The sequence below is a fragment of the Lampris incognitus genome, chromosome 19 (genome assembly GCF_029633865.1).
Source record: "Lampris incognitus isolate fLamInc1 chromosome 19, fLamInc1.hap2, whole genome shotgun sequence".
In the NCBI taxonomy this organism is placed as follows: Eukaryota; Metazoa; Chordata; class Actinopteri; order Lampriformes; family Lampridae; genus Lampris; species Lampris incognitus.
The window spans coordinates 17,297,835-17,369,923 of NC_079229.1; the positions used below are offsets into that span (position 1 = coordinate 17,297,835).

The following is a 72,089-nucleotide window of genomic DNA, read 5'->3' on the forward strand; positions in this document are numbered from 1 at the left end:
GCAGCCAAGCTCCCCCTGGTTCCCCGTAGTTCGCACCCTGGGATTGCCTATTAGCTTTGGTTGAATGATGTCATTTTGATAAGGGTGGGAACTGTTTACTGCTGAGTTGACGGCACACAAGTGACAATAGCTGTTACACCTAGTTTGTAATTCTTACTGCCAGAGGGACGGACAGATCAAGGAAATTCAAGGAGCTCACATTTGAAATACAGATTCACAGCTTTTAGTAAAGGCTGTATTTTTTTTAAGACAGTCTCACCTAAATATACTCCAACTTTGTCGTTGGTGGTAAATCCTTTTTAGGAAGCAAAGTGGGTGCACAATACAGCATACAATTAAGCCATGCTGTGCTGCTGTGGTCTTACATTTCATAACGTTAAAGACTGAAAGGTGAATGTATAGTGACTGTTAGTGTAAAAAGTGTTTGCCGGTTGCTAATATGTGCACTATGCATATGTTAGGATTTAGGAGGGAGGATCAGATGGCCAAGAAATTATGGATATCATCAGGATATCAACACGGGTGTAGCCAGGCACGGCTGGATTAGTCCCCCCAGGGGCCCCTGGGCACTGAAGTTCATACCCCCCCCCCACACACACACACACACGCACACCCCATGTCATGCCCCAGTCATTAAACCCCACCTTAATTATTTTGAGCTTCCAGTCAAGCTGGCATGTCAAATCCACCAGACCATAATCACACACCTATTGGTCAAAGACTGAATAATCAGTCCATCTGAGCAGATATGCCTATTGAGTCCAACAGACCAAATACTGCCATTTCACTCCCAAATCACAAGACAAGGAAACAATGGCTTAACATATAATTAACTTGACAAACTGACTCCAATACAAAATAGTAGCATCACACCACAGTGATGCAATACACACATTATGCAAACAGCATATCAAATAAACTCATCCACAAAATATACAGCGACACACAATCATAACAGATAATACTGCTCAACGCACAGACAACATAACATGTTCTTGACTTTTTCTTTTGCAAACTCTGTGATCAAGTCTTCAAAATCCAGCTCCCTCACAAGCTCAGACTCGATGGTCACCAAAGACAGCGCTGAAAGCCTTTTCTGATCCATGGTTGTTCTGGGTTCTTTTTTTTTTATCCCTTTCAGTTGTGAAAATGTCCTCTCCCTCACAGTTGGGTACAGGCAGTGTGAGAAAAAGCGTGAGCGCAACAAAAACGTTGGAGAAGGTTGTCTGGAGTCCGTTCCTCAGCACAACTTGCAATAGGCTTGCAGGAGTCTTATCTTGCTCGGTGCTGACAAAAGACCTAAACTGGCTCAGCTCATCAGCTAAGGCCTTGTCCAAGTCAGTTGGATATGAAGAGGAGAGAGCATCAGCCTGTTTGTGGAGATCAGTGTCATTACAGTCCATGTTAAAAAGGATACCAAATAGGATACCAAGGCGTCCCTGTATGCATCCAGCCGTTTGTTCAGTCCTGAGAGCAAACTGTCAACAATCACAATGAATGTCTCAACTTGAAACTCTTTACTCCCAGTGAGAACGACTTCGTTGTCGACTGCTGCATCATCGAAGGCTCTTCTTTCACTCACGCGGCGAGTCTTGTACTACTGGTTGGTCTGTGTGTGTCACACCCGTGACAGCCTGGGCAGATGTCTGGAAGTCGGCAAATTGCCCTCGTAGCGGTGCAACGCAAGTGCGCAGCGATTCCAAAAGGCGCACAGCGGCCATTAGGTCCAAGTCCCTCTTCTGCAAGCTGTTGCTTGTAAGCTTGAATCAGTACAGCGCACACTGGCGTGTCGTCCACTAGGGGCGCTAGGGCGCCGCCCTACCTACAGTTCCAATTGGAAAATAAGTATTACAATTAATTACTTTTTAAATTGTGGTGCCGTGTGTCTATTGTAACGATCACGGATGAATAGGCTCGGTAGCCCTTGGCTAACGGGTCGGACCCTTTAGTCGAGCGGTTAACGTCGTCGCTCGTGGAGCGGGAGCCCCAGGTTTGCGTCCTGGCTGTGGCGATTCCCGAAGGAATGGGGGCAATGTGACGATCACGGATGAATAGGCTCGCTTAGCCCTTGGCTAACGGGTCGGACCCTTTAGTCGACTGGTTAACGTTGTCGCCTGCGGTGCAGGAGATACGGGCTCGCGTCCGGCTGTGACGGCCCAGCCGGGCTACCCCCCGAATTCGCTACAGTATAAAATCCAATTGTTATTTACATAAAGCATGTATTATAATAGAAAAGTGTGATAACTAATGGAAAAACATTGACGGGAGACGCGAGTTTAAACGCAGCCACGACATCGCACGCTTGGATGGGTTGACAGCGCGCGCCGAAAAGAGCTGATTCTTGGGCGGAGAAATACCCGCCCGTTTTGGTAGATGGCGCTGTGTAAAACTATGCATAGTAGTTGTTAGTGGTAGAGCCGGAAGTCGGGGAGTTGGCTAGCTGAAGTGGCTAATGTAACAATTGCTGGTGTGCTAGAGGAACAACCTGCGCCTAACAGTGTTGATTCTTTATTTGAAAAACCATTTGAACGGGGAAGTTTGTCTGACAAGCTTATTGTGAAGCATGTTGGGTCCAGATCAGCCTTTAGAACCTCAACATTCGACAGCCCTCTGGTGATCGTGGCAAAGCATACATCAGGAATTTTGCTAGCAGCTGGTATGCACGGAAACCATGGCTCTGTGGAGGTGACAAGCGGCATGCTGTGTTTTTTGCTTTCCGTGCTTGCTTTTTCCAACGTCCACATCGGACAAGGCTTGGGCTGAAACTGGAGTGAGCGATCTTAAGCATCTTTCCGAAAAAGTAAAAAAACACGAAGACAGTAAGGCTCACATGGATAAAGCCATGAAACTAGCCGTGTTTGGGAGAGCTAACATTGCTAGCCAATTTAGCGACAGCTGCAGGATCGGCGTTGCTAAACACAACGAAGAGGTGGACCGGAATAGAGCTATGCTTTCAAGGATTATTGACTGTGTCAAATTTTGTGGAGCATATGAACTTGGATTACGTGGCCACGAAGAGAGCAGTGACACAGCCAACCCTGGGATTTTTACCGGACTAGTGAATTTTGCTGCTGAAGTCGATAGTGTGTTGAAACAACAATTGGAAACGGAAACCGTATATAAAGGTACATCAAATATTATTCAGAATGAACTGCTGGATTCTATGTTGGGGGGTCATGCGTGAGTACATAGTAGACGAGATTAAAAACGCAGACTTTCTAGCCATTCAGGCCGACGAAACCACTAACGTATTGTAGTGAATTCGGGGGGCAACCACAGGAACTGCCGCGGCCGCGGCAGTTCCTGTGGTTGCCCCCCCACCCCCCGAACTTGCTACAGTATCAACGCAGTCTCAGTGCTTGTACTACGTTATATTGACAAATAACATCAGGTTCAGGAGCGTTTTTACAGTTTTACTCCCATACAGACTGCCAATGCCGAGACTGTTGCCGCATCAATTCTCAATCAATTAGAACACATCCTGCCAGAGAAGGGAGAGATAAAGTGATAGAAGGGAGAGCAGCAGAGAGATAAAGTGATAGCGCAGGCTTACGACGGTGCGAGTGTGATGCGGGGACTTCCAAATGCTTATCGATTAATATGTAGTAGGCTACTGTAGGCCTATGTTACGATAGTTTGGTTTTTTTTCTCATTAATTATTTTATGTGGAACACTTTCTGTGCACAATATGTACATCTATTTGTTGGAAACTTTCCCGTATTTGCGCTATTAATGTAATGAGATTTACATGGCTGCGAATGATGTTTATGGGTGGAAATTTGATTGCTTTGTGAAATTTGAATAGTTGTGGCTTAAATAGAATAACTGTTTCAAATGCAAAAAAATCACTAATAGCCTGTCATTTTAATTTAATTGTCTAATTCAATTAATGCATGTTATCAAGCCTACATTACATAAATGAAATATAGTGTCAGACAACGACGGGCAAACGGAAAAATAAACTAGTTCTGTTAAATATGTGCTATTTGTTTTTATTTCTGAAATGTATCAGACGTTTGGAAGTGGACGTGTGTATTTTTCTTAAAAAATGATGTATCCTAGGGGACTAGACTCTTATGCCTGCTGTGTGTCAAGAAAATGTATAATTCTGACGCGCTGGATTCAAAGCAGCTCCACATAGTGGAAAAGTGACGACACGCTACTGACTGCACAGCGTCCCAAAGTATGGTCATCCGCGCAGCCTCCGGCTTCCCAAGCTTGGTGCATAGCACAGCGGCCTCGCGCCCTGTGTCCTGTCCATCGTCGTTGTCTGACGCCAACATCTGTAAGGCCGCTCTTATTTCCCCGTTATTTTCACAAAGAGCTCTTGTGGAGTCCCCTCCACAACTCCATCTCGTACTGGAGAGGGATTTTAGCGTCAGTGTGATGTGGTAGTGAACACTTTCCAATGGGCAAAAAGCTTAATAGTGCTTGTATGTCGTTGCCGGAGCTAAAGACTTCGAGGCTAACGCTTTTGTTGCTAGTGTAAACTACTAATAAGACACGTTAGCCCCTAGCTAACGGGTCTGACCCTTAAGCCGAGCGGTTAGTGACGTCGCCTTGTGGTGCAGTACACCCCGTAGCGAATCCCGCACCGGGCAAGAAAGTAACCGGCTACACTAGCTAGCTGAGGCTGTGCATCGCTGCAACCGGTGGAAGACGCTTCCAGGCTGTCGTTACTTGTTGCTACTTCCTCCGTCGGAATGCCCTCTTTCTTTGGCTTTTTTGAAGAACCCCCCCCCCCCAAAACAAAAACAAAAAACAAACAACTACTTATTATTGGGACATTTTTTTTAATTGTGTCCGCTTCTTTCACTTCCTTTTCCTTTTCGTTCTTTTGGCAGCCCAGCTGGGCTTTTGGTTAACGCCGTCCATTTTCTGCTGCTTGGCATCCCCCCCCCCCCCCGCACACTTCTCACTTCTTCTTTCATGTTCTCTGTTTCTCAGGGGGTCGCCACAGCGGATTGTACGGTTTCCACCTGTACCATGTGAGGGCACAGCACCAATGGCGGCCGTTGATAACCCTGGCCTGAGCCGATCCCGCATGGTCTTGTCAATCCGCATAATGATTTGGCAGAGTTTTACGTCGGATGCCCTTCCTGACACAACCGCTAACCCTAACTGATACAACCTAACTGATAGTGGGTCAGGTAAAAATTGATTCCACTGTTTTTAACCTGGACTTGGTTTAAGAAAATCTGATATTGAATCTGTGCAATGTAAGCCACCTACTCTTTATGCCCACCCACCTTGACCGTTAGCCAATCTAATAATAATAATAATAAATCAATCTTATATAGCGCTTTTCTAACACTCAAAGTCGCTTTACAATAAATGGGGTGAAACAAGACGACAGATAAACAACACAGACGTACAGGGGTGGATGGGAAGGGGGGCTACGAGAATCTATACAGTGTATTGCCGGTTGCTCACCAGTCACCACTTGCTCAGCCAACTCACCAATATAATAATCAATCATGAGACTTAATTTTCTTGGAAAAAACTTTTATTTCATTCTGATTGGATAATTAAGAGAATGGGTCAAGCTTTGTGTCATATATCTGTGGAGCCCGACATAAAAGAAAGAAGAAAAAAAACATTTTCTTTTATCCCACCGCGGAGGGCCCTTTTACACTTGGGGGACACTGGGCACATGCTCAGGTTGCCCATATGGTAGATCCGGCATAGTAACCAGGAGATGTCTTTCGACCAGCCCCGAAAAACAAAAGGCCCAAAAAGTCCAACTAATGTATATTCAGATGCCAAGCAGCAGTTACCTTAGGAGCAAAATAAGCTCAGTCACTACCATGTTTTTAAGACTGAAATAGCCATTATTTGGCAATCCTTGCATGATGTACAGGTTTTACTATACTATATCAGATATGGTGTATTCATATCATAGCCATAGTAGGTTAAAGGTCAGCCTGCATAAGTTTCCTGTGCTTGGAATTAAAATAAAAAGTCCCCTTTTTGGGAGAAAAAAACCCTCTTAGCAGGCTGATGACGGCCCTGCCCAAGATGTTCTGCAGTCAGGTCCCCCTCATTTCATCCAAATAAAGACTAGCGACAAGAGCTTTTTAAGATAAATCTTTAATATCACAACCACACCTAATACCTAGGTCCACTCAGAGACAAAAGATTTGTACAATTGAACAATTTACCCAAGTAAAGGAGCTGAGTAAAACAAAAATAAAACTCTTCTTTTAAAATTTTATTAAATAAAAATAGGCAATTACTCCTTCTTGGTGAGATATTCTTGTTCTTCCTTGGAAACCTGAACATTAGCGTTGAAATTTTTGACACTTCCGTGTAAAGGGATGGCTGGTTAAGGAGTCAAGAGTAATTTTGGTGTTTTTATGTTGATATGTGTACTCGGGGTGGAGATTTCCTTTGCGGATGGGGTCAAATGGAATGCTTGTCAAGGTTGCCATGATAATGAATGATTCATACTGACCTCTAATAGGCTAGTTTTCTGTTTTTGAAAAAACAAACAAAACAATTCTTGTGCAGTTTGGCAGCCATCTAAGCAAAATACTAAAAGCAAGAAAATTATCAACAACTGAGAACATTTAAACATTGATAACTTCCCTCGAAGGGTATTGATAATGTTAACCTGTTATCTACCTAATGATTGATTGGTTTGTTATTTTGCTCTGTGAAGATACTCATGTTAAGAGGAGAAGAGGTTAAGCTCATCACTATAGGGTGAGTGGTTGTTGGCCTGATAGGTTGTGGTAATACATGAATGCTTGTAGTGATCTAATTTGGCTTAGCACATTGTTGGGGTCAAAATCCCCTCACAGACACAGATCTGACACTCATAAATCTTACTCTAATCCCACAGTTGTAGCCACTGTAGAAACTCAACGGTCTATCCCCTCCTTACGACAACAGGACTTTAAAAACCAGTCCTCTCCAAGTCGGAGCGACTGTGAATGGAAAAAAAGTGTGACTTCTACAAAGGCTACATTGGTATTCTTGCAGGCAAAGTCCTTGTACATGTCACGTAACTGGTGAACAAGGAAGATTTTGATTTTCAAAGGGAAGTTAATGAACTGAGATCTCTGCTGTTAAGGGGGAAATGTCTTCATCCTCTGTGTTCCTTTGGAAAGGCTGGTTGGTAGGATATGCATGGCGGTGATTGTCTGGCGTGGTTGGCTCACTTGCGGGGCTGGTGGATATGCTGGTTGATGTGCTGTGTGGGGGGCAGCTTGGGGACAGACGGTTGAGGCTTCTGGTGGGCTACCTGGGCAGCCGCGGGGGTGAAGTCTTTATCGCCCTGAAGAGAACACAATCACAGACAACTGGAATGAGCAGGACATTGAAGCTAAAGTAGACGTGGCAACTTCAGCAAATGCAGGAGTCAGGTTTGATCACTCAGTTTTATTGCACAAATGTATTAGAGGTGGAGGAAAATAGCAAGGAGTGTCACAGTGCAACTTCTCTCGGTCTGCTTTTGATAAGAGAAGAGCAAGTATCACAATAGGTAAAATGGTTACTGGAGGGCACTAAAGAAAAAAAAATCACAATGAACACCTAACAAGGAGGGCCCAGGAAGTTGAGCATATAACCTTCAGCAATTATCAAGTAGTTCCTGTCTTTATCTTGTCTGTGCTTACTGATCCATAGGGGTTAATACAAAGGCAATCGGACTCAACACAGCATATGATATACAATGAATGAAGAAGGAAGGAACATGTAGGGTATGACTAATTCGATAAAGGAAAACAGTGGATGTGATAAGGATTTTCGGGCCTACATGACATCTGCACACAAAAAGAACGGATCCTCATTTGGCTGTGGACAAATAAGACAGTGGGGTCTACAAATAGAATAAAACCTTAACACAAGACTTGCCGAAGTCAGGTCAATTTTGTGCTACTAGACCACCAGGCTTCATTAGATAATTTGTCAGTGCAGAAAAGTGACCGCTTAATAAGCCTGTAGCGGGGCGTCCGGGCAGTGTAGCGGTCTTTTCCGTTGCGTACCAACACAGGGAGCGCCAGTTCAAATCCTCGTGTTACCTCCAGCTTGGTTGGGCATCCCTACTGACACAATTGGCTGTGTCTGCAGGTGGGAAGCTGGATGTGGGTTTGTGTCCTGGTCGCTGCAGTAGCGCCCCCTCTGGTTGGTCGGGGCGCCTGTTTGGGGGGGAAATGGGGGGAATAGCGTGATCCTCCCATGCGCTACGTCCACCTGGTGAAACTCCTCACTGTCAGGTAAAAAGAAGTGGCTGGCGACTTCACATGTATCGGAGGAGGCATGTGGTAGTCTGCGGCCTTCCCCGGATCAGCAGAGGGGGGGAAGCAGTGACCAGGACGGCTTGGAAGAGTGGGGTAATTGGCTGGGGGCAATTGGGGGAAAAAAAAGGGGGGGGGAATAAGCCTGTAGCATTGCCTATATCCCGTCTATTGCAGCCCGAGCAACACACAGTAAGCATTCAACTTGCTTAAACTAACATGTTCTGATATAACACAGAAATACAGTAGTTGGAGTTGTGGCTGCAGAATATAATCCAAGCTTCTTATTTCAGGCAAAAAGGCCCAAAAGAACAACAAACAAGCGATATACAGGTATACGGTTTGGTGTGCAGGTATAATGTTGACTTTAAAGTGTGCATATGCAAAAACTGACTACATCTGGCTGGTAGACACAACAGGCATGCATGATATTTAGCCGCTTCAATACACACATTATCTCACAGAGCTTTGTCTCTCCCTGCGAGTATGACTATAATCTCATATGTTTTAACCCCATTAACATCCATGTGTACAGTATGTGCACTGTATGTCCCAGTTTTAAATCCTTCGTTAGCGATAAACCATCATAATAATAATGAGGAAATCCCCAAAGCCAGTGACGTGTACGGTAGGGAGGCCTGGAAGGTCAGGCCGTCTCTGCCCGTCCATTCTGTAACCTCAATCTCTTATTCCAAGAACCCATCCCTGGAAACTTCAACCCCTTTTAAAATCGGATCAAAGTAGGACTTAAACACAGGATGGTTTTGATGAATCATAACCATGCCTCTTTTCTAGCCTTCCTCCCTTCCCTTCCCCAGTGTTTCTTTTTTCCTCCAACATTTATTCCTTTTCATCTACTCTCCATCTCCCTTTGCTCCTGTCTGCCTTCCATTCTTCATACCAGACCGATTTCTCGTCTCTTCCATGCTTCGTCTTTTTTGGCACTTAAAACTCATCATCATGCCACCCCCCCCCCATCATCTTCCTTGTCTTCCACAGCCTCCTCTTCTTTCCACCTCCTACTCACTTCTCTCCCAGCCTACTTTTAGAGAGCTATCAGTTAGGCACTGCTGGGTCATACACACTGAGCTGAACACAAATACACACAAACACACAACCACAGCTCTGTCTTTCGATGCAAAAGTGTTTATATGAGAATTTGTTTCTGAAAATAATTTGAAACTACTGAAAAAACATCAACACATTTACACAGCGTTTGCAGAGTTTTACGTCTACCGAGAGGATGATCAGCGTTCAGACTACAGGGCGTAATGCTCATTATCAATCCTTTTGTCTCTCTGATCGCATTCATTTTTGAAAGTGATGTTTGAGATTGGTGTGAGCAGACGTTCATCTTGAAACAACTGGCATGTGCAAACCACAACTGATGTCCTGTGACGGCACTCAGCTTTTTCACTTGCAAATTTTTCAAACACTGCTTGATTGTGATACGTGCCCTTAGGTTGAGCAAGGGGCATCTCCTTAAATAAATCTGAAATATTGGATGTAAAACATCTTTCCACTCACTTTTTTTTCTCAATTGTATCCCCACTCTTCCAAGCCCTCCCAGTTGCTGCTCCTCCTCCTCTGCCGATCCGGGGAGGGCTGCAGACTACCACATGCCTCCCCCGATACATGTGGAGTCACCAGCCACTTCTTTTCACCTGACAGTGAGGAGTTTCACCAGGGGGACGCAGCGCGTGGGAGGATCACGCTATTCCCCCCAGTTCCCCCTCCCCCCGAACAGGCGCTCTGACCGACCAGAGGAGGCGCTAGTGCAGTGACCAGGACATATAGCCACATCCGGCTTCCCACCCGCAGACAGCCAACTGTGTCTGTAGGGATGCCTGACCAAGCCGGAGGTAATATGGGGATTCGAGCCAGTGATCCCCGTGTTGGTAGGCAAATGGAACAGACTGCACACCATCCAGACGCCGCTTTCCACTGACTTCTATAGGTGTCAGCCCCCCCCCCCTTATAATTCTGGCATACCTGTGCCCTCACTAGTAGCCCACGTGTGTTACAGGTCTTTTCCCTAATCTCACCGGACATAAGTTATCGGTCAGAGAAAAACAAGACGTAGTGCTGATATCAAACAGCTGATCTGTGCCATAGAAGCTAATGTAAAATGCTTCTGAATCTCAAGTTCACATGGCTGCATACTGAATATGTATCTGATCTAGGACTACATTTGAAAGTTGCCCAAATTGGAGTTGAAAAGAGGCTTTCTCATGTGTTTTTTATGTAATCACAATCACCTGAAAAATTCCAATCCGAGACTCTGCTTGTGTAAAAAGTCAGAACTGGGTTAGATCTGAGGTGCAGCCAATATTGAACAAGCAATCGCCTGAAGCCACATTGTGTCAGGTTGGGCAGGTAGATATAGTAGGAAGACTTGGGAATGGTTCATCTGGACAACGAGGGACACCTATGAATAATTAACCTCTGCCTGTTGATGTGTGTGTTTCTGCAGGCAGACAGAAGTGCCTGGGCCCCTGCTGACATTAGTTTGCGTTAAACCTGAGAAACACTTGTTTTAGCAGTCAGCCATGGCAAAGGTCTTATCCAAGATTGTGGACTGACTGTTAAAAAGAGAAATTGGGTTATTCGATGGCCGGCCTCTAAGAACAGTTAGACAATAAATATTGGAATTTGTAGTCCTGTCTCAAATGTGTCCTTTGTCCAAAGTGCTTGAACCTTACCCACCTCCATTACTGGGATCCATAAAGTACACATAGGGTTATTGCACTGCCTTGTACATGATATGGAGGGGATTAGATGGGAACTTTTTCATTCAGACGTTATATAACTATAGTGCTGTTTTCATCTTGATTGTCTCTTAAGACTTTCTAAAACAGTCCTTGTTATGGGTTTATGAATAAATCCATTTAGTAAAAAATAATGTGCTAAACATTTCAGACACAGCTTGGCCTACATATGATGACACTTTAGTTTTGAGGCTTAGCACTAAAGCGAATGGAAATGTCGCCGACAATAACACATGTGCCATGTGTACATTCGAATTCAGCCTCAAGTTAGTGAAAATGTACAAACTCCAACCATTATCATTCACTTGGGAAACTGACTTCATGGGCACATTTTGGATTTTAAAAAGCAGCCCCATTTCAACTCAATGCAAGCAGCATTACGGACAAAACATAGCCTTACTACCTGACAGTTAGGTGAGCCGACCTACAACTTTCCCCATGCTCAGGTGAGTTATCTCTCGCCTAGCGGCCTTTCTGTGTGTAGTTTGCATGTGCTCCCTGTGCTCACATTGGTTTCCTCCATTATTAAAAAAAAGAATCCCGGGCATCCAGGTAGCTTAGCAGTCTATTCTGTTGCCTACCAACATGGGGATCGCCAAGTCAAATCCCCGTGCTACCTCCGGCTCGGTCAGGCGTCCCTACAGACACAATTGGCAGTGTCTGCGGGTGGGAAGCTGGATGTGGGTATGTGTCCTGGTCGCTGCACTAGCGCCTCCACTGGTCGGTCGGGGTGCCTGTTCGGGGGGGAGGGGAAACTGGGGGGAAAAGCGTGATCCTCCCATGCGCCACATCCCCCCTGGCGAAACTCCTCACTGTCAGATGAAAAGAAGCGGCTGGTGACTCAACATGTATTGGAGGAGGCATGTGGTAGCCTGCAGCCCTCCCCGGATTGGCAGAGGGGATGGAGCAGCGACCGGGACGGCTCGGCAGAGTGGGGTAATTGGCTGGATACAATTGGGGAGAAAAAGGGGGGGGGGACCCCAATAAAAACATGAAGAATGGTCTCCTGTCCTGTCCCTGACCACGACATGGATGTCTACCAGGAATTGGTCCCTGGATGCTGAAGGAAAGGGCAGCCCACTGCTCCTGGCTGCCCCTGGAGAAAGGACAGCGAGGAAGAGACAAATACAGAAGGAACCTTTCTTTAACCACCACCCCCCCCTGCGTGTGTTCTAGTGTGTAGCTGTTAAGAAGAATGAAGTCTCTCTTCTCAGCAATCGTGATAAAAGATTAAAATTGAATATGCTGAAAAAGTCAAGCCCCAAAATTGTTAAATTAAGATACTTTAGCAAATTTACCTTACAATGAATTTCATTGGTAGACAGATGTCTCTCCAAGTTTTTCCAGTTTATTCATTTATTTTCATTGCCAATTTGCTCTGTGTGCTGCAGGCATCTTCTGATTTGGACACTGCTGCTGCATACATTTCTTTTTATTTTCATTTGAAGTTGCTGAGGAATATTTGTCCAAATGTCCATATTTTCTTAAAACCAACAGGGCCATGTCAACACCATATCTTACAACATATCAGCCATCAGTCCATTTTTTTTTTTTTTTGTGTGGCTTTTCCCTCCTTTTTCTCCACAATTGTACCCGGCCAATTACACCACTCTTCCGAGCTGTCCCGGTTGCATCTCTGCCCCCTCTGCCGATCTGGGGAGGGCTGCAGAGTACCACATGCTTCCTCTGATACAAGTGGAGTCGCCAGCCGCTACTTTTCACCTGACAGTGAGTTTCGCCAGGGGGACGTAGCGCGTGGGAGGCTCACGCTATTCACCCCAGTTCCCCCTCCCTCCCTAACAGGCGCCCTGACCAACCAGAGGAGGTGCTAGTGCAGCGACCAGGACACATACCCACATCCAGCTTCCTACCTGCAAACACGGCCAATGGTGTCTTTAGAGATGCCTGACCAAGCCGGAGATTCGAACTGCCGATCCCCATGTTGGTAGGCAATGGAATAGACCGCTATGTTACCCAGACGCCCCCCATCAGGCCATTTTTACACTGCGCACCAAACTGATGCAGAGTGGACGACTTCACACTGCTTCTGCTGGTTCTCCAGCTTGGTCCACAAAGATCTCCTACAAGACATCACTGATATGGCTTAAAAGAAAGATCACTGATTTAAGCTGTTGCAGCTGCTTCTTCAAAGTTCAAATGTTGTCCTATCTCAAAAACTGGATGCACAAAAATGACTTGACAGGTAGGCAAATGCACAGCCCCAAGGTTGGATAAAGAAAAAAAATACTTTAGCAACAATTATTTCTGTAACATGATGGAGTGATGTCTGGCGTATCCTCTTATTTCTATGGGGCTAATGGCATGGCCTAGATTAAACACAGATGGGATGATTATTATACAATAATTATAGTCAGAAAAAAAATCATCACGTGAAGTAATTGATGCATTAAGATGCATCAAGAATAGGTTCCTAATCGAATTGTGGCACCCTGAATAGTAATTGGATCGAATCGTGAGGTGCCTACAGATTCCCACCCCTACTGCATCACCATAAAGATTAAATGCATGGATCATTTATATTTTAATTTCTTATAATGCCCAGATGGAGCAAGTTTGTAGAACCACTCTAATCAACATGATAAAACACACACATGCACGCGCGCACACACACACACACACACACACACACACACACACACACCATCCTTGCCTGACCCTAATCTGCTAGTTGTGTGTGTACGCCTGCGCACACATTTTCCTGCAAGTGTGTAGGTGAGTTTGAAGCATCATTCGTAAATGTTTGTGCGTTTCTTTCATTTGAAGTCAATTGCAAAGCTAACTGGGTGGAATATGAACGGATTTGACCTCTAATTGCCCTTTGCCTCTCTTCTGAAGCTCAAAGCTTCTCACTGCTTCTCCTCAGCCTACTGATGTGGAGGGATGGCTGGGAATGTAACAAATCAACAGCATTACAGCAGAGCACCAGGGCAATGCAAATCCACAGTCACTGGCTAGACTTTCTTCAGACATTATTTGTACTATTGCTTAATTACTGTGCAGGACCCCCCCCCCCTTTGCATGTGCTTGTGTGCTGATTTGGGCCATATCGCCCACTCCTTCTTTGACGAGCTTTTTTTGTCAGTATAGCAACAGTTCTCATTGGTATTATGTGGTTAAAAAAACTCAAAAAGGTACACAGGCGGCCTATTCCCATGGGCAATTTTTTTCCTATATAGTGACAGTGGAAAAGATAAGGGTGGTACAAAGAATGGTGGAGGTACATGAGAGGAGGATCCGGTGAGATCTGATCTGTAGGCTAGCAGGGATTCATGTCATTTAAAGTGATGGGCCTCCACTAAACCCATGGTGGACACAGGGATGAATTGTTCTGCCCTTCCTCTGACCAAGGGCTGTAGTGACTGAGTCTTTCAGCTGCTCCAGCCTTTGATAGCCAGAGATAAACACGCTTTGTCCAATTAAATGTAGTTAGCAGAGTTAAAGGTTGAAAAAAATCCATTCTACGTTTAAACAATGTGGAAAATAAATGAGTAATGTCTATTTGTTGCTGAAAGAACCAAAATTAATCTCTGCCAACCCAGATTGCATGCAAACAGACAGACAGACAGATAGACACACACACACACACCTCTAAGTGTTTCGATTAGCAACTAAAAGGCTTTTCTGAGGCTTTGTGCAGTGGTTGCCTCCAGGCTTGATGGTGGTGATAGGGGGGAAATGGGAAGGCTGGAGGAAGATAGGGGGATAAATGGGTTGGCTGCCACCATGTCAATATCATCCTAAATCTCCCTCAAACAATCTGCCTGCTTTGACACACAGAGCTTGGAGTCCCGTAGTTCAGGGTGACCCCATTCGAGGACACTTTGCTTATGTGTGTGTAAATACACACACACACACACACACACACACACACACACACACACACACACACACACACACACACACACACACACACACACACACACTTGCAATACCTCCTTAGTGCCACCCACGTTTCCACACCCAAATCACAACGTGGCCACAGCCTCTCAGCCTCCTCATGTCACAGGTATCTTAAATGCTACACTATGCACTGCATCATTCACTTAGAAGGTTGTGAGTTTCCAGTCATGACTGTCTGTGGAAATACAAAGCCTTTCTCAAATGGGAATAATTAAATTTCCTTTATTAATCCCCTTGGGGAAATTCAGTTACTGCAAATTAACCCATCCTAGCTATGATCTGTGTAGCTAGGAGCAGTAGGCTGCTGCCTTCATGCTGCACCCGAGGACCAACTCCAATTCCTTTCCCATTGCCTTGGTCAGGGGCACAGACAGGAGTATAAACCCTAACATGCATGTTTCTTTTGATGGTGGGGGAAACTGGAGCACCTGGAGAAACCCACCGCAGACACAGGGAGAACATGCAAACTCTATATATACATAGAGGATGACCTGGGATGACCTCCTGAGGTTGGACAACCCCGGGGTTCGAACCCAGGACCTTCTTGGTGTGAAGTGACAGCGCTAACCACTGACCCACAGTGGTGCCCAAGAAGAAGTCTGATGTGCACAAGTACATACTACATCCTCCAGCCCTTTTCAAAACCAGCTATTTCTCTTTCACATTTCCCTTTCATACTCTCCCAGTGCTGAGTTTTTATTTTCCCCCTCATGGAGTGCATGTCCCAGATACCACCACCTGTGTGTGTATGTGTGTGTGTTTGTCTTACCTTTGTAACTACTCCAGACACAATTACAGTGGGCTTAGGTGGACTGGAAAAAGAGTGGGAGAGAGAGAGAGAGAGAGAGAGATGCAAAAAGATGAGAAAATCTTTTTCGATAAAGCACACATAAATATTTTAGTGTATTTGTGTGTGCCTCCAGCGGAAACTTTTGTAAGTGCACTCACAATAAATGAAAGAAATGAAATTAACAACTGTAAACATAGCATACAGGTTTGTGATCAATTCAGAAACTACAAAATGGACATGTCAAAATTTCAACACCCAACTTTTAAGAAAACACACACACACACACACACACACACACACACACACACACACACACACACACACACACACACACACACACACACACACACACAAAACCTCACACTCACTGGACCTGGCAACATTTTAAAAAGCTCCCATTCATCCCGACCAAACACTGGGCTCTCAGCTACAGAGTGGTGAGAAGGGAGGGCGGGAGGGAGAGGGTGAGTGGACGACCAAGGTACAGTGAGGAAGGGAGAGAAGGAGGGAGAGTAGAGGGGAAGAGAGATGAGATACAGAACACAAGCCAGGGCAGGAAGGGGAGTAGGAGTAAAATGGTGGGGGGAGTAACGGGGATAGGAGACAGCAATGGCCCTATAATAATAGAGTAGGGGAGTGGGGGGGGTGAGGCGAATACTCACCAAAGAGACGGAGGGAAGAGGGGGGAGGGACGCGAAACCTGAGATAAGTATTGACCTTGATATGACGAACGAGCATCGTCTAATTTTATGGCGTCAACCCCCCCCCCCCCACACACACACACACCCACACACATACATAACACACCTCCACCCTTCAGGCAGGAGAGCAGAATTGTGGCGTCCACCTTCAAAACTCTGCTCAAAGACTTCGGCTGCAGTAGTAAATATTTTGAAAGCGACAGCTCTCCTTGTTCAAAGATTCTAGAAAGGTTTGAAATTTAGGATGCGTCCTAACCGACTGCCATCTCGGCAGTCGGCAGCTTTTGCTTTGCAGTTTACATTTCAGGTTGGCACATCTGACCCCTTACTTGGTACACAGTTTATGGTTGTGGCACATTTTCATTTGTCATGCCTGATTAGAATCTATGGATCCTCCAATACTCATTTGGCTTATCTCCCTCCATCTCTGCAATCAACATCTTGGCACTGAACGATATAATAAACAGCAAACTCCTGCTACTCATTAGGATGAGAATGTTTGGCGTGGGTCCGTACACCTTGAATGGGTTCCTTTAATTTTAGTTTAGCTTTCCTTTGCCAGGCATGTACCAAGGCAGGAAAAATTTTGTGAATTAAGCACTTCAATTAACGGCAATTGGGATGTTAGCTTTGCAAGTCTTCCTTATTAAAATAAAGGCAATCTAATATAAGTGCTTTGTAAAGAAAAAAAAACTAAAACATGACGGGGGATGTACTTTACTCACATGTTAACTTGAGAATTGGCTGTCAATCAAAATTCCATCTTAACCACATCTGATGCTGCACACTGAATTGAAAGCCGTTTCAGTTTCGCAAACAGCTGGGTTAAAAAGTGAGATGGAGGGGCATCCGGGTAGTGTAGCGGTCTATTCCGTTGCCTACCAACACGAGGATCGGCAGTTTGAATCTCCGTGTTCCCTCCGGCTTGGTCAGGCGCCCCTACAGACACAATTGGCAGTGTTTGCGGGTGGGAAGCCAGATGTGGGTATGTGTCCTGGTCGCTGCACTAGTGCCTCCTCTGGTCAGTCGGGGTGCCTGTTCGGGGGGGAGGGGGAACTGGGGGGAATAGCGTGATCCTCCCACATGCTATATCCCCCTAGCAAAACTCCTCACTGTCAGGTGAAAAGAAGGAGCTGATGACTCCACATGTATTGGAGAAGGCATGTGGTAGTGCAGCCCTCCCCGGATCGGCAGAGGTCGTGGCGCAGTGACTGGGATGGCTCGGAAGAGTCGGGTAATTGGATGGGCACAGTTGGGGAGAAAAAGGGAGAAAAAAAGAGTAGGTAACAAGTGTTGGGAGTCCTGAAAAAGTGCTCAGGAACTCCTCAGTTCAACAGAAAGCACCAAGACAGCGACACAGACTCTTCGCTTGGCTTGCAGATGGACAGAAATAATCCAAGTCAGGGTTGACAAACTGAATGTCAGGTAGACGGGCAGATAGGGAGACTTTTTTTAAGCGGGGAGTAGCCAGCTTGTCCATCTCAAAGGGAAAGGAAAAGCATGAGCGAGAGATACCACACAGGTACATGGCACAAGATGATACTATTGACAGAGATTATCGTTTTTTGCAGACTATTGAACGGTTGTGACAGTGCTCTCTATGCACATTTATAAGAGAGTCTGTATTGCTGCATATGCCCTGTCAACCCCTATCTTCTGAGAAAAAGACATTTGAATGGAAAGTAAGAAGATAAATTATTAATACATCATTTAGAAGTTAAGAAGTCCTTCATAGGAGACAGCAAAAAAAAAAGAAAGAAAAAATACTTTTGGAATCTTTAAAACAGAATTTACCAAGCAATAAAATCAAAAGCCATAGTTAAAAGATGAGTCCTAAGATGCCATTTAAAGGTTTCAATTGAGATAGCCGTTCTTGTGAAAAAGAAGTTTGATTCAGAGTTTAGGGACCACACAGTCACCCATAGTTTTCAGTTTGGTCCACAGGATGGCAAGAAACCCTTCGACTGGAAAACCTGAGGGATCATGCTGACCGGTGTGAGATCAATAGCTGGACTGATACAGGTACAGCCTTGTGGGTGATCAAAATAATCTTAAAAATCAATACGATATCCAATAGTTAACCAATGCAGAGGGGCCATGCAGAGGAATGTGAGAGCGATGTGTCATCTTGCAACATGCCAAACTAAACTTATTACCTTCAACTACTCCAATAGGGTAATAAGATTAAAGTTTCTCAAAAATTATGGATATGAAAGGTAATTTAGAATTTTTCAAGTTATTAAACAGGGGTTGGACGGGTGCCATCTTGAAGTAATCTGGAACACAGCCAAGAGGTGAAGGAAGCATCAAATGCAACAAAATGTCAGTGAGATCTTGCAATGAAACAGACTGGGGCGAACTGAGTGAGCAGAACTGGAGACAGGAAATGATGCCAGCGGCGAGATAGAGGCTTTAATATTATTCTAACAGTGTTGGTCTTATTGACAAAGAAGGACAAGAACCTTTCATACTGGGCAGAAGATGAGGAAGACATAGAATAGGCTGCACCACTGACCAGCCGGTTAATGGTGGAATAAAGAAACCTCAACTGGTGTACAGTGGGGTGCAAAAATTTGGGCACTCCTGGTTTAAATGTCTGTTACAAGTAATCTCTAGTGATCAAAAGCAAACCTGAACTCTAAATGGTGCTAAGTTCAACAAACCTTTCTGCCAATTTTAAAGCAAGATTGCCTTTTATTTTAATTTTTTACCGTTTTTAAATGCAAAAAAAAAAACAAAAAAAAACAATAAAAGGTCCCTGTACAAAAGTATACAAACCTTTTTGAGTATTCTTTGTTACTTTTTAAAAAGATGACTACTAAGGCCAAGACCCAGGTGATTTACTCGTTAGGGCTTCAGTGAGGGAGGTGGATATATTTCCAGGGCTGGACTATTTATTCTGAAGTTACTCCATGCCTTCTGAAGTATCTGACTGCAGTGGCTGTTCGGTCTGGTGTTAACACCCATGGTTTCCTCTGAACAGTTGTCCAAGGATATCAGAATCAAGATAGTTCACTTCCACTAGCAAGGAGAAGGCTACAAAAAAAAAAAAACCTCTCTCGACATTTCAAACTACCTTTATCCACTGTCAGAAAATGGAAAATAAATGGAACAGCTGAAGTCGAGGCAAGGTCTGAAATACCGAAGAAAAATTTCAGATTGAATGGCCCCAAGACCTGGTGAGAATTGCTCAGAAAAATCCACACATCACTGCAAAGGAACTGCAAAAAAGAGTAGCAGAAACAGGTCTAGTTGTTCACAGAACGATACATTTTAGCAACAAAGACCTACATGGCAGAGTTGCCAGAAAGAACCCTCTCGTACGACCTCAACACAAAATGAAGTGCCTGAAGTATGCAAAATAAAACCTTGAGAAGCCTGAAGCATTTTGGAACAATGTCCTTTTGATTGACGAAACCAAAATGGAACTTTTTGGCCACAACCAAAGAAGGTATGTTTGGAGAAAGAAAAAAAGGGGGTGAAAGATTTATAGAAAAGAACATCTTGCCAACTGTTAAGCATGGAGGTGGATCCGTTATGTCTTAGGATTGTGTGGCAGCTGGGGGCACAGGAAATATTGTACAGGTGGAAGGTAGAATGGATTCCATCAAATATCAAGAAATTCTAGAGGCTAATGTTCTAGGGCCAGTCCAGATTATGAAGTTGAAGAGAGGGTGGGTATTCCAGCAAGACAAGGATCCAAAGCAAACCTCAAAATCAACAGTGAGGTACCTCCAGGAAAGACGGATGAAGGTTTTGGAATGACCACCACAGTCCCCAGCCTTGAATATTATTGAACATCTGTGGAGAGATCTCAAACATGCCATGCATGCAAAGAGGCTGACGAATATTTCTGAGCTAGAGGTGTTCTGCCAGGAAGAAGGGGGAAAAATTCCAAAAGCAAGAATTGAAAGCCTCTTAGCTGGCTACAGGAAGCGTTTGCAAGATGTTATACTTGCCTGATGAGGAGTTACGAAGGACTAAATGACAGAGTTCCCAAACTTTTGCACAGGGGCTTTTTCATTTATTATTTTGCAAACTGTGAAAAATCAAAATAAAAAGTAATCTTGCTTTAAGATTTGAAGAAATGTGTCATGTTTAACTTTGTACCATTTAGAGGTTGGGTTAGCTTCTGTTCACATAGATATTAAATGAAAAATGCATTTTGGCCAGGGGTGCCCAAACGAATGCATGAATGCCTTTATTTGTCATTGCACAGCTGTACAATGAAATTAAGTGCAACTCCCCAGTGGTGCAAAAGAAAAAGAAAAAAAATATATAGATACAAATAGTCAAGAATGTTTGCACCCCACTGTAAGGTTGCGAAAAGTGCAGCTTTTTCATCCTTAATTTGAGTTAAGTGAGGACAGCTGGTCTTTCATGTACAAATCACAGACCTTTCCAGCCCTCTAACAGATGTTCTCATTTTTTCTGTGGGGTTGACAAGGGATAGTCTTCATTCAGACAAAGGCAGTGGAATCTAAATCTAAGGCTGACAAACACACCACATTAAAATATCTTGTCAACAAGTAAAAATTTGGATAGATTTTGACACGTTATTAACAGCCAATAAGAAATGTACCAGACAAAGCTCATCAACAAAAATTTTAAAATCACCAACTATGATAACACTATTATGATAGACTATCGTGTATCATTATGACAGAGGAGATGAACTTGGAGGAAAAAAAAGTTATCATTTGGCTTTGGCGGGTGATATATAACAATGGAGCAGACAGGATTGATGCATGCAATTATGAAGGCCAGTATCTTGAAGTTAATAAATTCACTCAAATTACAGTGGGGACACTTAAAATGATTATTAAAAAACACTGTGAACCCAGTCCCACAACCACTTGGCTGAGGGCAATTAAAGTAGCTATAATCTGGAGGACAGTTCAAATGAGATAGCTGCATTCACCAAGCCTTGATCAGGTTTCATTAATTTAAAAAAAATGTAATTATTAGAGGTAATAAAATTGCGTACCACAAATTTCTTGCTGAAAAGGGACCTGGTGTTGAACAGAACCAGTTTGGCATGTTCCATAGGCAACTTCTGGGATGAGGGATTTAGTTATCATTATTTGCAATATGGAAATGTGATTTATAAACAGTGGATCTGGCAACCAGTATATGTACAGGGATGTGGAAGGAGATTGAAATATCTGACATTTGTCCTCAATTTACCCTACTGTCATATGAAAAAAAAATGAGATTAGGCTGTGAATTAACAGAATCATGGGTGGAGAAGGGGGCATCATGGTCCAACATGTGGAGTGAGAAGTTAGTCAGTCGCATGCAAAGGGCTGAGTGAACGGTTCACAAAATATTTGCAGACAGTCTCCAGGTACCCAGTATACTTGGGTATGTACTGCCTTTACTAAAAACACAAATAAACAGGGGTGGGCACTTCCAGAAAAGATTAAAGTTGTCAACGAAACTCCTGTTATGGGAGCAGGACACTGACTGCAGCCATGAGTGTAGGCAGAAGAATCTACTCAGGATGGTTGGGATTTGTCCTAAAACATTCATGACCCTGGCACCTGGGAAGCAGTGGGTCATAGTTGATTTAGCCCTGATTTTCCTGACGCCGAAGTCGCCTATAATAAATGAAGCGGGAGGGGGAGGCAGAAGAAAAGGATCAATGACCTGAGAGGGAACAGCAGCCTGAGTGGAAGAGAGGGGGGGGGGGGGGCGAGAGAGAGAGAGAGATGAACGAAAAAACTAATCGCCACAGCTGTCTGTTTGGATGTTGGGGATTTGGGGCTGGTCGCAGACTGTAGAGACAGGGGAAGCCTGCAGGGGCCAGTAGAGGACCATGAGGAGTCCCAGAGGGGAGTTGCTAAGAGCTGTGAGGGAAAGCGGTAACCTGAGGGAGAAGATGTGTGATTATTTGAACCAATTAATGAACTGAAGACATTAAAAAAATAATAAAAAGTATGTACAAATGCTGTGTGGTCAATACTTTAAACTAAAACATCTCTCAATACTCTGACAGCACGTATTTTCTGTGTAGAGCTTTCTTCCACACAACGTTCCTTTAAAACCATACACCCACACCAACACTGTTGCCAAAATGCCAACTCCCATCCTACCCCACCCATTTTGTCTCTCTCTCTCTGCTCCAGCAGAGGAGGCAGTTTGTTGCGGGGGGGGGGGGGTTTCCATAGAAACAAATGCCTGTCAACTTCTCATTAACAGCCACCCATTATCGCTCCACGACTTTTCTCAGGAGCCGTTTTACAACACCTATGGAGGGCTTACTACAACTTGCACGCGTTATTGTGGGTATGTGTGCCATTTGTTCAAGTGCTCATGCATTTGTGAGGAGAATGCTGATGTGTTTTATCATATTTTGGAGTGTATTCATCTCCCTGCCAAATTACCACTGAAAAATACGGGAATGAAGTTGGCATAATATAACAAGTTTCTCTGAAGAGCATAACCGACCAAAAACTTCCAACACCACTCCGTGTGTCTGTGTGTGTGTGTGTGTGTGTGTGTGCGCGCTCAAGAGTGAGTGAGTGTCTGGGAATGCACGGTTGGTGCTTGTGATACAAACCTTCCACACTGCAAGCAGTTTGAGAAACCACACACTGCCTTGGTTTTCTATATACTGAGCCAATTTCCTTCTCTCTTACTTTATAACTCTTGCTCCATTTCCAGCATATACGTATGTCACAACCTATCTTATCTCTTTATACCTCATTGCAAACTCTCTCCTTAGCCCATAACATCTGCCCTTTTAGATCTAGTTTTCTTTGTTTCTCAAGGGGTTTATACCTTCATTTTACATATTCAAAGTTACCAAAACAAGTATGAGAAATTCTTATAATTAGCAGTCTATACAAATAAAGTTGACTTGACTTCCTTAAATTAAGCAGGCCGACCATGCGCCCTTTTTTAGGTCCACATTTGAGCATAGGCCCCGGCATCTCACCTTTATCCATCCCTCTTCCACTTTCTCCCTCTCTCCCTGCTACTGACACCTGTCCTCTCTCTCTCTTCTGTCTCACCAAAGCATCCCTCTCTTCATTTCATCACAATTCCCCTTTCTTCTCCTTCCACCTTGGGCAAACTGGAGCCAGGCAAGATCAGGTACAACAGGTGTTCCCATGACTGCAATGCTTCACTGGTGGCTAATAATGTGAAATGTACCCAGCAGCCACCTGTTAGATGTCCATCAGTGTCACAAAGTTTGACAGAGAGACAAGGGTCTGAGAAATAGAGTATTTACTGGAGGTATATACAGATCCAGTGCAGTTCCTCGCACACTCTCAGCCGAATTTAGTCAAAGATAAATCTGATAGACACCTAAAACATTTCTTTTTTTTTGGGGGGGGGATTTTCCCCCCTTCTTCTCCCCAATTGTATCCGGCCCAATTACCCCACTCTTCCGAGCTGTCCTTGTCACTGCTCCCCCCCTCTACTGATTCAGGGAGGGCTGCCGACTATCACATACCTCCTCCGATACATGTGGAGTCATCAGCTGCTTCTTTTCACCTGACAGTAAGGAGTTTCGCCCGGGGGACATAGCGCGTGGGAGGATCACACTATTCCCCCCAGTTCCCCCTCCCCCCCAAACAGGCACCCTGACCAACCAGAGGAGGTGCTAGTGCAGCGACCAGGACACATACCCATATCTAGATTCTCACCTGCAGACACGGCCAATTGTGTCTGTAGGGATGTCCGACCAAGCTGGAGGTAACACGGGGATTTGAACTACCGATCCCTGTGTTGGTAGGCAATGGAATAGACCACGACACCACCAGGACGCCCCTCCCCCCATCTAAGACATATCTAGAAAGGAATGTGAACCTTGGAGCATCTTCTACAGCTGAGCTGAGTGCAGGTTATTCCAGCCGAGGGTTCCCAGTCAAAAGCTCAAAATACTTTTTCATCACAGACTGAAACTAGAGGAGTGCACTCAGTAGAGTGCAGATCTCCACCAGGTGGACGTATCTCCCCTTCTCGGGTGTTCAAACTTGGCGACAAACTACCCCCTTTTTCGCCCATTGGGAGAAGGGAAATACATGCACACATAGACGGAAAAACCAGTGTTTTTCCTGCCATTTTAAAACTTTTGTGCAGCGCCCAAGTCGACTGATCGGGAAATATGGACAAAAAAAAAATACGTTTTTAATATGCAGCACTCAAGCTAAAACAAATCAACCGAATTAAAATGCTTTAAAACGTTTTGCCTGTCAGTCTGTGGATGTGCAGCCTCCTAGGTGGACCCTCACAAGAATGCAGCCAACTCTGACATAAAATGACAAAGATCAGGCTATCATAATTTCAAAGCCTTTATTAAAAGACTTCAAATGTGCTTAACCATCATGGTTTTCATGATAGCCTGCTGAATGGCTGCTCTGCTGACTGACTTATTCATAAAACAACGGTAAGAAAAAATAGCTGTCATGTGAAATGTTTTATTGTAGCTACTGGGATGTTTTCCAGTTGTGACTGTGATTAATCCTACTCTTGAAATTGTATTTTTGTAGCAGAGTTTTAACACTGAAGACTATGGCAGTTCCACATGGTGGCGAGGTGAATAAGGCAAATTATTTTTGGTTCATCCCGTGTTCCTCCATTTCTCCTGTGCTGAGATTAGCAGTGAATGATTTGCTGGCTTGAGAAATATGATCATCTTCTCATTTACTTTACAGACTCATACCTGAATACATAATGTTTTGGGTTTGACACAGTCGCTGCCTGATCTGACTCACCCATGGATGTGAGTCGCACATGCGCACGGTTAGAAGACATAAAAGACGATACTTTGTCACTGTACATTCATACAACAACATTCATTCTCTTCATTTAACACATCCTCTATACACACAATAAAAACAGTGGGCAGCTGTGTACACTAGGAGCAGTGAGCAGCCATAATACAACGCCCGGGGACCAACAGCAGTTCTTCTTTCCACTGCCTTGGTCAGGGGCGCAGGAAGAGTATTAAGCTTAAAGTGATACTGACATCAAAATGTGAAAATTCCTATTAATAGGCTATGTTCCGAGTTGGAATGTGACCACGGAGAAATTCAGTGGCCAAAACTATGCATCTGCGGCCACTCGAGAGAGATCTGTGATTGACTGTAGATGGTGTCCAATGACAAATTGCGCTGGCGGATACGTAGACACCAGTCAATTTGCATATAGGGTGTGTCCGTAGCGAGATGCTATAAAACCACGGAGAAGCTGTTCTTTCACTCCCTCCTGCTAGCTACTTGGCTCGAGTTTGTGCTATTTTGCCGAGACTTTATTATCTCTCTTGCTGCGACGTATTGCTATCTATCTATCTATTCTATCTATCCTATCTATCTAAATATCTATCATCTATCTATCTAACAGTTCTTTGTATCACCGAATCCTCCTCCTCAAAACTGTAATCCTCGCAGAGGATCTCCCTCTCGCTATCCGACATTTTTTGCAAATAACAAGTGACAAGTGGTACGGAGCCCCACCCACCCAGGAAGACAGTAGCCAATAGCTTTGAATTCATAAAACCACACCTATTTTCGGTTATGATTCAAACTCCCAATGTTACAAAAAAATGTGTTCAGAAAGGGCATGTCAGTCTCTCTTTAACATGTAATGTCTTTTATGGTGGGAGGGAACCGGAGCACGTGAAGGAAACCCACGCAGACACGGGGAGAACATGCAAACTCCACACAGAGAGGACCTGGGATGACCTGGGGTTTGAACCCAGAACCTTCTTGCTCTGAGGCAACAATGCTAACCACTGGGCCACCATGCAGCCCAGTGGTTATTGTGGTTGACTTGGATCAGGCAGTGACAGAGAGCAGCATTACATTACATTACAGCCATTTAGCCGACGCTTTTATCCAAAGCGACTTACAATAAGTGCATTTAACATAGGAAATCTGTAGAACTACTAGTCATCAGAGGTCACAAGTGCATCTTCTCTCTAAACAAGCATCTAAGCGCAAAACCAGTGCTAAAGTAAAAGCGCAAGAAAGAGATTTTTTTTAAGTGAGTGGTCAGCATTGGTCGAGCGAGCTAGAGAGTGAATAGAGAGAGAGAGGGAGCAGTGATAGGTTCTTCATCATACAGTCATAACTGTGCACAAAATAAATTTAGGCTAATAGGTCCAGTAGTTTGCAAGGTTAGCTGCAGACGCAGCATACATACACACACACACATACACACACACACACACACACACACACACACATGACCAAATGCATAATCCACCTCGAGGCGACCGCCTGGCGGAGATTAAAAAAAAATCTGAAGTACATTCTGAAAATGCATCAGTAGAAAGAGATTACAAAATCAATTAGCAATGTCATTAACAGAGAGGGGACAGAACAGAGACAAGAACTAAGAAAGGAAAGAGGAGTGGCTTGTTGTGCTGATCAAACTCCTCATCTATACAAAAAAAAAATCAAAACGAATCAAAACGTCTGCAAATAAAAACATCCAGTTTCTCTCTCTTTTAGTACTTTCACAGAAATAGTAATTTTCCTTCAGTTTGGATGAAATGGTCAGAGAGATACTGGATTCTTAAACAAGTACGGTTTGACTTCAAATCCCAAAAGGCAACATTGCAAAATGAGGAAGTACAAAACGTAACAAAACAGGGATTACAGCCACTCCCCTGGCAAAGGTCCAGTACTGCTAAAATAGACAACTACTTCCAGCTTTTCTCTACTAAAATCTTTCTTTTTTTCTCTCTCTGTCTACTCTCTCTCAAAAGTGAGCTAAGCTAGAAAGTCTTATTTTGTATACAAATGATGTACTTGGTCTCATTTTTTACTCGTATTTCAACTACTTTGCCTTCTGATTCCAGATATATTAGCTCAAAGGAGAAGGGGGAGAAAAGAGGAACGTTTTAGAGCCACCTGATTTACTCCGGCCCTGAATTGCTTTGACATGCTGTGCACATTTAAAGAAAAACAGCAGGCATTATGGAAGAGCATGCAATGTACAAAATGAGTAAGTGTGCAAGCTTGCATGCATCCATGTACTATGAGTGTATGCTGAGTAGTGCCAACGGTGTATGAAAAAGGTTTTCCAGGGAATTTGCAAGATAGTTATTTTTAAACCGAGAATCATTTTTCATCAATTCATTCTCTATCTCTCTCTCTCACACACACACACACACACACACACACATACATACACACACACAGAAGAACAAACACAGTTATGGACATGTGGTGTGAATGTGCCACCTGTACTAACCGAGACACTGATTACTGCTACTCACAACTAACAGTAAAAATAGGTGGAAGCAAAAGCAGACACACACGCACATGCACACACAGACTAATTTGCACTTCAGCAATCCCATTATCGAATTTGGTGAACCCAGTAAAAACAGTGCATTCATATTCTATGCAACACAATTACAAAAAATAAATAAATAAATAAATTTTAGTGTCGGATGCTCAAAAGAGGTCTGTTTACACCTGACAATAACAACTGTTCAATGATCTGTTCAAGTTAATGCTGTAATTACGAAGTAATTATGTTTTCCAAATTCGCTGGCAAAAGTAGTCAGACAAAATTGAAACCAGCCAAACAATATAGCCCTTTGCTAAAGTGAGACCAGTGTAATTACTTGTTTGTCAATTGGCAATGTGTTTGTGTAGATTATTAAATTAACATATATCTATGTGGTTACTGTGCGGACCATACTTTAGTCCATCCATGTGCATTTGTTGTTTTCTATATAAATCTCAAGCTGAGGTTTACATGGAGGTTTATATGTTTTCCATATAAACCTCAAAGACAATGACAAGATCAACACCTACATATAATGTGTGTGTGTGTGTGTGTGTGTGTGTGTGTGTGTGTGTGTGTGTGTGTGTGTGTGTGTGTGTGTGTGTGTGTGTGTGTGTGTGTGTGTGTGTGTGTGTGTGTGTGTGTGTGGTTGCATTACCTGCTGCTTACATACTCCTCACTCTCCTTGTCATCTTTTTGTGGTGGTTCTGGGATAGCCGACTGGTGCTTCTGCACTATCCTCTTACCTCCTGCCCTTACTGGAGCACATAAAGTTAAACACAGGTGTGCATGTGCGGACAAGTATATAGGTACACAAATAGATGGGCTTTTGAGTGCATTTTTGCATGCTTATGCAAATTGTTGGACAGAAAAGTAAACCAAATAGGATTCAGTGTTTTGTTTTACATTATGAGCAGCAGAGATGAACAATACTGGGGGAAAAAAATCACCACTGACATGTTTATAGGCAATATGTATTGCAATATGAAAGAAAAAAAGGAGCTACATAATTTCACCAGATATACGTCGCTTTTAACTTTCCAAGTTCAATTTCCAAAGAATTTATCATTTTTATCAATGATTAGGGTGATTTTAGAGGTGTTAATAAGGCAGTTAGTAAAAAAGTCATTTAGACTAAATTAAACCATTTTAGAGTAGTCACAAAAAAACAGAGTTTGCTAGATTTTGTTTACTATCGAACAATAATAAGAGTTTTGGCCTAACATGACTGATGGGCCCAATGTGTGTTACACTGCATAACTGCAACGAGACTATTGCACATGGTGTATATAGCGATGTCGATTCTGAAACAATATATTGTTCAGCCCTAATAAGCAAATACATGCACCTTATCATGGGTATTTTGAACATTCCCATTCATTTACTTCAATTACTACTGGAATATAATGGTCGGTCTCACTACCGCAACTGATTACTACCCTGTACAACGGTCATTAATGGCAGTATTTACACAGTAACTTTCGGGTTTACTGCCTAAGGTTGTAGATTTGCAGTATAAGGAGATAGGCCTGTTTTGGTGACATAGTTATCAGTCTGACAGCAGTTACCGTCCCACAGGTTTGGTGATACTGCCCCTTGTTATCATACTGTACTATCTGGCACTGTTGCACTTGGTCGATATCGTGCCCTACGTCCTATGTCCACGTACACCTTATCTGCTGTTTAGAGTTTGACAACCTACATCGGAGGGTTCTGAGCAAATGACCTCCACGTCATTTCTGACCAACAGTGTGCACAATATTCAGTCGACAAAGGCCCCGAAAATGACTCGGTAAAGCCCAAAACACGACTAATACTGCACCTTACTTCGATCTAATTACGAAGGCGACGTTGCAGCAGCAGCTCGTCTTTCAGGAAGTCAATACATTCAAATGAGAACAAATCTGTCAGACTGCAGCAACGTGCAATTCTCATGGAAATGACAATTCGTTTGCACCTGTAGGCTAACAAACCGCAGCTCGAGTGTTAACCGTTCTCTCACGAGGTTTAGGATTTGAGAGGTTTAAAAGCACGGAGGCCTTTTGTGTGTTTTAAATGAAGGCTTCAGGACGAGAAAACAACACAGATTTTATTTTACCTGCCGGGAGATGTCCAGCTTTGGTTTCAACTTTCTCCTTCGGCGGTGATGACATTTCCTCTTCGGTATAATATCTGAAGCAATACGGAAAGATGAGTTTGGAGATGAGTTGCTGCTATATTCTAGATTAAATTGTAGACGAGACTTGTCTTGGGATCGTCAACGTGGCTTTTTTCCTAAGCATTGTTTAGCAACGTTGCGTGATGACGTCGGGTAAACTCGTCACGGGCAGGAACGTAACGAGCGGAATGACGTCGTTGCGAGACAGCGCCTTCGCTTCCACCGAGCTATCTCTGGTACTTGAACCGGTACCGTTCAAGATTCTTGGACCCTTGGTTCTATCTAGCGAAGCAGCCCACGTTCCCACCAGTTTTGAGCGGAACCATTGTAATCAAGGATGCGTCATCAACGGAGGGCGCTGCACGTAGTTTGTTCATTTTAAAAATCACAGTCAAACTGATGTAAAAATCGCACACCCGAGGAGTGCTTTTTAATGTGCTTATTTTTTTTAAATATGATTTATTTTAATTAACACCCCATCCCACAGAAAGTCCTTTTTTTGCGCCAGCATCTAAAATAACTAGTTTGTTTATTATTTGGTCTTGCGTTCGAGTGCACCCAGCCTCGGCCAACTCTTCGACAACTTCGGCGTTCTCGTGTTACTGTCACGCTTTTCCTGAAATTCAGGAGATGATCTACTCGTCACCAAGCGACTGGCGGCCTGTCCAGGGTGTCTCCCCGCCTGCCGCTCAGCTACTGCCGGGATAGGCTGCAGCATCCCGCGACCCTGGTTGGGATGAGCGGCTCGGATAATGGTTGGACGCTCTTTTTTAAGACAAGTCCTCATCTGACCTCTCCATTGTTGCCTTCTCCATCTCCCTTTCCAACCTAGAATATGACACGCCCACACGGTTCCCACTTCAGGTCCTACTGTTTTTTGGTTCCAGCTGGGAACCAACTTTTCGGGTTCCGAACCAATTTATTTTTTGCCCGAAATGCTCTGAACGGTTCAAAATAGACCACCGGAACACTTCCGGGTACCTTGACAACAGGACGCCAGGAGAGGGGGATAGAAAACCCAAGCCGCCAAGCCGCACTGTATTAGATACGCAGCCTAGCCGTAGCTAAGATGCCCAAAAGTTGCTGTGTGGTGGACTGTACTGTTAACAAGAAAAACAACCCAAATATTCGTTTTTTTGTATTGCCTAAAAGGCAGAAGGAGGGAGAAAAACGATTGAAATGGCTCCGGGCGATCAGAAGGAAAGACAAGGATGGACAACTTTGGGATCTTGACAGCAAACATGTTTACGTCTGCGGTCTGCTCTTCATCACTGGTAATGTTAGCTAGTTTAACTAGCTAATAATAGGTTACGTCTATTCTACATTTTATAATCGCCAAAATGTCAAGTTAGAATGCCAATAGATCAGTGGGCCCAGATGGGAAAACGAATTTAGTCAGTGTAATAGGCTAGCTACATTGAACGAGATGTAGCCGAGTTAGCTAGGCTACAACCCGCATAATGTTAGCTACACTGTAGTCTCCCTCGCCAGACTCCCTTCAGCTACACTGTAGCAGCCAGATGTGAAACTCAGTTGCGGGGTAGGTTGATTCATCTCCCTCTTCCCCTCCCCTTGCCTTCCCTCCTCCACTCATATTTTCTAAGACCCGCTCTGGCCCCTCCCTTACCTCCTCCCCTTCCCCCCTCTCTCCCTCCCTGGAACAGTTTGGTCTGGCGCAGGTTGAGCCGGTGGCTATACGGAATTCCACAGTTAGCTAAACCTGTCTGAATGGGATCACATTCTTCAAACCCATATGTATTTTTATCCATTAAAAATCATAAAATGGTCCCTCCCCCCTGAATATTTGGTCACATGCTCAATTTTGTTTATCTTTCCTAGAAACAAGGGGTAACTACCCCGGTCTCCCTTACCCAGTTAAACTGCAAACATTGTTATCACATTATTATTGTCATCCTTATTGAGTAGTATATCATGCATCATTGTATGCAGTCATGTGTTATTCCAGTAAAAAGTAATAATTGAATAAAATGCAAACATTTATTGAAAATGTAGCCTAGTTCCTATGTCTTTTCCCCATGGCTGCTCTAGGTCATGATGTGTGATTTAATTTTTGCCTTTTATCATTTCAGGGTGTAATGCAAAGGACCCCATGCACCCGGACTACTGTCCGTTGAAAGGACACTGGCCACCGATACTGCGAATTTTTCGCAAATATCGGTTCTTGTCCGCAGCAGCCAACGTAGCGACATAGTTAGCCATTTAAACCGTGTTCAAACTTGCCGGCTTCAATCCCCCTCTAGCTCCCCCCGCTCTAACGTTCGAACGCGGAAGTGCAGTGGTCTATTAGATGCGCGAACCGGAACTAGAACGGAATTAGAACGGAACCGGTTCCATGTTGGCGGGAAAGGGGGCATGAGCGGGACGCCATCTTGGCAATTTTTCTAATTTATAAGGTTTGACATCTTCTTCTTAAATAGACATGATGTTCTATACCTCCTGGATTTATTGATAACAAAACGCACGTTTTTCAAGCACTTCGATGATCATTTCAGTTTGTAACTCATGCACTATATTTAAGTTTTCAGTTCAAATGCATTCTCATCTTCAGGTGTGCGTGTATTTAGGTATTTTTATCCATCCATCCATCCATCCATTATCTGAACCGCTTCTCCTGCTCTCAGGGTCGCGGGGATGCTGGAGCCTATTCCAGCAGTCACTGGGTGGCAGGCGGGGAGACACCCTGGACAGGCCGCCAGGCCATCACAGGCCCCCCCACACACACACACACACATTCATATCTAGGGACAATTTTAGTACAGCCAATTCACCTGACTTAAATGTCTTTGGACTGTGGGAGGAAAGCGGAGCCCCCGGAGGAAACCCACGCAGACACTGGGAAAACATGCAAACTCCACACAGAGGCTCGAACCCAGGACCTTCTTGCTGTGAGGCGACTGCACTAACCACTGCACCACCGTGCAACAGGTATTTTTATGCTTTTCATAAATAAAATGTAAGTATGTGAATATAGTAAAAATTGGGTTGCGTAGCAATGTTACCATGGTACTGAGGAGACGTACAGCCGGTATGGGGCCGCTGCATGAACTGAAAATAACAAAACCTAACAGTGGAGTTACATGGAGTAAAGTGTCAACGGACAATTGTGTGGCTAAGCCAATACGTAATTCATAAAATATCTCACTATCATTTAAAGCACAGACCTATAAAATGAGGCAAACATCATTTTTATTTTGAACGTCTAAACATCACATAACTTTAGCAGATCACATCCGACGAAAATGTGTCAGTAAGCCTGTCAAAATGGAAAATGCCTCTGTTCCGCCTATACGGCGGAAGGAAGAAAGACAAGCGAGGGGTCCAAGCACAATAGGCGTCGATCTGTAGTTGTGTCGGACCAGTACACCCCATGTTCTGATTATTGGCCGTGCTCGGTGCATTTACCAGAAAATATGAACATGTGCTCAGGCAGAACTGAAAATTACAGGCAAAAGATGGAGATTTGAAAGGTAATAGAGAAAAGCGAGGGAAATATCTGGGAAACAGAGACGAGAGAAACATCTGTGATTCATTAAAAATCAAATGACGGACAGTGCTCGAGGTTTTCTTCAATGTGACCATATGGCCAATGTAACTCCAAATACATCCATTCAAGGCTTTGTGTTTGTGTGTGTGTGTGATCAATTTGGAGAGTGCAGCCTCATTGTCAACTCTGGGGTTGCATAATTACAGTGTGCAGTGGCAGCTGTGTTCTTTGCTCAAACCGTCAGTAGCAGTGACATTTAATTCATCGCAGTTCACACATACGCACGTGCCAATAAGTGCACATATACAATTACATTCTTTATTACTACATCAACACCACATCCCACCTTCTCTATATTTGAATAATTTATTCAAATACAAGGTGGGGGGGGGGAGACGATGTCAGCATGAGCAATACAGATGAAACTTAACTGGAAATGTCTCCCTGCCTGCTCTCTTCTTTCATCCGTGGTTATGACGCTCACCTTCACAGTTTTCAGAGACCCCCTCCAAATGTGATGACTAACAGCATTTACGCACACACACACACTGACGAGTGATTGGTTTTCCTAGGCGTTCCTGACATGGCATCAATAAATGTAGAAATCTGTCTTTAAAATGTGGAGACTCGTGTCCCTGAGCAGAGTGCTGACAGCCAATCAAAAGGGCCAGGGGTTCACTTATGGGTCAAAATGCCCTCTGCTAATGAGCTGTTGAATTTTGATTTTTTTTAAAAAAAAATTTAAGTTAGGATGCTGTGTGTTCCACCCTCCTTATATAAGCGAGTAGGTTGATTACAAACTCATTTCATTGACAGGGACGGCCCAAGGGAGCAGTTGAAGGGAGGAGGAAAGAGACGTACTTGGTAGGCAGCGTTGTACTGTTGGACACTGAACAGCTCCAGTGGAGCATTAAGTGGTTCACTTTGACAGTCGCTCTACAGGGAGGAGACAGTGTTACTCGTTCACCTCTGTTTTTCCCAGATGGTCCTGCGATCAGAAAAGGTGAACTTCAAAAAAAAAATAAGGAAAAAGGAAATAACTAAAGCCTTCCTTCTCCCTCCAGTAGTGCAGCTGTCTTTGCAGTGAGCCTGTGTATAAATCTTGCCTGCACACCTGGATATAGGTTGGAGACCCAGACCGCCTCCCCTATGACAGACTCGAGCCACATAAAAACCCAAGCTTAAATTCACTTTAATGTTTTCTGTGCGATAACAAAGAAAAATCAATTAAAACTTGGATTTGTTAGAAAAAAAGATTCCAAACTTTAGCCACCGATTCTGATCCATTCCACGTTGAATTGAATGCAATAAACATTAATTATCTTAAATGGATTTCTTAAAATCCATACAGACACCCCAAAAGTTATTTATGTTTCAAAAAACACTGATGACGCTCTGCTAAAAAATATGTATTTCTTTTCTTGGCGATAGCCTTGAGTTTGCATGTTTAATATAGCTGCAAATACAGCACTTTTGCAAAGACAATTACGTCCCTACCTCTCTTATGTAAAGTGTGTCTCATTCATTACAGAGTTTATTGTCTTTCAGAAGATGACACGTACCGGACTCCGTGTGTTTGTGCATGCATGTATTCATAATCCGGGTCATCCACCTCGCAGGATAGAGCAAGGCTACAGCAAATCATCCAGTCAGCAGGGGAAGACACCTCCAGCAGGACTTTGGTGAATCTGGATACAAGGAGGCGTGGCGACGAGGCCCTCACCAACACCTCTCGCCCCCTGGGCCGATATCCCCGGCTCTCCCACTCAGAATGCAATACCCCACAGCGAAAATGAAAACAAATGGGTTCAAAAGCGACTTCATCCCACCGAACAGTGATGCTCATCAATAACCAAACAACTCTGATTCTGCATCCTCTCTGCAGGAGTCCGTCCGTCATGAGTGTGTATGTACACATGTGACCACTAGATGGGAGAGTATAGCTTTGCTACGTCAAACGCCTCAGTACCGAGCTCCCCCTGGCAGCGTGCACACTGCAGGATTCATCAATGCCAGTCCGGCACGGCACAGCTTGCACTGTCCCAGAAAAAATGACTGACCACTAAAACAGATTGTAACCAGAATCTGTTTGCTCGGTCTCTAACTGAACGACCAATGACATTTACAAAGCAAATAAAGGACTCCGCAAACACGGCTCACCTCCTTTCCCTCTACAACACTTTTTTATGTCTCTCTCCTTTTGCCCTCTTCTCTCTGTTTTGCTCTTTTATTTCCTCTCTCTGAAATACACACACACAAACACGCATGCACAAACAAAAAGAACAAGAGAGAAAGAGGAGGGGGAAGAAAGGGAAAGAAAGAGGGAGCATTCATTAGTCAAAGGGAAATACATGCACACATTCGAACTGCCAGAGGTGAAATCCTCTTCAGACGTCAGTGATCTCAACACCTGCCCGTGGCTGATATGACTCTTTGTGTGTGAACGAGTGTAAGGGTGCGTGTGTGTGTGTGTGTGTGTGTGTGTGTGTGTGTGTGTGTGTGTCTTCTGGGCCTCTGAGAAGAGCACTCTCACTGACGGCTTACAGAGAGACAGAATGAGGACGTCACAGGTGAATGACTTTGCTCAAACTGACAGGTACTCTCTCTCTCTCTCTCTCTCTCTCTCTCTCTCTCTCTCTCTCTCTCTCTCTCTCTCTCTCTCTCTCTCTCTCTCTCTCTCTCCCCTTTTGAATTGACCTGGGGTTCTGTGATGGAAGATGAACTCTTTTTTGGATGTGTTGATGTAAAAGAGTGACTTTGTTAATATTGTCAGAAGATGTCATTGTTACATTTTGTTTTCCTGTTCAATAAAGAGCTGTGTCACATTCCAATTCTCTCTCTCTCTCTCTCTCTCTCTCTCTCTCTCTCTCTCTCTCTCTCTCTCTCTCTCTCTCTCTCTCTCTCTCTCTCAAGCACAACACGTAGCCTACATACATTCATGTTCTTCCTCTGTGTGTTTCTCTTACTCAGTCCTCTCATTCTGTCTCTCTCTCTCCTTGTCTCTTGTGCACAAATACATACACACACTGACGTATGTCTGTGGGAGCCAGCTGGGTCCTCTGTGGCAGCACTATCACACATGAATAACCAAGGCTTCTCTGGCTGAATCTGCTCTGCTCTGCAGCACTGATTATTCAATACCTGACAGGGCACCTTATGGTGTGTATATGTGTTTGTTGTATGTGTGGGCCTCCGTGTGTGTGTGTGTGTGTGTGTGGCTACACAGGCATGCGAGAGCATATGTATGCATATATGCGTGAGAAATGGACAGAATAAGGAAATAGAAGAGACTACCCATATGTAGGGGCAACTTTGTGAATGTATTCATGAAAGAGTGACTAATATGTGTGTGCATTAATGCGTGATTGTCTGCAGACCTGTGTGTGGTTTGCTGAAAAAGTCAGCGAGAGTGAAAACTTGTGTGTTTGTGTGTGTCGAAAAGGGAAACAGGTCGCGTGTGTGTGTCTGTGCGTGCTCTCCTGCTTGTTGTGCATGTTTGCATCCAAGTGCCTGATTATGAAGTGTGCGCCTACATACATATACAATTTTAAAAATTAAAACGAGGCTGTCATGAGGGGCAGCAAGAGAAGATGAAGGGATAAAATACTGATACCGAGAGATCAGCAGAGCATTAGAAACTGTAACGTATGGACCACAGGACTGTGAGGTGTTGAGGAAAACGTCATATTAAAGTTTATTCATTATGCATGCTCAATAATCCAGGTAAGGAAATCACAGAACGTTGGATCAGTACACTAGACATTTTAAGGTTGTCACAGAGGCAAAGCCAGAACTTACGACACCTGTGGGGTTCCACAAGGCTCGGTGCTGGGTCCAAAACTCTTTATACTCTATCTACATGATATTTTTAAGGTGTCAAAATTGTTATATTTGCCAATGACATAAATTTATTTTGCTCAGGAAAAAGCTGAAGCAACTCTTCGATACAGTTGAAGGGGAATTGGAAACGCTAAAGTTGTTTGATACTAATGATCATAATAATAATCAGTTAATCTAACTTAAACAAAATTCATTGTGTTTGGAAATCGTAAAATCAATTCTGTTGTAACTTGCGATTAATGATGTAGAAACTGAAAGAATTTATAAAAGCAAATTCCTGGGAGTTATAATAGGCCATAAACTGTTTCAAACCTCACATAAATCATATCAAAACTGTCTAAATCCATTGCAATACTGCACAAAACTAAGGACATCTTGAATCTCAACTCACTATTTATTCCATTCTGCTCACTCATTGTTCCATACATTACATATTGTGTGAAAATACAAAACTAGCACAAAGCCTGTATTTAAAGTTTATACTGCAAAAAAAGGCCATAAGAATCGTCATTAATACTGATTATAATGACCCAACCAACTCATTATTTACTATATATGAATTCATATGCCTTAAAATTTATGGACCTAGTAGACTTTAAAACTCAACAAATAATGCGTAGAGCAAAAGACAGTACACTTCCTGATCATGTATGAGGGTTGTTTTCAATGAGGGGGAGCAGGTGTCCATTAAGGGGAAATTATTTGTTTGGGAAACAAGAGAGGGTAAGGACAAATGTTTAGAATAGACGTGTGACAGTTAAAGGGGTCAAATTATGGAATAGCTGTACTAATGAACTAAAGGAATGTAGTCAGTGGTGGATCTAGAGATTTTTTCCTGGGATGGCAAAGGGGTGGCAAGACTGTGTCCCAGAGGTGGCAGCTGCCACCCCTTGCCACCCTGTAGATCCGCGCCTGTGAGGGGGAGGGGGATTCTAAATCGGCGACTTCTGTTTGAGATGAGTTAGGTGCGGGTCTCATTGACCTTCACCATGCATGTACATAAAATATACTTTAAAAACATATTATCTGATTTATAAATGGGGTGGCAACAGGGGTGGCAAGACTGTGTCCCAGAGGTGGCAGCTGCCACCCCTTGCCACCCTGTAGATCCGCCCCTGAATGTAGTATTATGTGCAAATTTAAGAAAATGTTCAAAAACATTACATTTGAAATATACAAAAGATGTGAACAACACTGAGAAATTACTGACTGATGTAATGATTTGGCATTATTTAACCACTTTCATAACTGTATGGTCAATTTGTTATTGTGTATAATTGACTAAAAAACTAAACCAACTAAAATAAACTAACTAGCTAGCTAGCTAGCTAGCTAACTAACTAACTAACTAACTAACTAACTGTATTGCTTTGGCAGGGGTATGAACGTGCTCTTTTCTATTCAGTGTACACTTCTTTATATTAGTATTGTATTCTGTTTAACATCAAGCGTTGTCCTCGCCGCACTTTGCATGGATGCAACCACTTGGGCCTTCTTTGGTGTCGGTCAGTAAGCAAAGATGATAACAGCAACACTCTGCCCCTGCCTGTCCCGTTCTATGGCTGAGACGAGTTCAGCCTGGGGACATGGGTTGTACTGAGAGTCATCTTTTGTGGCATATACATTTGTATTTTAAGTGCAAACTGATCTCATTTGCGTAGCTTGACTTGTGAGCTCTTGGAAGGGACTGTGTCATTAGGGCTAAAGGAGATTAAGCTGAAGCCCAGAAAGTGTGTCTACTACCCCACTGAAGTTGACTGACAAACAGATTCGGTGTGCTCCACTGCAGGTATAGCCTGAGGTCTGCCAGCTCTGGTGAAATGCTCATGCTTGTGTATGTGTGTGTGTGTGTGTCTACGGAAAGATTTAGAAAAAAACAACTTTTTTGTCAGCTTTTGTAAATTGGCACATCAAATGACTGTTCATTATCTTCATCTCAATCATGGATAATATGACAAAAAAGATTAAAATAAAAAATGAAATCAAAACTGTATACAAAAAAAAAGAAAGAAAAAAACAGCAATGAATGAAACTTGGTGACCTCTTCATGCGCAGATTGTTTTGTAGCTTGGATGCGCTGTGCAGTATCTAATTCACGCTGTGTGTTTCACAGTGGTGCTCCATCCACACTGATTTTCTGTGGAACTCCTCTGGTCAAATAATCAGCAACGCCCAGTGTTTCTGCCCGGTGCACCATTTCCCGGCAAGGGTCAAATTGAAACATCCTGTCACTTCCCACAGGTGTAAATAAGCCACAGTAACATCTGTGTCAGTGTACTGGATGCTACCATGTCATTTCTAATCTTTTTTTTGTGTGTGTGAGTGCACTGTGAGGATGCTGCGTTTAATGGCAGCGGGGGGAAACAGTAGGGCAAAGTAAAATTCAGTAAGACAGTATGTTTCACTGATGCACATAATCAGGGGCTTGTGGGCAACACTGTGGCAAACTTTTAATCAAGAATCAGCCCTGCAAACACATGTTGTATGTCGGGTATCTAGACTGTTATAAACAGACATGGTTTTATTTTTAGTGAAATCATTCATCGGCGAAGAAAAATGGTCAGTTTAGTAGACTCAAGTGGGGAATCAAAATGAGCCGTAGGGGAGTACTATATGGTTGAGATTTGAGCCTGCTGAAAATCACATAGGCGCTTCCCTTTTATAATCCAATCCTTTTTACCATTGCTTTCTTTTTCAGTCTTCCCTTTGCATATCTCAAACATCCTGAGTACTTTTGCCGCCTGTTATGTGCAGGCCCCATCTCCTTACCTAACTCATCCCCTTTAGTGTGATCTGTCAGTAGGATATAGGTACGAATGGTTATTTCCTGCGTGATAAAACATATTGTGTTCTATGTAAACAGTAGCTTTTGCTATCAACGTGGTACCACCATGCAACGGTTTGAAATTACCTGCTGAAGTTACTGCCATTGCTATTACAGTAGAATTGAACTTTTACAACTAGGGCTGCCTCCTTCATTGCACCTTTCCATACTTTCAGGTTTATGTATTCCTACCACCCTTACTCCTCCTCTACCCTCCCTATCGTCATCCTCTTCCTTTTACCCCTACCAACCTGTCGTGTCCTCTCCACCTTCATCTCTCTCACCCTCCTCATCTTCCCCCTCCTCTCCATCCCACCTGCCTCTCTCTCCCTCCTTCTCTTTCACATTCCTCCACCCATCTTAGTTCCTGGCAGTGATGTGCTGTCAGGGTAGGCAGGGTAGGTAGTGCCTCACCAAAGCAAAAAAGAAATGTTAAGGTTACCTGATAGTTGTATTTATTGGTAATTTCTTCATATTCATAATTCATAAATTTATGGATTTTATTTATTTTATTATAAATGTCCATTATTCATAATTTGTCTCAGGATTACACATACTCCAGAAAAAACTACTCAGAAAAGTTATTTTAAAAGTATAGTATGCTTCTTTTGCCAACCCAGCCACTGAGGATCCACAAGCCAGTGCATTCTTAGTGCCGGTCCCAAGCCCGGACAAATGAGGAGGGTTGCGTCAGGAAGGGCATCCGGCGTAAAATCTTTGCCAGATCAAATATGCGGATCATAAATAAGATTTCCATACCGGATCGGTCGAGGCCCGGGTTACCAACGACCGCCACCGGTACTGTTAACCAGTAGGGTGCCGGTGGAAACTATGCTACTGTTGGGCGAAGGAGAAGGAAAAGGGGAAGGCATGTCCAGGGGCAGCTAGAGAGGAGGAAGGGTAGGCGTGTGGAGGTGAGAGTCGGAAATTTGAATGTTGGCACTATGACTAGTAAAGGGAGAGAGTTGGCTGACATGATGGAAAGAAGAAAGGTAGGCATACTGTGTGTGCAAGAGACCAGGTGGAAGGGGTAGAAGGCCAGGAGTATCGGAGGTGGGTTCAAACTCTTCTACCATGGTGCGAATGGGAGGAGAAATGGGGTAGGGGTAATTCTGAAGGAAGAGTATGTCAAGAGCGTGCTGGAGGTGAAGAGAGTGTCAGACAGAGTGATGAGTATGAAGCTGGAAATCGAAGGTGTATTGCTGAATGTTATCAGCGCATATGCCCCGCAAGTTGGGTGTGAGATGAATGTAAAAGAAGAATTCTGGAGTGAGTTGGATGACGTGGTGGAGAGGGTACCCAAGGAGGAGAGAGTGGTGATTGGAGCCGACTTCAATGGACATGTTGGTGAAGGGAACAGAGGTGATGAGGAGGTGATGGGAAGGTATGGAGTCAAGGAGAGAAATGTGGAAGGACAGATGGTGGTGGATTTTGTGAAAAGGATGGAAATGGCTGTGGTGAATACATATCTCAAGAAGAGGGAGGAACACAGGGTGACGTACAAGAGTGGAGCAAAGTGCACACAGGTGGACTATATCTTATGTAGAAGGCACAATCTAAAAGGGATTGTAGACTGCAAGGCAGTGACAGGGGAGAACGTAGCTAGGCAGCATCGGATAGTGGTCTGTAGGATGACTTTGGAGACCAAGACTAGGAAGCGAGTGAAGACACAACCCAAGATCAAATGGTGGAACTTGAAGAAGGAAGACTGTTGTGTGGACTTCAGGCAGGAGTTAAGACAGGCACTGCGTGGTAGTGAAGAGTTGCTAGATGGCTGGGCAAGCACTGCAGAAATAGTGAGGGAGACTGCTAGGAAGGTACTTGGTGTGTCATCAGGACAGAGGAAGGAAGACAAGGAGACTTGGTGGTGGAATGAGGAAGTACAGCAAAGTATAGAGAGGAAAAGGTTGGCAAAGAAGAAGTGGGATAGTCAGAGAGATGAAGAAATTAGACAGGAGTACAAGGAGATGCAGCGTAAATCAAAGAGAGAGGTGGCAAAGGCAAAGGAAAAGGCGTATGGTGAGTTGTATGACAGGTTAGACACTAAGGAAGGAGAAAAGGACTTGTACCAATTGGCTAGACAGAGGGACTGAGCTGCAACGGATGTGCAGCAAGTTAGGGTGATCAAGGATAGAGATGGAAATGTGCTGACAAGCGAGGAGAGTGTGCTAAGAAGGTGGAAGGAGTACTTTGAGGGACTGATGAATGAAGAAAATGAGAGAGAGAGAAGGTTGGATGATGTAGGGATAGTGAATCAGGAAGTTCAGTGGATTAACAAGGAGGAAGTGAGGACAGCTATGAAGAGGATGAAGAGTGGAAAGGCAGTTGGTCCTGATGACATACCTGTGGAGGCATGGTGAAGTTTAGGAGAGATGGCAGTGGAGTTTTTAACTAGATTGTTTAACACAATCTTGGAAAGTGAGAGGATGCCTGAGGAGTGGAGAAGAAGCATACTGGTACCGATTTTCAAGAACAAGGGCGACGTGCAGAACTGTAGCAACTACAGAGGTATAAAGTTGATCAGCCACAGCATGAAGATTTGGGAAAGAGTAATAGAAGCTAGGTTAAGAGGAGAGGTGATGATCAGCGAGCAGCAGAATGGTTTCATGCCACGAAAGAGCACCATAGATGCGATGTTTGCTTTGAGAATGTTGATTGAGAAGTATAGAGAAGGCCACAAAGAGTTGCATTGTGTCTTTGTAGATTTAGAGAACGCATATGACAGGGTGCTGAGAGAGGAGGTGTGGTATTGTATGAGGAAGTCAGGAGTTGCAGAGAAGTATGTAGGAGTGGTGCAGTATATGTATGAGGGAAGTGTGACAATGGTGAGGTGTGTGGTTGGAATGACAGATGGGTTCAAGGTGGAGGTGGGATTACATCAAGGATCAGCTCTGAGCCCTCTCTTGTTTGCAATGGTGATGGACAGGTTGACGGACAAGATCAGACCGGAGTCTCCATGGACGATGATGTTCGCGGATGACAATGTGATCTGTAGCGAGAGTAGGTTGCAGGTTGAGGAGAGCCTGGAGAGGTGGAGGTATGCACTGGAGAGAGGAGGAATGAAAGTCAGTAGGAGCAAGACGGAATACCTATGCATGAATGAGAGGGAGGACAGTGGAATGGTCAGGATGCAAGGAGTGGAGGTGACGAAGGCATTTGAGTCTAAATACTTGGGGTCAACTGTCCAAAGTAACGGGGAGTACAGTAGAGAGGTGAAGAAGAGAGTGCAGGCAGGGTGGAGTGGGTGGAGAAGAGTGTCAGGAGTGATTTGTGACAGAAGGGTACCAGCAAGAGTTAAAGGGAAGGTTTACAAAATGGTTGTGAGATCAGCTATGTCTTATGGTTTGGAGACAGTGGCACTGATGAAAAGACAGGAGGTGGAGCTGGAGGTGGCAGAGTTGAAGATGCTAAGATTTTCACTGGGAGTAACGAAGAAGGACAGGATTAGGAACTATTATATTAGAGGGACCGCTCAGGTTAGACGGTTTGGAGACAAAGCAAGAGAGGCAAGATTGAGATGGCTTGGACATGTGTGGAGGAGAGATGCTGGGTATATTGGGGGAAGGATACTGAATATGGAGCTGCCAGGAAAGAGGAAAAGAGGAAGGCCAAAGAGGAGGTTTATGGATGTGGTGAGGGAAGACATGCAGGTGGCTGGTGTGACAGAGGAAGATGCAGAAGACAGGAAGAAATGGAAACGGATGATCCGCTGTGGCAACCCCTAACGGGAGCAGCTGAAAGTAGTAGTAGCAGTAGTAGTAGTAGTAGTAGTAGTAGTAGTATGCTTCTTTTGCCACAGCTTGCCCCTAAAAACTATCCATCCATCCATTATCCAAACCGCTTATCCTGCTGTCAGGGTCGCATCCCCTCCTGAATGCAGGACGTTTAAGGCCATGGACTGAGGCAGAGGCTATCCGTGTCTTCTGCAGGTTTGGCGCAGACCAACGTTTCATAGATTTGCGCATGCGTAGTTCACACTGTTTTGAACGTTACTTCCATGCCTACACCCCATTGGATCTAGCATCAACCCGTTTTGAACGATCAACGACGAGGCAGACTGACCCCGCCTCAGTTCTTCCATGTCACGTGACATCCACTCCTCGCAGAGGTCAGCATGGATATCATATTTCTCACTTAAAATGATTTTCTACGGAGTCGTATTAGGGACATGGTGAGGAAACAATTAGGGAACAGTATTGCGTTCCCTCGCAAAACTGTTGCATTCCCTCGCAATACTTTTTCACCAGTAAAGAAGAAGAAGCTAACTTCCGGCTGGTTTCTGCGTTCGTCATCGTCAGCTCATTTCAGCGTTAGGTAGGCGGCGTTCATTTTAACGATTTATTTATTTATCGATTTGTCTGCTACGTGTCTGCTAAATGTTAGAGATACTTTGCATCAAAATCCAAAATTTCCTGTTGTTAATCGATGTAAGGAGTGTGGACGTGAAATCACATGTATGATATCGGCGGTCGAGTAACTGATTTCCGGTTGGCGAAAACGTGTTCGCGTCACGAATGTCATTAGCATAGAGGGCGCGTCCGTAGCGGGACGCTGTAAAAGCGGAGACAGCCTTTTGGCTCGAAAGAATACGGCTACGTTGGCTGAGCAACGAATTCGTGAGGCGAGTAGTCAACTTCCACTGAGAAAGAGGACTCGTCTTCCACTTCCACATCCTCAGCCTCAAAGCTGCTATCGGTGGTCTCCTCTCTCGCCGTTTTTTTTTGTTGTAAAGTGACGACAGAGCAGGAAGGGGGCTGTCACCAGTGAATTTCTCGTTTTTCTACGGCAAGCGGTTTAGCACCAGTGTTTAGCCCAGCCACAGCCACACGACCACCCCGAATTCAGTAGTCAATAGCCATAGACATATAAAGAGTAGCCGCCGCATCAACCGCTACTGCCTATTGGCGCTGACGAGCCGTGGGGCCGCCATCTTGGACCGGTCACCCGCTCCAATCAGTGTAATGTGTTTGGCAGGCGCAAGGAACTGTCAGCGCAGTTAATCAATCATAACTCGCTGAATACCAAACTGATTTCCACGCCTTTTTTGTTGCTGAAAACGTCATACATGTAGCTATGATACAGGACACATGGTTTGATGTATTTTAATATTCATAGTTGGCTTAACAGTAATAGAATATTCTCGTAAACTACTAATAAGGCACGTTAGTCCCTAGCTAACGGGTCTGACCCTTTAGCCGAGCGGTTAGTGAGGTCGGCTTGTGGTGCAGTGCACCCCGTATCGAATCCCGCACCGGGCAAGAAAATAACCGGATACATTCTGATATATGATATATGTGATGTATGATAGGTAGCTACCGTATTGTTCTGAATATAAGACGGGGTTTTTACCCTGGAAATACGTATGAAAAAGTGGGGATCGTCTTACATTCGAGGTCTAGACTTTTGAATGTCAATATACATTCTCACTCAGTCAGATTTGTTTCAAGACCGTTCTAAAATTAGACCACTTCGATGGTTAATGCAGTTATTGAAATGTTGAAATGGTTATTTTTTCACTATGAGGTGGATAGTCTCAATAGACTACAGTTTATTTTCATTTGTATGCTATTTAAATACCATAAGTCATTCATTTACAAATGTATTTAAAAAAATTTATTTAAATGTGACAATTTCATCAACATATATTGAAAACATAATTTTATTTAAAAGCTGTTAAACAGACTACCTTGTTTTATTCAAAGTGTTTTTATTATCATTATTTTCAAATATAATGTTTTTCTTTATAAAACCAATATTTGCTCTTCAAAAAGTATTTTTCCAAAAATGAGTCTTGAAAAAGGGAGGTCGTCTTATAATCAGGGTCGTCTTATATTCGGAACAATACGGTATTTAGCAAAACACTCACTATAAATATATATATATATATATACACACACACACACACACACGCTAAAATATGATAGAGAGGCAGAAGCAGATAGTGGCAGTAAAGTCACCTATTTTAATAAGTTGAAGAAACAATATATGATTAGGCTATATAAATATATAAACAATATATGAACACATTATATATCTACAGTATATATAACAACAATATATGTTATATATCAGAGAAAATGAAAATATATATAAATCCCTGCCCCAAACCATATTTACACATGTAAAGTTGCTTACATAGGTGACCAGTACATTACACACAATGGACAAACGTAAACACTGACAACAACAAAAAATATTTACATGTGAGGGTAGGAAGTATACAGTGTGTGTGTTTGTGTGTGTGTATATAATAAAGTGGTATAATACTGTAATAATATCGTAATTATATCCAATAGTATGATGTAATAATAAAAAATAAATACAGATATACATATATATTTTAAAGAGAGATAAATATATAAACAATGTAGCATAACAATGTAGGGGAAAAAAATAAAAGTTGCTAATTAAAGTTTGACATGAAACCCCTAAAACCCTTAAAAGAGAACTGTTTTGCAGAGTTTCTTTCTCGTGCTCCCTTTCTGCAGGTCAAGAGAGGTGAGTTTTGCAATGTGGTGCAACTTTATCTTGAGAAACACATACACAACCAAAGACAACAAGTTGTAGTGGTGGTTGTCGATGCCAAACTGTGTCTCCTCAATGTGTTCCCCAAGCAGAAAAACATCCTCCGTGCCAATCTCCTCTCGGACGATGTGGGTGACTGTAGACAGCTTTGGAGTTTGCTTTGTTGCAGCTTGGCAAATCACCCTCTCTGCAGCTCTCAGAACCTTATAATAATAATAATAATAATAATACATTATATTTATATAGCGCTTTACACAGTGCTCAAAGACACTTTACAGAACAGAGAAAATAAGAACAAAGAACAAAGCAACTTTAATATACAAAGATTAAAATATTTTTTAAAACAAGATAATGAAATCAAACCTTCACTGTGCCTTGTGATGGGATCACTAGGCCGCCGCCCGCCGTTGTGTTGCAGGGCCAGAAGGTGGCAGGCAGCTCTCGTCACGTGATGATGGCACAGCAGCATCTCTGACAAGGCTCGCACGGCACACATCACAGGACAGCTTTCGCTCTATAACTTTTTTAAATAACTGCGTATCCCGCCAATTTTTTAGGAGAAGGGAGGGGTCTTATAAACACACACACTGACTTAATTGCATCACGTCCTGTTTTGTTTCCTTGGAAAAAAGCTCTGTGCTAATTTCGCAGCGTGTTACTTTGGGCCCGGTTCTCCCCTATCTTACTGTTGTTAGGATGGATTACATGTGAATAATACAGTCTGGGCCACCTGTGTAAAATTCGCTGGTCAATATAATACCAGTAACGTTAATATTGTTTTATTTGTACAATAGCATTCTTTTGTCAGTTGTAAAGTCAGTGTTATGGAACATGACTTATAAAGTCTCAGTTCATAGCCGGGTGAACACCGGCACTGAGCATAGCCTAGCTAGCTGGCTACGATTTCGCAGTTGGACATAAATACAGTACAGTAATATTATATTCACAAAATACAACCAATAGTGACGTTCAATCTTACTTGTGAAAAGTAATCCCCCGAGCCCTGTTTTCGACGGTCCGTCGACTGGAGCAGGAATATGCTGAACAGTGTTCTGGCATCTTTCTCAGTCGTGTATTCTGCTGCTAGGCAACTCGTAGGATGACCGGTCCAAGATGGCGGCCGTATTTCTCGCGCCCCAACAGCCAATGCGGCGTCTACTCTTTATGTCTATGGTCAATAGCTATGAAATCATAAAACCACACCTACCTTCCGGTTGTAATTCAAACCACCCGTGTTAAAAATGTGCTCAGAGACAGCGTGGAAGTATCTCTTTAATGTAAATACTGTAAGTTTTGCAGCACTGCCTTTGGTAGCCGGCTAACTATTTCAACATTGTCTTATGAAGAAAAAAAAGCTTTAGTCGCTAATGGGAAACTAACACACGACCTGCAGCAGCTTACTAAGCGGAAGGGGCAAAAGACTGCACCAACTTTTCCAGCAGTGGTACCAGAAGGGCAGGCAGGCTATGTGGCTGCAGCCAGACTAGCATGCTTATTTGCTTGCTAGTCTGCTTTTCTGCTTTCGCTTGGAAACTAAGGAACACACCTAACAAGGAGGACTTTTGACATCTTTGACCAGAGGGATAGGCGCGTTGACTTCGTCTACGAATAAAGTAAGTGCCCCTTTTGAAAATATTTTTTTATTTTATTTACTTTTTTAAAACCCTTTTATTGGCTTTGTGTGTATTGCCAGATGTTGGGCTACTGTGCGCCGACACAGATTTCTCTTTCCCCACGGCGCCGCGCAACAGCTGCCATGGGCTAATGCTATGCGTCGCAAACTGTGTTCACTCACTCACTGATGCGACCTGGCGGGGGCGCGCTCGCAACAGGTGCCCGTGGGTCTGGACGGGTTCGGTCTTGTTTTCTTTATTCTGGTGCGCCGTCACCAGACCCTCCACTGTGTGTGTGGTTATCTGTGTGCTTTTGCGCATTTTGTAGGAGTGAATAAGCTTTTTCTACTTATCGGTGCGCTGACACCATGCTCTCTCTCTCTCTCTCTCTCTCTCTCTCTCTCTCTCTCTCTCTCTCTCTCTCTCTCTCTCTCTCTCTCTCTCTCTCTCTCTCTCTCTCTCGATTCTGTGAATCTGATGTTACTGACCATGTTGGTCTTTGTGTTGTAATTTTCTTGTGATTTTTATGAAAGTATTGTTGAAAGTCAAGTCTCTCTCCCTCCCTCCCCCCGTGTTCCGACACAAAGGCGTTTATTGTGTTGTATAAGTCCACAATGTGTGTAAGCTAGATGTGTCCATTGATTAGCTTAGATTGTGCATTAGCTCCATATCTGACTGGCTTTGCAGCAGTAGGCATATTTGTTGATTTATAGCCCAACTAATGTCACTCTCTTTTATCTATCCATGAATAATTTGAGCTTGGGCTGCTGCGTTAATTGAATGTAGGCAAATGCCGCATTGATAGGTCACTGCCTACCCAGGCAAAGGTTTCCCTGCACGTTACTGGTTCCTGGAGGTCTGTCGGTGGCACCTTTGATCTTCACCTGTCTTTAAACAGAAACTGATTTCATGCTCAAATCCCCAGAGTCTGAATTATTGGTCCTCCACATGACCATCTCACAACGACTCTTTTTATGCTTCTTTGTTTTCTTCTCCATGTCTCAATATACGTATACCCCACCTACCCTCCTCCTTATTCCCCTCCTGCTTTGCCTATTGCTCTCTGCAGACACATGTAGGCACACACACACACACACACACACACACACACACACACACACACACACACACACACACACACACACACACAGAGACACTTGTGAGCTGTGGCTGAATGTGCAGCAATGCTAACTGAGTTACAGGGAGAAAGATGGAACAGCGAGGCCAAGAGAGGAGGTGAAACAGTGAGTGCTAGAGGCGGCTGTCGGCTGGAACAGGACACTTTTTTAGAGGGCTGTGTGTAGGGAAATTGAGGAGCTATTTTCATGCCACGTTAAGTTACATCAGCCTTCCGCTGTGGGTCTTATGCTCAGACCGGGTAGCCGAGCCTCTATTGTGAAGACTAATAATCAACCCAATGGAGTTATTATCCAAAACTACATTTCACAGGCTTTACCTGGGCGGCTGTGAGGTAGGCTGACATGAATTCCAATAGACCCACAAATGCCACTGGCTCCGGCTCAGCCCCATTCATTTTAAGTGTCAAGATCAGCTGAAACTTTGAACAGATACTGAATTAAGTGGATCACAGCTGGGGTAAAAAGGAAGAGTAGGACTTAATAGAATGGGGGGAATGAAAAAAGAAGCAATTTTCATTCCATTCTTCACTGATGTCTCTCCACTCATTGATTTGACAATACAGTATAGGAACTGGTGGATGTATGAAAGCCTCCACCGGCTTTATGTCCCTTTATTATCATCATCCTTATTAATGCTACTTTAACCAAGCACTGTCACTCTGGAGTGTCATGACAGTAAAATATTAAGCCGCTTGTCATTCTCGTGTGTTACTATCACCGCTATGCTGTAGAAGGGCATTAACCAAACAGATTTTGAAAGAGGTCATTATCAGCAGAGCTATGAGTGTGGCTGATATCCGGAGCAATATCATGTAATATGTTCCTGCACGCCTGTCATTCAAATCCCCAGTGACTAGAGTGTGAACAAATGATAGTATCAAGATGTTAACAGTGTTGCCTGTCAGCCACTGTGACAACGCCAGTGATTCATATGAAAATCCTGTTGGAATTTATTGACACACCATTTGTTGGGTATGATTGTGTATTCTTTACCACCGCAGTTAGTTTTTTCTTACAAGTAATTATGTACTCATATATATGCATATATCCATTTCATAAGTGTGTTGTACTCCTACATGTAAATATACAATGCACACTGTCTCCATAAACATACATGAGGCATGCATTGTGTGTATGTATGCCTGTGTACTTTTTCTGTATGCGTGTAGTGTGTGCTGACTCACCAAGGCCAAGTCTGTCAGGCACTTGGAAATTTAAATTGATTCTAATTACAGTCACTTAAATGTGAGTTTCAAACATGCTCTTTGATTTAACTGCAATTTAAAAGTCAAATTGTCCCCCCTCCAGCATGATGAAAATGTTGTACAATCTTGAAATAAGACTTAACCTTTGACAATCCGTTGTGAAATGTCAAAAGATTGTGGAATTAACAGAAAAGAAGAGAGGTTTATCAAATACCGTGATATCTTGATATCTTCACCTGCATCCCAACCATGCAGGCTTTGGAAACTGTGAGGCAACGTTTGCTACAGGACGATACCCTCCACGATAGGACCAACCTCAGCCCAGACCAGATTTGCCAACTACTGGACCTTTGCCTGAACACTACATATTTCCAATTCAGGGGCCAGTTTTACAGACAGAAACACAGCTGTGCAATGGGCTCACCGGTATCTCCCATTGTGGCCAACTTATATATGGAAGAGGTAGAACACAGGGCCCTGAACTCCTTCAGAGGAACACCTCCGAGCCACTGGTTCAGATATGTGGACGACACATGGGTCAAAATCCAAACACACAAGAGGTGCAAGCGTTTACCAAACACATCAACTCAGTGGACAAGAACATTAAGTTCACAAGGGAAGATGTAAAGAACAACAGTTTGCCCTTCTTGGACTGTGACGTCCACATTGGGGAAGACAGGAGCCTCCACATTGGGGTTTACAGGAAACCTACACACACAGACCAATATCTACTTTTCGACTCACATCACCCTCTGGAACACAAACTGGGCGTCATCAGAACTCTGCAACACAGAGCTGACAATGTGCCCAGCAGCACTCAGGCCCAACTGGAAGAACACAAACACCTGAGGGGAGCTTTAAAAACCTGCGGCTACTTTTGTGAAAACTGCAACACGTTCCGAAAAGACCAACCGGGTGAGTGATGAAGAGAAAAGGAACAGAAGGAATAACATAGTCATCCTGCATGTTTCTGGGGTCTCCGAGAAACTCAGGAGAATTTTGAACAAACACCGCATCCCAGTATACTTCAAACCCAGCAACACACTCCCACAAAGACTGGTTCATCCCAAAGACCGTGTACCACACACTCAAAAAAGCAATCTGGTGTATGCCGTACAATGCAATGAGGATTGCACTGACCTATACATAGGAGAAACCAAACAACCACTACACAAACGGATGGCCCAACACAGAAGGCCAAACTCCTCAGGACAAGACTCAGCAGTTTATCTACACCTAAAGGAGAAGACACACTCCTTCGAGGACAGCAAGGTACACATTTTGGACAGGGAAGATAGGTGGTTTGAAAGAGGGGAGAAGGAAGCCATCTATGCGACGCATATCAATATCTCTGATAATGACAGGCGTTGCTAAACATCAGAACACAAAGAGCCATGGACATCAATAGCTCTGATAACGACTCCAAAGAGGATAAATATCTGAGTTTCATCACCAGCCAGTCAGACTAGCTTGGTCTAGTCAGAAAGGCACGAACTGATGAAGCCTCTTGGATGAGAGGTGAAACGTCTTCACGGATATATACCAAGTCCAGTTGCACTTGATTCAATTCCTTTGGACAAATATCGTGATGTATTTATAGGACACTGGGAAAGAGACAGCCAACATGAAAACGTAGGACCTTGAACCCCAATAAGTGGCCTGCGGGCCAGGTTAGGCCCGCGAGAGCCAAATGTCTGGACCGTGCCAACCCATTGGCACTGATGTGAAATAAAGTGCACAACATGTGAAATAAAGTGCGTTCTGCTCTACTTTATTTTGACCTTACCCCATACCGTACACTTGATCTACAGTTAAGGGTAAAATTATTAGCCCCCAAGGAACTATGGAACATTTCCCTAAAATTCTGCCCAATGTTTGCATCATTCATAAAACTTTACATAGTAAAACATTCATCAATGTTAAGGCCCCTATTTGGTACATTTTGGAATGTAAAATAAATCTTCAGGTTTGCTTTATATCAAATGTAGTGAAAATTGAGGTGGTCAAAATTATTAGCCCCCATATTTTTATTTTTATTTTGCTTTCAAAACACACCTGAGCAACCAATCAGCTTTCAAACCACACCTGAGCAATCAATCAGCATTGAACTTTACTTAAGGGACTCCAATGAACAGGGCTAGTGACACTTGAACACTTGATTGAGAGGGACTACTCTTAAATTCTTGGTAAGAAGTAATTTCATCTTGCCAAAAAGTAAAGAAATCGGTCTGGAACTCAGAAAGAAGATAGTGGATTCTCATCTTAAGGGGGAAAGCTATACTGCCATTTCCAAGTGTTTCACAGTGTCTAGAACAACATCATTGCAAAGCACAAGGAGACAAATTCTGTTAGAAACAAAACAGGGTGTGGTCGAAAGTGCAAGATTTCAAAAACTTTGGAGAGGAAAATAGTCATGTCAACAACAATCCCCGGATCTCTACCAAGATGATTGTTGCTGAACTGGTGTCTTCTAGACTTTATGTTTCAAGGAAGGCTGTTGTGAGGGCTCTTCATCATGGTGGGCTTTGAGGTCATCGTCCAAGAAAAACTCCATTGCTCACACAGCGGCACATCAAAGCCAGACTGAAGTTTGCCCGTGAACTTTTGAAACATAGGCATGAGTTTTGGTAGTCTGTCCTTTGGTGAGATGAGACCAAACTTGAGCTATTTGGGCACATGGATGTTGCTTTTGTTTGGTGAAGGAAGGGAGAGGCCTTCAAACCTAAAAACACAGTTGCCACAGTTAAACATGGTGGTGGGAGCATAATGCTGTGGGGCTGTTTTGCTGCTTCAGGCACAGGGAACCTTGTTCGGGTGCATGGGATCATGAAGAAAGAAGATTATGTTGACATTTTGAATGATAATGTAAAGGAATCTGCTGCCAGTCTAGCTTTAGATTGCTGCTGGGTCTTCCAGCAAGACAATGACCTGAAGCATACATCCAAGTTGCTCCAAAACTTTTTGAAGGACACCAAAATCAAGGTCCTGGAGTGGCCCTCTCAGAGCCCAGATCTCAATCCTATTAAGAATCTGTGGCGGGAGCTCAAGGTTAATGTCCATGCTTGAAAACCACACTATTTGGATGAGCTGGAACAACCTCCAGCTCCGCCTGCTGCCTTTTCATCAGTGCTACTGTCTCCAAACCATAAGACATAGCTGATCTCACAACCATCTTGTAAACCTTCCCTTTAACTCTTGCTGGTACCCTTCTGTCGCAAATCACTCCTGACTCCTGACACTCTTCTCCACCCACTCCACCCTGCCTGCACTCTCTTCTTCACCTTTCTTCTGCACTATCCGTTACTTTGGACAGTTGACCCCAAGTATTTAAAACCATACACCTTCGTCACCTCTACTCCTTGCATCCTGACCATTTCACTGTCCTCCCTCTCATTCATGCATATGCATTCCATCTTGCTCCTATTGACTTACATTCCTCTTCTCTCCAGTGCATACCTCCAACTTTCCAGGCTCTCTTCAACCTGCACCTTACTCTTGCTACAGATCACAATGTCATCCGCAAACATCATAGTTCACGGAGACTCCTGCCTGACCTTGTCTGTCACCCTGTCCATCACCACTGCAAACAAGGAAGGGCTAGGAGCTGAGCCTTGATGTAATCCCACCTCCACCTTGAACCCATCTGTCATTCCAGCCGCACACCCCACCACTAACACACTGCCCTCATACATATCCTGCACCACTCCATACTTCTCTGCAACTCCTGACTTCCTCATACAATACCACACCTCATCTCTCAGCACCCTGTCATATGCTTTCTGTAAATCCACAAAGACACAATGTAACTCCTTCTGGTCTTCTCTATACTTCTCAATCAACATTCTCAAAGCAAACATCGCATACTCATTCCTAATCCTGTCCTTCTTCATCAATCCCAATGAAAATCTTAGCATCTTCAACTCTGCCATCTCCAGCCCCAGAGACTACTACCACACACAATTAGTAACCACTGTATCTTTGTAAAGTTTAAATTTACATCTATTGTCTTCTAATTTGTTTGTAATGCTTTTATCTATCTATTTATTTATTTATTTATTTTACCTATGTCGGGAGAAGCCTGCAAAATTTCATTGTACCTGAGTATAATAGCAAACATCATCCATTTCATTTAATACTTTTTTAAAGTTTTTAAATACAAATGAAGAAGTACAAAAGACCAAAAAAAATGTATATAGACAAGAACTAAAACTGCAATGACTTAACAAAAGCACAGCATCATCTCTGCAGCATTCATGACATTAATGCTTCAAAAGTCCGTCAGCACATCATCGGTCCTTGAATGAGTCATCAAGTGACCCATTCGTCACCTCAACCCTGGAAACTGAAAAAAAGTTCCTGTGGCATAACCAAAGCAAAAATAAAAGCTAGGCTAGGGCTACAAATGCTCATTTTGGAGATCTTGGGTAAACGTGAGCTGTCAAAAGATGCATTTTTTTCAACTTTATAGCCAGCATACATAAATGAATAATCATGGTACAAACAGCTACACATCCAGGATTACTTTCATAGTTAGTGTTTTTTTTGGGACAACAATGTATCCACACAGAATCCATGACACACCTTAATCAAGCTGTTCTGACAAATTAGATGAACGTGAACATTATTTTCCAGGTTAATTTAGGAAAGCATTTTTGGGAACATCTTTGTTCTATATGCTGATGCTTTTTTTTTATACACATATAGAAAAAAATAAAGGGAAAATTATGTACAGGTAGGGAGTGATCTTTTCTTTACATCATAATCATTGATTTGTGAAAATAAAATCAGAGCTATGGGGTGCTACATAGTTAAACCATTTTTTTCCAGTGTATACCAAATTGTTCCAATTTATGATTGACAGATGCCGTTATCTTCGCCATTTTATAAATGTCCGTTGTAATTTCCATCCATGTGTTTAAAGTTGGGCTGTCCTGTGATAACCATTCCCTGGTAAGAGTCTTTTTACCAGCCACCAGCAGTATATTCATTAAATATTTATCTTTCTTCAACCATTCTTGAGGTATATATATACCCCAATTATATGGTCTTATTTTCTAGGGGAATTTCACATTTAAAGATGTTTTGTAGGGCATTGTGTATTGCTCTCCAATAGTCTTTGATAACAGGACAATCCCAGGAAATATGGTAATGCTTTGCATTTTGGTTGCCACAGTTTCTCCAGCAAATTGGGAGATTACTGTCATAATGGGATTTCTGAGAGAGTGTAATAAAATACCTTATCAGATTTTTCCAACCAAACTCTCTCCATTTCTGTGAACTAGTACACTTCCATTGATACCTCCATATTGCGCACACCGGCAGGGCTGTGTGCTCAGTCCAGCCCTCTTCACCCTTTTCACCCATGATTGTACCCCTATTCACTCCTCCAACACTATAACGAAGTTTGCCGATGACACCACTATAGTGGGACTCATAACAAGCAATGAGGAGACACACTACAGAGAGGAAGGAGGTCCAACATCTGGCTGGGTAGTGTTTAGACAATAACCTGGTCCTGAACACCAGTAAAACAAAGGAGATCATTGTGGACTTAAGGAGATCTAGGAAGACCACCCCACCCCCATTGCACATGAATGATAAAGAGGCGCATATTGTGGATAACATCAAATTCCTGGGAATCCTCATAACTAAAGAACTCACATGGTCACTCAACACCTTCCACCTGGGGAAGAAAGCACAACAGAGGCTTTTCTTCCTCAAGAAACTTATACAAGCTGGTCTCCCCTCTCAGCTGCTGGTCACCTTTTACAGAAGCACTATAGAAAGCATCCTCTGTCAATGTGTCACAGTGTGGTATGCCAGCTGCACAGCAGAGAATAGGAAGGACTTGGCCCGGGTGGTAAAGACAGCACAGAGGATTGTGGGAGCTGTGCTGCTGGACCTGGCTGCTGTGTATGCTGGCCGCCTATACGTAGAAGAAAGCCGGCAACATCAGCAAAGACACAACAGACCCAGGTCACTGTCTGTTTGTTCCCTTGCCATCGGGGAAAAGATATCGCACCATCAAAACCCGGACTAACAGGCGGAGGAACAGCTTCTTCCCCAGAGCTGTAGCCTCCATCGCCCCCCCCCCCCCCCCCACATACACACACACCTTCCTATAGCTGCTGAGGACTTAACTGCTACTAAATCTGCTGCAATATGAACAACTATGTGCAATAATCCCATGCACTGTTTTGAACTTTAAAAGCCGCTGCTATCTTTCATTGTCTTATTATCATTTTTTCTACCTCACTTATTTTTTTACTACCTCACTTGTTTATACTAAATTTTGTTTGTCCTTTTTTTAATCTTTTTTTTTTAATCATTTACCTTGTCTAGTGCTGCTGGTCTGAGAGTCACCAAATGTAATTTTGTTGTGTGCGTACAATGACAATAAAGTATCTTATCTATTTTCTATTCTTCCTCAAATATAATTGTCCCTCCTTCCTTCTCCCATTTTGTTTTGATGTATAAAGTCAAATGTGTTTTAAGATTTAACAGACCCTTATACATGCATGAAATCATTCTACTATCTGTATCTGAATTATATGCTTTTCTAAACAGTTCTGTCAGAGATGTACTTGCCTCGGTTACATTTTTCATCTTCGTATTAATGTTGCATCTGCAGATACTGATAGAAGTCTTGTTTTTCTCATAAGTGTTTCTCTTTTAAGCATTTCAAAACTGAACAGTGTTCCTTCTTTCATTACATTGCGTAGAACTGTTATTCCTTTAGCTGTCCAGTCCTTAAATCTAGTATCTAGTTTATTCAGTGTAAAATCTGATTCATATGCGAACCATTTAAAAAGTACATTATCTCCCTGTAGTTTTTTTTTCTCAATAGTTTCCCATATTTTAAGAGTGCATTTCACCCATGTCCATAGTATTTATGTAACTTTGTAGGTTGTTATCAGCCAAGATTGCCTGTATGGGGATGGAAGCTATCCTCTCTTCAATGTTTTTCCATTGAGTGTCACATGACGGGTTGCACCAGCATATCATAGCTCTAATCTGTGCTGCAAAATAATAATCTCTAATAGAAGGTAGGCCCCATCCCCCCTTTTCTTTGTCCAACTGCAAAGTTTTGAGATGTACCCTTGGTCTTTTACCTTGCCATATATACCTTGATAGCATTTTGTCCCATTCATTGAATTGGTTTTTTTTAAATCTCTATTGGTATGGTCTGAAAGAGATACAATAATCTGGGCAATATATTAATTTTAATGGACTCAATCCTTGAGCTGAGACTAAGGAAGGGAATTAGGTTCCATCATATTGTGTCTTCCTTAATTTAAAAAAAAATTCTTTTTTATAGACCAATAATTGCATTCTGATAGTTTTGTCAAATCTTTTGGCATGTTGATGCCCAAATATTTGGAAGACTCTGTTTGCCATGTCAAGGGGTATCTACTTTCAATTTCTCCTGGTGGACTATAGTTATATGAAAGTAGTTGGGCTTTATCTATGTTGATCTTGTATCCTGATAATTGACCATATTGTTCAAAGGATTGCATCAATTTAGGTAAAGAGTATGTTGGTTGCCCGAGATCAAAATATCATCCACGTAACAGGCCAATTTGTGCTCTGTCCCTTTAATAGTAATGCCCCTGATATCTTAATTTTGTCTGATGTATTGAGCTATTGGTTCCAAATATAATGCAAAAAGTAGCGGTAACCATGCGCAACCCTGTCTTGAGCCCCTTTTTAGGGTAAAATTATTTGATAAATATCCATTAATTTTAATCTTAGCAGTAGGATTGTCATGTAGCACCTGTATAACTTTAATAATCGTGTCATGTAAACCAAATATGTGTAGAACTCTATAAAGAAAATTCCAGTGAACTGAATCAAATGCCTTTTCAGCGTCCATGCTTATCACTCTTGCTTTATTTTATTTTTTTTGTATGTGATCCATAATGTGTAGTGTCATTTGTATATTTTCTTGTGTTTGGCGTTGTATAAAACCTGTCTGATCATTATGTATCACTGTGGGTAGGAACTCTTCTAATTGTTTGGCCATAATGGAGGTAAATAATCTATAATCTACATTAAGAACAGATATTGGTCTAAATGACCCACATTCCATTTTATCCTTGCCTTCTTTTGGTATAGCTGAGATTATTGCCTCCTTCCAGCTGGGTGGCGTTTGTGCCTTTTTTAAAGCCCAGTTCAGCATGGGGCGTATAACAGGAGTTAACTCATTTTTAAATTCTTTATACCACTCTGCCGTATAACCATCTGATCCTGGTGACTTGTTTAATTTAAGCCTACTATTTGCAGTTTAAGTTCACCTTCAGTTATGTCAGCAGTCATCATTCTATTTTGTTCTTCATTCAAAGTGGGCAACTCTAGGGAAATCAGGTACTAAGTGTTGTGGTGGCAAACTTTGTGATAGAAATAAAATAGTCAGTCTTGTCTCTCTGAGAAAGTTTAATTCACAGAAAATTGCACGTACTTGGTCTCAATCTCACCAAGGCCAGAATAAGCCCAGAGCATTAGATACATGATTTTTCATAGGGTCAGACAAACAACTTGCATATTGGGATGGAATGTGGTGTTCCGCTGGGAGCAGCCCCCCCATCTGCAGGTGCAAGCTACTTTCCCTTCTCCATGGGCCGGCCTAATACCAGCCAACTTTGTTTTGTATTGGAGAGCACTTCTAGACTAAGGTAAAGATGGAGAAAGCAGCCACTGTCTCTGCACCAAGGAAGCACCGACAGCAGTGGAAGGGTCAGTTGTAGGCAAAACATGTCGCATGCAAAACATGTGAGTAGTACGTGACGTTTAACTAGAAACAAGTGGCTCTGTTTGTCTCAGTAAAAAGGTTACAGCAGAACCTATATAAGCTTGTATTTTTCCATTACAGTGTCAATTTGGGTTATGCTTCCACCTGGAACTTTAGAATGTAGAATTTTGTAAAACACTTCAAAAGCTTCCTGAATCTCACGTAGTTTTTTTTTTATCACTTTTGTTCTTGGATCCTTAATTCTGTGAATTGTATTTTCTGCTTTCTTTTTTTTTAGTTTCCATGCCAGTATTTTTATAGATTAAGATCCACTTTCAGAATGTCTCTGTTTCAGAAACATTAGATTTTTCCTGACTTCTTGTGCAGCCAAACTATTAATTTCATTCCTAATTTTTCTAATTTCCTGTGTCCTGCACCAAACTCAATTTATGTTATTTTTCTAGTTCCTTCAGCCTTTTTTTTGTAATTCCTCTAATATTTCATTCCTTATTTTTATCTTATATTAAGATATTGCTATGATTTTTCCCTCTTAAGACAGCCTTCAGAGTATCCCATAGCATGGGAGGTGAAACCTCTCCATTATGATTGAATTCTAAGTAAAGACTGATTTCTGTTTTAATTTGTTCCTTAAAATAGGGATCATTGAGTAGAATTGAATTTAGTGTCCACGTAGTGTTCTTTGGTCGCAGGTCAAAATCAACAGATAAATATGTATATTGGTGCATGGTCACTTAAATCTATTGTCCCAATGTCACAGGTGTTTATTTTGTCTTTATCGTTTCCAAATGTTATGAAATAGTCTATTCTTGTTTAAACAGAGTGGGATGGGGGGTGGGGGCAGAATAGTAAGTGTAATCCCTTCTGTTAGGGAAAAAAGTTTCTCCATATATCAATTAGACCAACATCCTCAAAAAGTGTGTTAACTTTTTCATGGGTTTTTCTACTGGAAGAGTCTAACTTTGGTTGTAGTTTCAAATTTATATCAGGAGACCTTCTGTTTCTGTTATAATATTAGTGATTCTCTGGAAAAAAAACTAATATCATTTTTTGGGGGTGCATATATATTTGATAGAGTAGCTGGATTCCCATCTATATTCCCCTTTACTAGATCTGCCCACCTTATCTCTCATTTAAAATATTTCTTAAAAATTTAGCTTGCTTGAAATGAGAATAGCAATTCCTCTCCTATGTGCTGATTTATATGAAGAAAAAAACAAATTAGTGAAGCCCATTCTCTTTAGTTTTTCATTCTCGTTATCATTTAATTGGGTTTCCTGTAGGTATACTACATGGGCTTATTCTTTCTTCATTTTAGATAGAGTTTTACTGCATTTGATTGGATTCAACAGTCCATTGACAATAAAAGAGATGAATTTCACTGTAGCTACACAGGTCCAATTTACTTTATTAAAAGGCCACGATTCATACTGATGTCCAGTGTTTATTACTCTCCCATTCACCTCCTCAGACACCGTGAAAACTAAAGTCAAGAACAACAACAGAACGACAACTACTACCATGGCTGCACATGGCTAGGTTACATCATTGTACAACGTAACATAACAATGATATAGAAAATCAATTACACTCAAGATCAACAAACATAAAGATATGACAGGATACATAAAATAATACAGAATGTGAAATAGTTACCGTGTGCGCCTCTCAGACCATGTGTAGAATGAATATTTGGAACTTTGCATGGCGTCTCAGCACAGCGGTAGGTTTCTCTTTCCCATAGTGCAGTAGTTGTAGGTGCAACTACATACAGCAATCACGTGATCATAACAAATTTTCAAAGTAAAAGTCACTTGTTTTAACGATAAGATTTTTAACCTGTAATTATATTCTTAATCACATATTTATCACATGAAATTATTTATGAAATCATAATGAAACTATAACAAACCAAGTCTCTACTTTTGAGACCGCTACATTCACTTTGTCACTAGCCATGTGTATTTATCTGTCAGTGTATCATTGAGTTTGGCAAAATAGAACTTAACCAATCCACTCCCTGAACAAGAAAGAACAAAGAAAAGAAAAAGAAAAAGAAAAAAGAAAAAAAAAAGTAAAGAAGGTGTGATTCCAAGGCTAGGGTCTCTGGTAAATGACCCCGGGCTGAGCTAGAGGAAATGTCTAGCTGTGGGGGAAAACCTCTCCTACCTGTGGGCCGAGGGCCCCCACTGCAGCACCCAAAAAAGTAATTGGAAAAGTCTGCATATGTCCATTACACAGAAAAGTCTTCCCTGTATATTCCTTCCATGTATATATTCTCATTTCGATGGGGGAAAAAAGAGTGGCTGTAAAGAAAAAAATAAGATAGAGTAACAGAAAATCCACATTATAATATATATTTGATTTTGGGTTCTGTTTAGCTTACCAACCCTTTTCAGATGTCAAAACTTGCAGCTCTTCTGGAGGAGGTGAGGGCTGTCTTCTGAAAACTCGCAGTCGCTCCCTGATATTCTTTACTCGCTCTTCTTCCGTCCCTTGCTGTCTTAATCTTCCTATCATTTCCCAGGCGGAGCAGGATAGCTGCTCAGCCAGGCTCTCCCTCGGTGTGATCACACTGATGGGCAGTCCTTTGTCCTCCATATCTGTAGTCGTCTCTTCCACTGTCTGGTACAGCCACATCCCGTCCTCATAGAACACTTGTAGTTTAGCGGGCATGGAGTCTGGAAGTTGATCTTTCTCTGGTTTAACAGTCGCTTTGCCTCAGAGTATTCCTTATGCTTCTACAGGACCGTTGGGGGAGGGGGGGTAATCTTGATTAAAGTATATTATACCCCGTTTAGACTGGCAGTCCAAATCGGATTTTTGGCAAATCCAGATTGGAATCTGATTTCTTTTATGTAGTCTGAACAAGAGTCCCCTAGTTCAGCTTCTATCAGCCGATCTTTTGCTCTGTCAAACTTTGTGTTTTCCGTAGTTTCTTCGTGTACAGGCTCTGCAACGGTTCTTTTTTTTAATTTCCATCCCCTTTTACCATTCTTGCCCCCCTTACCAGTTCAAGTATTATCAAAAGATTTTGTATTTGACCGTTTAACGGGGCAAAATAAGTGTTTTTTCGGAGGGGCTGTTATTTTAGGCTTCCATTCTGGGTGATGACGTCACAGGAACCCCCTCGTTCAATACTTATTGCCGTATATCTGAACAGGCTGTATACTGGACGTAACCACCTACTCTATATATATATAGAGTAACTTTTTTTTAACGTCTCAGCACCCTTTGCACTCTTCACTTTACACTATTTCTGTCCTGTTTACAGTTCACAGAAATGGTTTCACCTGTATATAGTCATTCCTTGTATATTTCTGGAGATTATATTATATTATATTATATTATCCATCCATTATCCAAACCACTTATCCTGTTCTTAGGGTTGTGGGGATGCTGGAGCCTATCCCAGCAGTCATTGAGTGGCAGGCGGGGAGACACCGTGGACAGGCCACCAGTCTATCACAGGGCACACGCACACACCCACACACGTACGCACGCACACACACACACATATATCCACATGGTTCATTTTTCATAACACAACTGGGTGAGGGCGGCATGGTGGCACAGTGGTCAGTGCGGTTGCCTCACAGCAAGAAGGTCCTGGGTTTGAGCCCTGTGGTAGTCCAACCTTGGGGGTCGTCCCAGGTCATCCTCTGTGTGGAGTTTGCATCTTCTCCCCGTGTCTGCGTGGGTTTCCTCCAGGTGCTCCGGTTTCCTCCCACAGTCCAAAGACATGTAGGTCAGGTGAATTGGCCATACTAAATTGTCCCTAGGTGTGTGTGTGTGTGTGTGTGTGTGTGTGTGTGTGTGTGTGTGTGTGTGTGTGAGTGTGGGAGTGTGGGAGTGTGGGTGTGTGTGGGCCCTGTGATGGCCTGGTGGCCTGTCCTGGGTGTCTCCCTGCTTGCCTCCTAATGACTGCTGGGATAGGCTCCAGCATCCCCGTGCCCCTGAGAGCAGGATAAGCGGTTTGGATAATGGATGGATGGAATACAAATATTGATAATACTATATCATACTATATATCATATACACTCACTGGCCACTTTATTAGGTACACCTTGCTAGTACCGGGTTGGACCCCCTTTTGCCTTCAGAACTGCCTTAATCCTTCGTGGCGTAGATTCAACAAGGTACTGGAAACATTCCTCAGAGAGTTTGGTCCATATTGACATGATAGCATCACGCAGTTGCTGCAGATTTGTCGGCTGCACATCCATGATGTGAATCTCCCGGTCCACCACATCCCAAAGGTGCTCTATTGGATTGAGATCTGGTGACTGTGGAGGCCATTTGAGTATAGTGAACTCATTGTCATGTTCAAGAAACCAGTCTGAGATGATTCGAGCTTTATGACATGGCACGTTATCCTGCTGGAAGTAGCCATCAGAAGATGGGAACACTGTGGTCATAAAGGGATGGACATGGTCAGCAACAATACTCAGGTAGGCTGTGGTGTTGACATGATGCTCAATTGGTACTAAGGGGCCCAAAGTGTGCCAAGAAAATATCCCCCACACCATTACACCACCAGCACCAGCCTGAACCGTTGATACAAGGCAGGATGGATCCATGCTTTCATGTTGTTGACGCCAAATTCTGACCCTACCATCCGAATGTCGCAGCAGAAATCGAGACTCATCAGACCAGGCAACGTTTTTCCAATCTTCTATTGTCCAATTTTGGTGAGCCTGTGCGAATTGTAGCCTTAGTTTCCTGTTCTTAGCTGACAGGAGTGGCACCCGGTGTGGTCTTCTGCTGCTGTAGCCCATCTGCCTCAAGGTTCGACGTGTTGTGCGTTCAGAGATGCTCTTCTGCATACCTCGGTTGTAATGAGTGGTTATTTGAGTTACTGTTGCCTTTCTATCAGCTCGAACCAGTCTGGCCATTCTCCTCTGACCTCTGGCATCAACAAGGCATTTTCGCCCACAGAACTGCCACTCACTGGATATTTTCTCTTTTTCGGACCATTCTCTGTAAACCCTAGAGATGGTTGTGCGTGAAAATCCCAGTAGATCAGCAGTTTCTGAAATACTCAGACCAGCCCGTCTGGCACCAACAACCATGCCACGTTCAAAGTCACTTAAATCACCTTTCTCCCCCATTCTGATGCTCGGTTTGAACTGCAGCAGATCGTCTTGACCATGTCTACATGCCTAAATGCATTGAGTTGCTGCCATGTGATTGGCTGATTAGAAATTTGCGTTAACGAGCAGTTGGACAGGTGTGCCTAATAAAGTGGCTGGTGAGTGTATATCATATATTCTATGTATTAAGCTTATTTCTGAGGATATAAGAATATTCCTGAAAATTGTTGTGTTGTTGTTCTGTGTAAGTACATGAATAGCCAATAAACCGGAATCTAATTCTTTGTGTGTGTAAGCACACTTGGCCAATAAAGATGATTCTGATTCTGATTAATGTAGTCTAGAGCAAGTCCATTTAATATATGACTGAGTAAAACAATCTAGCCAAGCACTTATTTTGCAGAAGTATCAGTGAAGCTGGGTTGAGCTGCAGATGTCCACTTATGTTCCTTGCTTTTTTTCATTTTTATTTTTTAACTTATATACTTGCATATTGAAAAGGTATTTACAGGTATGCTCTGATGAAGGCCACTGTGGTTGAAATGTCAGCGTGTGGTCAAAATAAAAAGTGTTGAAATCTACAGCACAATTTTCCACCTAGCAGGTTGGCAAAGACAATCTATGGTTATGGATAAAACTGTCAACATTAAGACTATGCACAAAATCCTTCTCACACACATCAGATAGGCCGAGTCTGGATAAGAAGAGTGTAAATGTGTGTAACTCAATTTACATAAAAATTGTGTATTGTGACACTCATTGATTGGTACACTACCTACAACACTGTGTTATTATCAAAGTACACAACATCCACAAATCAACCTGTTGATAAAATCCCAAAAACACACTACATACTGTAGGACTGAATGCCAGTATTTATTTCATAAATATAATGCTTCCTGTCTGAATATTAAAGAGTTATTTTTTAAGTCAAAATCAGGTTTCACATCCCTCTATTGCCTTGGAGGGCTGGGTATTGGATGTTTGGATGGAAAGTTGGACTCTTTTTCATCCATCTCACTGGCTGGGCTCTTTGACTTGCTGCTGATGGAGGTTTGGTCAGAAAGAGTGACTCTCTTCCTCTCCATCTCTTCTTCTCTGAAAGAGTATCGGGAACCTTGAATGCCTGGATCCAGAGAACCCAGTTTCTCCTGGGTTTGTCCTCCATCTGGGTGTTGGGACCATCCTTCAGCCAGCATTGTAAGACGGACACTGGGATGTCTGTTGAGGCATACCGGGACCTTCTCGTGGCCTTCTTGAGCAAATCAGGGCCAGAGACCCTCCTCAGGATGATTCTTATAGCAGTGGGGCCATTGGGGTCAGAACAGAGAAACATTTTCCAGGTAGACAAATAACCCAAGGTTTAGAATGATGCAGAAAAACAGAATTACAGTTTTATTATTTAGTTGAGAGACCTGAAATGTGGGGATATTATGGTTTTGCAGTGCCAGAATCACTGTCGTGAAGGTTTTAAAACACAAGATGTACACACAGTCCAGTGCAATTAAGCAGTTTGGTTGTTTGGTCATATATTACAAGACAGTAGCCGGTGGTTCCTTCACTTTGCTCAGTACAAAGACCTGGAGAACAGAAGATGTGATTTTCAGTTACCTTTTATAAAACTTGAGACTCTTATATAATAATTTATCTTTTCTGTTTGACCAAAGAAATTTCATGCATCATTAGAATTACTAAGGAGTTTAATTTGGTTAGCCACATATTAGATAGTAGCTAACAATGTAAGAACATTTATATATATATATATATATATATATATATATATATATATAAACTTTGTTAAAAGAAACACTCAACAAATAAGAAGCAAAATAATTCAGTTAGTCAAGTAAATTCTAGCATGTTTCATGCCATAAGCAATCATCAGCTGTCAATAAAACTACTCGAGGAAAGGACATACCATCTACTGCCTTGTCATGCGCATCATATGCACATTGTCCAATGGGGAAGGAAGAGATGCAATGTACAAAAATGGCAAAAACATATATATATATTTATACATATACGTATATATATATATGTGTGTGTGTGTGTGTGTGTGTACACACACACACACACACACAACAGTACCATCTTTTCTATTTCCATAACTTGTAATTGTACAGGTTTTTGTTCTTTGATGAACAAACAGGTACCAGTTGGTAAGATGTAATGATGCTGTAAAGGCTTCATTAAATAAGTGTCGCGTCTGCATTAGTTGAAAGAAAAAAATGCATGAACTTTGTTGTTCATCTCCAAAGAGACCGGAACTGGAACTTTGGCCCTTCAGAGTCATTCTAATGATGCCTGAGACTTCTATGGGCACCTCTGCACACATTCTTCAATTTATCCTTCATTTTATTGGCATGTTGACCACCATTGCAAACGTTTTCAACATTTTCAACATGTGGACAGTTAAAAGCTTTACATTATCGACTTGCTAAACTTAAGGTTTTTATCATAAACCATTTCAAATAAGCTCCTGTTCCCTTTAACCCTGCTTTGACTTGAATATAACATTGGTCAAATGGAAAAGGTAAGTTATTAAAAGAAAAACACGCAATTTGTAAAAAGTAAAAGGCTGTGAAATTTGCATCCTCTATTCTCCAGTTGTTTGAACAAAAACTGTACAATTCATTTACAGACTATGGAATCAAACTGTAAAGATGGTGCAGGTGTTTTCTTTTTTTTTCTTTTATTGTTGTCTACTATCTAATACATCACTAACCAAACGACCACCCTCCTTAATTTCACTGTGCTATGTTTAATAATAATAATAATAGTAATAGTCATCATTACATATTTACATATTGTGTTTTAAAAACGTCACGACTATTCTTGGAGTTGAACAAAAAATTTACAATTTAACCATATTTCAGGTTTCTGAACTGATTAAATTGGAGAAAAAAACTCTGATCACCAACATGGAGAGGCCACGCATCATTCTGCACCTTGAGGCCAAACTGAAGGCCATTCGTCTGGCTGGGGGCCCTGACCCGCTTTCCTAAATATGTGTCTCTACCAGGAAAACTTTTCTCTGTTCTGACCCCAATGACCCCACTGCTATAAGAATAATCCTGAAGAGGGTCTTTGGTCCTGATTTGCCCGAGAAGGCCACCCCATGTCCCAGTATGCCTCAGCAGATGTCCCAGTGTCTGTCTTACAATGCTGGGCTTTAGGAGGACGGAGCCAGCCAGGGAGCTGAAGGATGGTCCCGACACCCAGATGGAGAACAAACCCAGCAGGAAAAAGTGGGTTCTCCGGATCTGGGCGTTCAAGAACCTCGATACTCTTCCAGAGAAGAAGAGATGGGGGGGAAAGAAGAGCATTGCTCCATCTGACCAGACCTCCATCAGCAGCAGGTCAAAGAGACCAGCCAGTGAGATGGATGAAGGAGAGTCCAGCTGTCCATCCAAACATCCAACACCCAGCCCTCCCAAGGCAGTAGAGTAGTGTGAAACCTGATTTTGACTTAAAAAAATAACTGTTTAATAATCGGACAGGAAGCATTGTACTGGCATTCAGGCCTACAGAATGTAGTGTGTTTTTGGGATTTTATCAACAGGTCGATTTGTGCATGCTGTGTACTTTATTACACAGAGTTGTAGTTGTACCAGTCACATTGTAGGTCTTACATAGTTTGAGAGGCACACATTTAAACTCTTCCTGTCCATCTGATGTGTGTGAGAAGGGTTTTTTACACAGTTCTGATGTGCTCGGTTTTATTCAAAATCTTGGATTTTTTTCCTGCCCACGTGCAAGGGGAGAAACTGTGCCGTCGATTTCTTTGCCTATAAGTCATTGCTTTTAACAAGGATGAGCTCTTCTGTGGGGCATTACTACATTGATTTAGAAATATAAAAAACTGTACTTTAGAAAACCTGATATACTCCATGATGTACCACACATTTGCTTATATAAGGAAAAGAAAGTAAAAGGAGTCTCATATTGTAAACATTTTTATACCAAAATTGCTACATGTCAGTCAGCAATTAATACCTTGCTTGGTGTATTTGACATTTTTAAGGACGCAGATTTCTTGATTTAAATCATGATAGAACTATTCTAGGTTATCTTTCATTAGGAACTTTGCATATTGATAGATTTATGTTATTACAGCTATAGCACTAGGAGCCACATAATGGAGGAGCAGAAAACCTCTATGACTCTGCACAGTTTATCTTCAGACAGAAAAGGAAAACAATAGGAAATCTGCAAAGACATTGCTTTTTGCTGTTTGCATTCTCATAGGTGACATTCTTCATGTCGTTGTACTTCCACAATGCGACAGTGAGCCCGGCGTTCAAATCACAATGTGTGAAGTGTTGTAAGTCTTGCACAGATTTAGAGATATTCTTACTCTTACTTTGTATATACAGTGTGCACTGTGAGGATTTCATGCATTTGCTTGTAAACAGTTTTATTCAGATCCTCGGCTGCTTTGTCATTCCCATTGATAAGGTGGAAAATCACTTTTATCTGTTTCATGTTCTCTTTGCAGAGGCATTGCTGTGCACCCTCACCGCCTCAGCTTTGCTCAGGACAACTGGGCATAAATACACTGCTCAAAAAAATAAAGGGAACACATAAGCAATGCAATGTAGCTCCAAGTCAATCACACTTTTGAGATATCAACCTGTCCAGTTAGGAAGCAACACTGATTTGTGAATCAATTTCACCTGTTGGTAAATTGTCTAATTTCCACCAGGTGGAAATTAGACAATTTGCAAGACAACCCCTATAAAAGGAATGGATTTGCAGGTGGTGGCCACAGACCATTTGCCTGTCCTCATCTTTTCTGGCCGATCTTTGGTTAGTTTTTCATTTTGCTAGTGCCCTCACCACTAGAGGTGGCATGAGGCGGTATCTGCAACCTACAGAAGTTGCTCAGGTAGTGCAGCTCATCCAGGATGGCACATCAATGTGTGCTGTGGCAAGAAGATTTGATGTGTCTCCCAGCACAGTGTCCAGAGCATGGAGGAGGTACCAGGAGACAGGCCAGTACACCAGGAGACGTGGAGGGGGCCGCAGGAGGACAACAACCCCGCAGCAGGACCGCTATCTGGTCCTTTGTGCAAGGAGGAACAGGAGGAGCACTGCCGGAGCCCTACAAAACGACCTTCAACAGGCCACTAATGTGCAGGTTTCTGCTCAAACAGTGAGAAACAGAATGCATGAGGATGGTATGAGGGCCCGACGTCCACAATTGGGGCCTGTGCTCACAGCCCAACACCGTGCAGCCCGATTGACCTTTGCCAGAGAACATCTTGGTTGGCAGATTCGCCATTGGCGCCCTGTGCTCTTCACAGATGAGAGCAGGTTCACACTGAACACATGTGACAGATGTGAGAGAGTCTGGAGACGCTGTGGAGAACGTTCTGCTGCCTGCAACATCCTCCAGCATGACCGGTTTGGCGGTGGGTCAGTGATGGTCTGGGGAGGCATATCCTTGGAGGGCCGCACAGACCTCTACGTGCTAGCCAGAGGTACCATGACTGCCATTAGGTACCGGGATGAGATCCTCAGACCCATTGTCAGACCATATGCTGGTGCAGTGGGCCCTGGGTTCCTGCTCATGCATGACAATGCTCGTCCTCATGTGGCCAGAGTGTGTCAGCAGTTCCTGTATGTCGAGGGCATTGATGCTATGGACCGGTCTGCACGTTCCCCAGACCTGAATCCAATTGAGCACCTCTGGGACATCACGTCTCGTACCATCCGCCAACGCGATGTCGCACCACAGACTGTCCAGGAGTTGACCGATGCCCTGATCCAGGTCTGGGAGGAGATCCCTCAGGAGACCATCCGTCGTCTCATCAGGAGCATGCCCAGACGTTGTAGGGAGTGCATACAGGCACGTGGAGGCCACACACACTACTGAGCCTCATTTTGAATTGTCTTGAAGAATTTCCACAGAAGTTGGATCAGCCTATGTTCTCATTTTCCACTTTGATTTTGAGTATGATTCTGAATCCAGACCTTAATGGGCTAATGATTTTGATTTCCATTGATCATTCTTAGGTTATTTTGCTCTAAACACATTCCTCTGTCTAATAAATAAAGATTTTCAGCTGAAATATTTCATTCATCGAGGTCTATATTGTGTTTTTAGGTGTTCCCTTTATTTTTTTGAGCAGTATATTTAAGTTGGTTGCCCTGCAAACATTATCTGAAGTTTTGTATATATACGTTTTGGTAACTATTTAAATTGTAGGCCATTCATTACACAGGAATAACTGGGTAAATTTGGAGTAAAATAGAAGTAATTGAACTGTGATGACTGATACTGAGTAGTACATGAGTGACATAGGGAATTTTTCTAGTTTGCTTCCTTGTCATTGCTTCCTCATTCCATTTTTAACATGTGCTTGCACATTGTTTTTAATGACAATAAAATTGAATTGAATTGATAATAATATGCTGATAAATATGATCTTCATCAAATACTGTTTGGATTAAATGAACAAATCACATTGTATTTTGTGATCCCATTGTACAGCAATCAAGTATTTTGAATCATTTGTGTTGCAGGGATAAATAGTCATTACCTGTTAAACTTGATTTTAAGGTAAATATTGAATGTTGTGCTATTTTTACTGTGGTTATTTTACTCAGTGGGACATTCAGTATTCACCCCATATTTACTTTTAAATGCTAATTACTGTTAATCCCTGGACCACGAATTACATTGATTGGCACAATGTCATTTATGAACTTATCCTATACAGCCTTGAATCCCAATAAGTGGCCTGCGGGCCAAGTCCGGCCCACAAGAGCCAATGTCTGGCCCACACTGACACAGGTGCACTAACACAACTGTCATAACATGTGAAATAAAGTGTGTGCTGCTCTACTTCATTTTTTTCCTCACCCCACACTGTACACTTAACCTATGCTGTAGAGCAGGTATAGATGTAAGACATACTCCATGCTCTCTCCAGTCCTTGACTTAGACAGAGCCACTCACCAGCCAAGTCACAGATAATAAATAACTGTCCTAAACCAAGAACATGGCCTGCGTGAAAAAGTGGAAAGTCAACCAGGAAAACCATCAGTTCAAATCTGACTGGACTGGGGTGCCCAGGTAGCATAGCAGTCTATTCCGTTGCCAACGGGGATCTGTGTTATCTCTGGCTTGGTCGGACGTCCCTACAGGCACAATTGGCCATGTCTGCTGGTGGGAAGCCGGATATGGGTATGTGTTCTGGTCGCTGCACTAGCGCCTCCTCCGGTCGGTCGGGGCGCCTGTTCAGGGGGGAGGGGGAACTGGGGGGAAATAGCGTGATTCTCCCACGTGCCACGTCCCCCTGGCGAACTCCTCACTGTGAGGTGAAAAGTGGCTGGTGACTCCACATGTATCGGAGGAAGCATGTGGTAGTCTGCAGCCCCTCCCTGATCAGCAGAGGGGGTGGAGCAGTGACTGGGACAGCTCGGAAGAGTCGGGTAATTGGCCAGATACAATTGGGGAGAAAAAGGGGGAAAAACAAATCTGACTGGATTGATCAGTTTTGTTTTATTTTATTGGACCACGGCAATGCCAAACCAACATGCTTGATAGGCATGCAGACCGTAGCTGTCTGCAAAGCAGATAATCTCAAGAGCACTTTAGCACTATGCATGCTGCCAGTTTTAATGCCAACTATCCTACAGAATCAGATCACCGCAAACAAAAAATAGCAAATATGATAACATCATACAAGCACTCCTTTTCTACTATCTGTAAATCGACATCGGCACAAGAGTGCAACAGCTGCATCACTGCATGTTTCAT

General features: G+C 42.9%; 1 protein-coding gene across 1 annotated transcript; it reads right to left on the reverse strand.

Moving 5' to 3' along the window:
- Nucleotides 1-6,639: 6,639 nt before the first annotated feature.
- On the reverse strand, nt 6,640-29,966 carry dap (death-associated protein). Its single transcript, XM_056299823.1, has 4 exons — nt 29,772-29,966; nt 28,332-28,431; nt 15,699-15,741; nt 6,640-7,279 (listed from the first exon to the last, which is right to left on the reverse strand). The coding sequence occupies exons 1-4, from the start codon at nt 29,824-29,826 to the stop codon at nt 7,160-7,162; spliced, it is 318 nt and encodes a 105-aa protein (XP_056155798.1). The 5' UTR covers nt 29,827-29,966; the 3' UTR covers nt 6,640-7,159.
- Nucleotides 29,967-72,089: the final 42,123 nt, after the last annotated feature.

Coding starts and splice junctions, on each gene's coding strand:
- dap (XM_056299823.1), bottom strand. CDS start 29,826: ATGTCATCACCGCCGAAGGAGAAAGTTGAAACCAAAGCTGGACATCTC. Junction 28,432..29,771: donor AGCTGGACATCTCCCGGCAG/GTAAAATAAAAT, acceptor TATGTGCTCCAG/TAAGGGCAGGAGGTAAGAGG. Junction 7,280..15,698: donor TGTCTGGAGTAGTTACAAAG/GTAAGACAAACA, acceptor TGTTCTCTTCAG/GGCGATAAAGACTTCACCCC.